The 72,089-nt window shown below is 36.4% G+C and overlaps 1 long non-coding RNA gene across 1 annotated transcript; it reads right to left on the bottom strand.

Annotated features, from left to right (window-relative positions):
• Window positions 1-44,430: 44,430 nt before the first annotated feature.
• On the bottom strand, window positions 44,431-58,095 carry LOC147374731 (uncharacterized). Its single transcript, XR_015163273.1, has 2 exons — window positions 57,682-58,095; window positions 44,431-46,463 (listed from the first exon to the last, which is right to left on the bottom strand). It is a non-coding gene; the product is annotated as an uncharacterized LOC147374731 (long non-coding RNA).
• Window positions 58,096-72,089: the final 13,994 nt, after the last annotated feature.

Here is a 72,089-nt window from a genome sequence, read left to right as displayed (position 1 = left end):
CTAATCTTGAAGTCCTCCAATATTGCTAGGAAGGTTTCTCCATCTGCTGTTGGCTTTGTGGCGTCAGCTCAGACTCAAATCTGGCCTTACTCCAGCTTGTACCTTCTTCCTAAACCCACCTAGTGAAATTGCTCAGTTGTGTCCGACTCTTTGCAACCCCATGGACTGTAGCCTACCAGGCTTCTCCATCCATGGGGTTTTCCAGGCAAGGGTACTGGAGTGGGTTGCCATTTGCCCTCAAAGTCCACAGTCCTAAGCTAATTGTGGGGATTTAATGGCAACCTACACAGAGTTGGACACGACTGAAGCAACTTAGCGGCAGCAGCAGCAATCTGTTTCACCTGCACTTGCAGAAGTGCATTCCCTTCCTCTTTCGTTTGGCCCAATCTTTGTTTGTAGGCTGCCCTCCAGCATCTGTTCCCCACACCAACAAGAGGGGAAGAAGGCCACAGATTATTAGGGCTTACTTGCTTGGTTGGGCTGAGGAGCAGGAGGGCTATGAGAGCCACAGTTGGGATATGCAGGAGTGCCTGTGGTTGTAGACCCCTATGGGAAGTTGCTAAAGTCTGAGGCAGGTTGTGTACTATCCCAGGGGAACTGTTCCAGGGTCATGGGTCCCTCAGCAGAGCCAAGCTGCATAGGCTCCCAGGAAGTTATATGCAGTGATCTGTGCCTGCTCATAACTTGGTGGCTTCTATGATGGCCATCATGCTCACCTCTGGGGTCTTAAACCAGAGCCTTGTCTCACCCCCTGCCTCTGGCACTTGCTGCAGTCACTGCTCATCCCACATATGGCACTCACAAAAGTAGGGTCATACAGTCTGCAAGTGCATGGAGTTAGAGGGTTCCCATGACAAAAGTCTCTTGTCTCTCTGGCAGACCAAGGCTTTTCCCTAGACTTCCTCAGCTGTGTTGTATGTACCCCCTGAGAATATCTTCAGAGCAGTCAACCCCTAGTCCACTTTCTGGGTTCCAATCCCCGAAGCCTGAACCTCAGCACCCAGCCCCTGCTCACTTCAGCAGGTATGCAAACAGCTTCTCTGGCTGGTAAGTGGTGGTTAGCACAGATCTCTGTGCTGAATTCTCTCCAGTTTGCTTTCTATGTATATTCTGCACTCTTTTCTGAGATTCTGAAGCTCCTCACTGCTGTCCTTGCCTGTGAAGGTGATTCCAAATGTGCAGAAATTTCCCCTCCTTCACAGCTCCCTCCCTTAGGTACAGGACCCATCCTGTTTCCTTTGTCTCTGTTTATTTATTTTTTCTTATTTTCCTACTGCTTTATGTGGAGATTAGCTTGCCTTTTTGGAAATTTGAGGTCTTCTGCCAGTGTTCAGGATGTTTTCTGTAGGAGTTGTTCAAGATATATCTTTATTTGTGAGAAGGAAGATGATCTGCACATTTTACTTCTTTTTCATCTTGAGAACCCCCCTCCTAAATTATTCACGATAGCAGTCAGTTATGAATTTTAAGACATAAATATTAGATACTTAATAATGAACAAAAAAGTATGGTTTATTAATAGCTTCTTAAATGTCCAATCACTCTACTCTTTTTTGAATTATATAGAGTCTTCTGAAACTATTTATAATATTTAGATAGCATTGATAGTTTTCAATAACAAGAAGGTAAAAAAGTAAAAGCAATATATATATATACATATATATGTATGTATGTATGTATGCATATATAGGCTCCCCTGGTGGCTCAGTGGTAAAGAATCCACCTGTCAGTGCAGGCATTGTGGGTTCAATCCCTGGGTCAGGAAGATTCCCTAAAAGCGAAATGGCAACCCACTCCAGTATTCTTGCCTGGAAAATTGCATGGACAGAGAAGCCTGGTGGGCTACAATCCATGGGGTTGCAAAGATATGGACATGACTTAATGACTAAACAACAACAAATTTTAGAAATAGAAAAAAAATTAAAAATATAAGTATTAAGAAAGAAAAAAAAAGTAGTAAAACTTAAGGCTCCATAATAAAGAAACAACCACAGAATAAAACAAGGAAGAAAAAGGCAATAAAATATATTGAGAGAGTTTCTGTAGGAAGACTATTTTCCTATGACATCAGTTGTCCTCACCAGCCAATCTGCCTACTCTGGAAGTCCTCCGTTATTTCTAGGAAGATCTCTGAACCTGCTGTGGGCACTGTGTGGTCAGCTTAGAGTCAGGTTTTGCCTTACTCCACCTTATATGTGCTTCCTAAATACACAGTTGACCCCAAGGCCCACAGTCTCAAGCTAATTGCAGGGATTTAATCAGCTGTACCTATGTTTGCAGGCATGAATTCCCTTCTCTTCTTTGGTCACACAGTCACTGGTGCTCAGCTTTGGCTTGGCCCCATCTCTATTTGCAGGCTGCCCTCTGGTATCTATTCTCTGCTCTGACAAAAGGGGAAGAACCCCTTAGTGACTGAGCAGCAGTAGCTGCTACATACAGACACACACACACACACACACACACACACACACATATATATATATATATATATATATATATATATATACATGTGGATTAGTGTGAAGTTAAAAATTAATGCAACTAGCTGAAGAGACCTAAGTGGATAGCTTTCTATTTAAAATATCCTCTATACTGTTCAAAACATATTGTACAGAAAATTTAAAGCTTATTTTATTTACTCATTCATTTTATCTATACTTCTATAGTTTTCATATTCTAACATATCTGTGTTGAAGGGTAATTGTGTGAACACAGACTCATGTGTTTGATCATCACTGTCAAAACCACTAAACCACAATAATATACTTTATAAGCAAAAAAAAAAAAAAAAAGACATTATGATGCCTTTTATTGAAAATCCAAAAATGTAAATAATCTGTTTACGAGATTCTAAAATAACTGAAAACCTACGTCTGCCTTTGACCAGCCAAAAATACAGTTTAAAACTTGTGGCATACCAAAACAATACAGTATTTTAACATAATTGCCACATAATTTAACATTTAAATTAAATAGATTAACAGTGACAACCAAATACTTACCAGCATTAATCTCTCAATTTGTTTGTCATTCAAACAAGCCAGAAATATTAGGATAGAACAAATAATGTGAAACCCTGAGGCTAAAATTATTTAACACTATCTCTTCCTAAAATGCCCCTATAACAGTGACAATCTAATTTATCCATGTTTTGAACTCTTCTCTGACATAATTATGATATTTAGACATAGGAAATTCTTTCAAACTCACTTTTAATAGGAACATAATGTGAATAGGCAACTAGCTTTATTAACTTTGAAATAATAAAAAAAAAAATGTAAAATAAATTGAAGATGCTGAGAGACTTGGGTAAAGCAGGACAAGCCCAAGGACTCCATCGTATTACAAAGAATTCCCTTGCAGAGACTTACTTCCAACTGATCACATAAACTTCCACAAGCACCATGAACCTGCAGGAAGAATTCGTGCAGCAGGGTTGTATTTCTGTATCTCCCATACCTGTGCTCTGGAGCTGTGAGTGAAATGAGTTGCCAATCACGAGGAAAAGTTACACAGTAAGTGTAAAATCACTTGTCCACTTTGTCACTGCTTTTATTTTGAACTGTCTAATGTTTTGAACAGATTCAAGGAAGCTTATAAAAGTAAATTATATTGCACCATCTTTCCATTAGCCCTGCATCCAAAATTTAATTTCTGGAAATATCAATCTTGGTTAAATATTTTATTTATATGACTTGTATTTACAGTATCCCTATGTTTGTCTGATAAATGAAAACATATTTGGCTTTTAAATTTATGACACACAGACACTCACTTCAAGATGATGAATTATTTATAGGCAAATAATTGAATGCTACAATTAAGTAGAAACTTTCACTTTGATGACTATTTTCTCAGAAAAGTAAGAAACAGACCAAAATATTTTAGAATACTGTTAGCATAGTATAACTTTTTAAAAAATCTTCTTTGAAGTTGATACAGAGGAAAAGGAATCTTCCCCAGGGTCAGTAGAGGTGGTGCTACAAGAGAGTAGATATCAATCCCATCTCCCATGGTAGTAAAGTGAAAGTGAAAGTTGCTTAGTCATGTCCAACTCCTATACAATCCATGGAATTCTCCAGGCCAGAATTCCGGAGTGGATAGCCTTTCCTTTCTCCAGAGGATCTTCCCAACCGAGGGACTGAACCCAGGTTTCCTGCATTGCAGGCAGATTCTTTACCAGCTGAGCCACCAGAGAAGACCAAGAATACTGGAGTGTGCAGCCTATCCCTTCTCCAGTGAATCTTCCCAACCCAGGAAACAAGCCTTGGTCTCCTGCATCGAAGGTGGATTCTTTACCAACTGAGCTATCAGGGAAGCTCAGTTGGTAGTAAGGTCATGCTTAAAATCTTGCTAGGCTTTAGCTTTACATGAACCAAGAACTTCTAGATGTGCAACCTGGGTTTAGAAAAGGCAGAGAAACCAGAGATCAAATTGATAGTATTTGCTGGATCATAGAGAAAGCAAGGAAATTCCAGTAAAACATCTACTTCTGTTTCACTGATTCGCTAAAGCTTTTGACTGTGTGGATCATAGCAAATTGTGGACAGCTCTTAAAAATATGGGAATAGGTGATCATCTTACCTGTCTCCTGAGAAATCTGTATGTAGATTAAGAAGCAGCAGTTAGAAGTCTGCACAGAACAAATGATTGGTTCAGCATTGAGAAAGGAGTAGGATAGGGCTGTCAGTTGTCACCCTGTTTATTTAACTTATACCATGAGCTGCTGCTGCTAAGTCACTTCAGTCGTGTCCAACTCTCTGGGACCCCATAGATGCAGCCCACCAGGTTCCTCTGTCCCTGGAATTCTCCAGGCAAGAATACTGGAGTGGGTTGCCGTTTCCTTCTCCATTTCCTTCTGCCATGAGCACATCATGAGTTATGTTATGCTGGATAAGTTAGAAACTAGAACAAAGATAGATGGGAGAAACACCAAAACCTCAGATAAGCAGATGATTCCACTCTAAGGACAGCTAGTGAAGAGCAATTAAAGAACCTCTTAATGCAGGTGAAGGAGAAGAGTGAAAAAGCTGGCATAAAAGTAAATATTTAAAAAACTAAGATCATGGCATCTGGCCCCATTACTTCATGGCAAATAGAAGGGGAAAATGTGGAAGCTGTGATGACAGATTTCCTCTTCTTGAGCTCTAAAATCACGGAGGATGGTGACTGCATTCATGAAACAAGAAGAGGATTGCTTCTTAGCAGGAAAGCTATGGCAAACTTAGACAATGTGTTGAAAAGCAGCGACATTACTCTGCCAACAAAAGTCCATATAGTCAAGGCTATGGTCTTCCCAGTGGTCACATATAGTTGTGAAAGCCGGCCTGTAATGAAGGCAGAGCACCAAAGAATTGATGCCTTCAAACTGTGGTTCTGGAGAACACTCTTGAGAGTCTCTTGGACAGCAAGGACATCGAATCAGTCAATCTTGTAGAAAATCAGCCCTGAATACTCATTGGAAAATGTGATGTGGAAGCTGAAGCTCTATTACTTTGGCTGCCTGATGCAAACAGCTGACTCATTGGAAAAGTTCCTGATGCTGGGAAACTCTGAGGGCAGGAGGTAAAGAGGGAATCAGAGGATGAGATGGCTAGATGGTATCACCAATGCCATTTTTTATTTTTATTCAGAGCTTAAAAATTCTAATTTTTTCTAACAAACACCACTTGATGCTTGTGTCACAAGCTTTATTTACATTTGTCTATGGCATCATTTATGTATGAAATATATGAGTACAGCTTAAATCAAATAAAATCACAATCATTTGTCTGTAAACTACTATTAGCTAAATTTATAAAAAAACAATAACATGTTGAATCTAGAAGATCATCTGGGAAATTTATAAGGTGAACTTTCAAGAAGTCTGAGGCACAATTACAAGAGAGAAAAGTTATTGTGCAACCTACAGTAAATGTAGCAAAAAATGCAACTGACGTTTTTGATGTTGTTCAGTTGCTCAGTCGTGTCTGACTCTGTGACCCCATGGGCTGCAGCGTGCCAGGCTTCCCTGTCCTTCATCATCTTCCAGAGCTTGTTCAGACTCATGTCCATTGAGTTGGTGATGCCATCCAACCATCTCATCCTTTATTGTCCCCTTTCCCTCCTGCCTTCAATCTTTCCCAGCATCAGGGCCTTTTCGAATGAGTCAGCTCTTTGCATCAGGTGTCCAAAGTACTGGAGTTTCAGTTTCAGCATCAGTCCTGGGGCAGACTCCAGGAAATGGTGAGGAGAGGCAGACCTGGCATGCTGCAGTCCATGGGGTTGCAAAGAGTCAGACATGACTGGGTGACTAAACAACATATCCTTAACTGACATAGACAGATAGATAGACATAGAGATACAAATAGATAATAGATAGATATATGATAGATGGATGTGCTTGTGCTTAGTTGCTCAGTCATGTCCAACTCTTTGCAACCCTATGAACTATATCCTGCCAGATTCCTCTGTCCATGGGGATTCTCCAGGCAAGAATACTGAAGTGGGTTGCCATGCTGTCCTCCTGGATCTTCCCAACCCAGGGATTGAACTCAGATGTCCTGCATTTAGGGCAGATTCTTTACCAGCTGAGCCACCAGATACATATAATAGGTAGATAGATAGAAAGATGATAGAGCTAGAAATGTATAGATGTATATTCCAATTGCTTTCCCCATTGCACTGCATCTCCCCTACCCTGGTCTAACTCATCCTTGCCTGGCCTCTTATAGCAGCTTTTCTCTACCTGCTGCTCCTGTTTCTCTTTCTCAACCCTTGATTTTGTTCTTGACCTACAATCAGTGAGTCTTTATCATGGACGTCAGATCATATCAACCATCTAGCAACCCTCTCCAATGGGTTTCATTTTGCTCAATTTACGTCTCAAAACTCCTAGACTGCTGTGCAACTAGGATGAATGTAAATCCCAGTTAGCTTGGAGCAACCAGATTCATGCTTGGTTTCTGGTCAAAATCATCAGTCCTTTCGTTCTTAAAAGTGATCCTTCCTATGGCTATGTTTTGTGACCAGTGTCCATGGGCCCTTTGCAATCTGCCTCTGATCCAGCTTTCTCTCCACCTCTCCCTCCAGGGATGCTCCCATCTGCTATTCTTTAATTATATGTGGGAAGGTCTGTCCTGGTTGCCCTTCCATTCACTCTTCCATGAGTCTGGGACATGAGTCAACTCTTTGCATCAGGTGTCCAAAGTATTGGAGTTTCAGTTTCAGCATCAGTCCTTGGGCTGACTCATCATTCAGCTCTCTAGGTGTTCTCTCACAGCACTGTCAATACTTTACTTCCAAATGTCATTCTCAAGGAGACTTACTAGCCATCCTAACCCCACTTTGCCATTCTTAATTTTTCTCTAGTGAACTTCTTAGCACTCATCAATATGTGTATCTATCTTTATTGGAATGTAGAGTTCTTGCAAAAAGAAATTAATTTATATGTTTATCCTATTTTTCTAATGTCTTGCTCATGGTAAATTCTAAATAATCATTTCATGAATGAATGAATGAATGGATATGCAGACTAATCTTTTTTATTTCTAAAAAAATAGTTTTTATTAAAGTATAGTTGATTAACAGTGTTGTGTTACTTTCAGGAATACAGCAAAGTGATTCAGTTATACATATAATACATATATCTATTCTTTTTCAGATTATTTTCCCAGTTGGTGATCTAATTTAAATATAGTAGTCTGTACATGTCAATCCCAAATCTTCCCCCACCCTTCCCCCTGGTAACCAATAGTTTGTTCTCTAAGTCTGTGACTCTGTTTCTGAGGTGGGAGAGGGGGGTTCAGGATGGGGAACACATGTACACCCGTGGTGGATTCATGTTGATGTATGGCAAAACCAATACAATATTGTAATGTAATTAGCCTCCAATTAAAATAAATAAATTTATATTAAAAAAATTAAAAAATATATATCTTATACTTAATCTGTCTTGATGCTTGCTCTTTGCTTTGTGATCCGACTAGCACTTTTCACACTTACCTTTATTTATCTTATATGTAGATTATAAGGAATCAATAACTAAATGAGATATTCACAGTAAAGCACTATGTTACAAAGGGAATGCTTTTTAAACTCACTTTATTTTAAACCGTTATTCCACTTCTCTGTATTGTGCTTCATTATAATCTTATTGCTAATAGATAAACACTATTTTAATTTACTTACCATCAATTAAAGTCCATGTGGGCTTAATTCCCCAAACATTTATTGACTGCCTACCATATGCTGGCTACTGGAGATATATTAGTGAACAAAGCTGATGAGCAATACTCTATTTGACAGTTTTCAGTATGGCAAAACAGCACATCAGGTAATTTGTATAGATACTTAAAAAAGAGTTATGTGTTATCATAAACAAAAGATTTGATAATGGGACTTCCCTGATAGCTCAGTTGGTAAAGAATCCGCCTGCAGTGCAGGAGACCTGGGTTTGATTCCTGGGTCAGGAAGATCCGCTAGAAAAGGGATAGGCTACCCACTTAAGTATTCTGGCCTGGAGAATTCCATGGACTGTATAGTCCATGGGGTCACAATGAGTCAGACGCCACTGAGCAACTTTAACTTCAATGTAGGGTTTGAATGAAAAAGAAGAAGAAGAAAAAAAAATGCAAAAATTCTGGCTGGAAACCCTACAAAGATAAAGCTGTAATAAATCTCATGGGAAGACTATGATGAGCAGAATGGATGGCATTCAGGTTTGAATATGTGCCTTCACAGTATTTCTTTTAAAAAATATTTATTTATTGTTTGACCAACTCCCACAGCTTGTGGATATCTCAGTTCCCCACCTGGGGATCCAGATTGGGTCCCTCGCAGAAGTGTGGAGTTTTAACTGCTGGACAGCCAATGAAGTTCCTTTTTTTTTAAATGTATAATTCTATTCCATTTTGTTTTTGAATCTTAAATGCATATCTGAAATCAATTCTAGAATTCACAGCCACTGCTTCTACGATATTTGCCTTTCCCATAATTTATCTAGTATTTTGACAGTTCAGTTTCCAATATTCTGTAATTTTTATTTCTAATTTTCATGCCTATTATTGTTGCTTTCATTTTTTTTTACTTCCTAGTTTCCTATGTAGCTTTCTGTCTAACTTTTACTAAATTGTCTTCTATTTAACTAATTGTCTCAAACTATGCGGAGAAGGCAATGGCACCCAACTCCAGTACTCTTGCCGGAAAATCCCATGGCAGAGGAGCCTGGTGGGCTGCAGTCCATGGGGTTGCTAAGAGTCGGACACTACTGAGCGACTTCACTTTCACTTTTCACTTTCATGCACTAGAGAAGGAAATGGCATCCCACCCCAGTGTTCTTGCCTGGAGGATCCCAGGGACAGGGGAGCCTGGTGGGCTGACCCTATGGGGTCACACTGAGTCGGACACGACTGAAGCTCCTTAGCAGCAGCAGCAGCATGCTTAATCTGTTAGTAATGATTACACTGAGTTCACAAGTGTATGATATAAATCATATTCCAGGTATGCACTGCACACACAAACAAACACACGCATCCATTTCTAGAAATTTTGTTGTTCCTTTTTTCCAAATCTGCCCATTTTTGTTATGATTTTTTTTCCAAGATTCAATTTAATTCACTTAAAATATTTAAATCTTTATATTACTTTATGCACTTGACACTTGAACAATACATGTTTGAACTGCATGGGTCCACTAACATACAGATTTTTGTTTTTTCAGTAAATACAAAGAGTACTACACTATCTGTGGTTTGTGGAATCTGCCAATATGGAACTATGGGCTCACAGTGCTGACAATGGGACTTTACCATCCAGGGCAAATCCTGGAACCGGTTCCCCACTTATTCTGAGAGACAACTATCTTTATATTTTATCTAATAATTTGTCTATATGATTTCTGATAATATTAGTGTGTATTTTTTGAAGGATGAGTATAAATTATTGAATTATTGTTGATTTTTGATAAACTACTTTTTAAAATTGAATTTTGGAGATAATTGAGATTTATATAGTTTTGAGAAATAATCCAAAGAGGTTCCATGTAGATGCTAATGGTAGCATCTTTCAAAACTACCAGTACCATATCACAGCCTAGATATCGACATTGGTATGGTCCCAGTCCAAGCTCTTTTCCTCACCACAGGGATTCCTCCTGTGCTCTCTATAGCCACATCCATCTCCCTTTCCTCTTTATTTCTCTCTCTCAAGTTTTGAACATGCTAATCACTAGCCTGCTCTCAATTTCTGCAATTTTGTAATTTTTAACAGCATATATTATGTAAATGGAACCATATAGTATGTAACCTTTGACCTTTTCACTAAACATGATTGTGTGGAGATTCCAAGTTGTTACATGTGTCAATAGTCCAGTCTCCTTTATTATTGAATAGTGTTCTATCATATGGATTACCAGAGTATAAATGTTCATTCATTGAATGATATCTGTATTGTTTTCAATTTTTGACTATTACAAATAAAGCTTTTCTGAGCATTAACACACAAGTTTTTGAATGAGCATAATTTTTTTAATCCTCTGAGATAAATATCCAACAGAGGAACTACTAGATTTATGGCTGTTCTATGGTTTTTCTTAAAGAAGCAGTCTACATGTTTTTCACAGTGTGATCAGTAATGTATAATTTATTCATTTCCTCTGTGTTCTCATAAGAATTTTGTGTGGTCACTATTTATTATTATTACTACTTCAGTCATTCCAGGAGAAGGCAATGACACTCCACTCCAGTACTCTTGCCTGGAAAATCCCATGGACGGAGTAGCCTGGTAGGCTGCAATCCATGGGGTCGCGAAGAGTTGGACACAACTGAAGCAATTTAGCAGCAGCAGCAGTCATTCCAATAAGTCTTAATGTGGTTTTAATTTGTATATCCCTTATGGGTAATATAACTGGATATATTTTCATATGTTTATTGATATCTGTGTACATTCTTCAGTGAATTCTCTGCTTTTATTTTTGTTTTTCTGTTGAGTTTCTAGTTATATATCTAAAAATATAATTTCCAGATTAAGAAATTAATCTGGGGGACTTGCCTGGTGGTCCAATTGTTAAGATTTTGCCTTACAGTGCAGGGTTGTGGGTTTGATCCCTTGTTAAGATCTCACAAGCCTCATAGCTAAAAAAATAAATAAGTAAAGCAGAAACAGTGTTGTAGCAAATTCAATAAATACTGAAAAAAGATGATCCACATCAAAATAATCTTAAAAAAAATAAATTAATCTGGAAGTTATTCTGGAAGCTGAGCTTTATCTTTGGCAATTTTGGGATGATAATACTAAGAGAATGAGACAAACTATAGATAAGGAGAAAATATTAGTATATAATGCCAGTTCATATTACATATACTAGGATATATTTTATTAGATAGAATATTAGTGTATATTGTATATTATAAAGTGTATGTATTAGTTATATATCTTACTCCTTTGTTAAAATGTGGTCAAAAATATTTTATCAGTCTATAGATTATTCTCATTCTCTTAATATGGTGATTCACAGAACAAAACTGTTTAATAATTATAAGGTCTGATTTATTAATTTTACTTTAAATAGGTGATACTTTTGGTATCAATTCTAACATTTCTCTGGCTAGTCTTACATTTCAACTTTTTCTTCTGATTTTTAAGTTTTACAGTTTTTATTTTACATTTAGTCCCATGATTTAATCTGAGTTAATTTTTATACGACATGAGTTTTAATCAAGGATTTTTTTTGTTTGTTTTTCTCATGGTTATTATTATCTTCTGCTATTGTTGTTGTTCAGTCCCTAAATTGTGTCTGATTCTTTGCATCCCCATGCATTGCAGAATGCTGTGCTTTTCTGTCCTCCAGAATCTCTCAGAGTTTGCTCAAATTCATGTCCATCGAGTCAGTGATGCTATCTAGCAATCTTATCTTTGGCTGCCCAATTCTTTTTTTGCCTTCAATCTTTCTCAGCATCAGAGTCTCTTCCAGTGAGTTGGCTCTTCCCATCAGGTGGCCAAACTATTGGAGCTTCAACATCAGCGTCAGTCCTTCCAAACAATATTCAGTGTTGATTTCCTTTAGGATTTACTGGTTTCATCTCCTTGCTGTCCAAGGGACTCTTGAGAATCTTCTCCAGCACCATAATTTGAAAGCATCAGTTCTTCAGTACTCTGCCATCTTTATGGTCTAACTCTCATATCTGTACATGACTACTGGTAAAGCATAACTCTGACTATATGGAACTTGGCAAAGTGATGTCTCTGCTTTTTAGTATGCTGTCTAGTTTTGTCATAGTACTCCTTCTAAGGAGCAAGCGTCTTTTAATTTCATGGCTGCAGTCACCACCCATTGTGATTTTGGAGCCCAAGAAGATCTGTCTCTGATTCCACTTTTTCTCCTTCTATTTGTCGTGAAATGATGGGACCAGATGCCACAATCTTAGTTTCTCTATTTTTTTTTTTTCAGTGTTGAGTTTTAGGCCAGATGTTTCATCCTCCTCTTTCACCCTTATCAAGAGGTTTAGTTCCTCTTCACTTTCTGCCATTACAGTGGTATCATCTGCATATCTGTGTTATTGATATTTCTTCTGCCAATCTTGATTTCAGCCTGGCATTTCACATGATGTACTCTTATATATAAGTTAAATAAGCAGGGTGACAATATATAGCCTTGTCATGCTCTTTTCCCAAATTTGAACCAGTTAGTTGTTCCATGTCCAGTTCTAACTGGAGCTTCTTGACCCACATACAGGTTTTTCAGAAGACAGGTAAGGTGGTCTGGTAATCTCATCTCTTGAAGAATTTTCCACAGTTTGCTGTGATCCATATAATCAAAGGCTTCAGCGTATTTTTGCCTATAAACATACAGTTACTCTCACTTCACTTGAAATTCTACCCTTTTCCCATTGAATTGCTTTTGCATCTTTGTCAAAATTTGAATATATATATATTAATATAAATACTTAACTGAAAACATTTATTTATATGAATAAATTTATATGAGTTTTATATGAATATATAACAGAAGAGCCTGATGTACTGTGCATTGGTATTTGTGCTCTCAATCAATTTCCTTTTTTAAATTATAGAATTTCTTTGTCCTCATATTAGTTACTCTTATCTGAAGGGACATTTGGGGACTTGAGTTGCATTAGCTTTTTATCTTTTGTTGACAATCTATACATGGGCTTGTATTTTGCTAATTAAAATCGTTACTTTTTTCACATAATTATTAAAGCATATTTTCTGAAACTTGCATTTATTTATTATTTGATTGGAGAATAATCTGGTTTTTGTTTAATTTCTTTTATTTGGTTTTATATCTTTTTCTCTGATGACCTTTATTGTTCTTCTAGTATTGAATCTATATGCTACAGATTATCATGTTGATTATAATATCCTGCATGTTAGTACCTCACAATACATATTTGGACAATGAACTTCCTATTGAGTTGTTTAGTTGCTAAATTGTGTCTGACACTTTTGTGACCTCATGGACTGTAGCCTACAAGTCTCCTCTGTTCATGGGATTTCCTCGACAAAAATACTGGAGTGGGTTACCATTTCCTTCTCCAGGGGATCTTTCTGACCTAGGGATTGAACCCATGTCTCCTGTGTTGCCAGGCAGGGTTTTTTCCACTGAGCCTTCCCCAGTTCCATATTAGAAAAATCTCTAGTATGAGTGGAAATTTGGGTTGGTTAGTGCATGAATTCTAAATAAATCAAAAACTTTATTTCAGGTGCTTAATATAGTATTTTATTGCCCAAAGCCCACTGTATCTGTGGTACTTTAATTAATTTGCATCAAAATGGTCTCTTGTTATTTAACAGATTCTAAACCTCATTTCCAGAGATACTGAATCATTATGCTGAGATTTAGATCTCATATTTCTATACTTAAAATGCCCTACCGTTGATTATGATGCAAATATTCTCAGGTTCATTTTTCATGGAATTTGCCAATATTAAGCCTTTAGGGAGTTATGTATGGCTTGCTATAAAACACAGATTCACAATAGAAACTTTTTGTATATAATTTCTTGAACATAGAGACTCTGAGGGGTTTATAAACAGAGTCATGGTTCTTCAGTGGCTGGTATCTACCACCTGCACCAAACTAATCAGAACAGAGTTTATGACCCAGGATCATCAAAAGACAAAACTCAACTTTCAGAAAAACAGTTCAATTGTAACAGGAGAGACATAATCCTATCGAAATGGCAACAGTGAAGAAAATGAATCTTTAGGTCAAAATTCTTGGGCTTAAAGGTGAGTTATTTTGTTACTATGAGAATCAGTTTAGGAAATTCCCTCAATCTTTCCAAGATTCTTATTGATATACATATAAAATAAAACAGATACCACAATAAATTGAACAACTCTGGACAAGCTTGATTGCCATATGTAGTAGAATGGCAGCACTCAGTCATATAATAGAAATGGGGTTTTAAATCCATTCCTGTACTGTTAGAGTAACCCTTGACCTTTCAGTGAGACAATTATTAATGTGTTAGTTAATACATCAACTGTCTCAGATGTAGATAGCAACCAAATGGTGCACTTTATCTCAGAACTAAAAGCTTCCTGAGCAGTCCCTGAGAAGGTTTCATTTTACCAGAGACATTTCCTTCACAGGAACTCAAAGACCATAGACCATTGGAAAGCATCTAAACCTAGTAAAAAAAAAAAAAAAAAAAAAAATGACCTTATAGGCAATTTGTATCTCTGGTCTCCAGAACCAACATTAGGGGCTGAATGACTTCATTAGACTGCAAATTTGGGTAATATTTAATAGAAAATGGAAGGTAATGAAAATATTTATTTCAGCATTTAAAACAAGCAGAAGCCTGTTCTAGGCTCTTCATACCCTTCTAGGTTGCTCCGGCTGGTCTAAGAATTTAATTGACATGAGACAGATTAACAGGAGAAAATCAAACAGAACTTTAATAACATATATACATAGGACTTACCTGGTGTGTCAGATGGTAAAGCGTCTGCCTAAAATACAGGAGACCCGGGTTCGATCACTGGGTCAGGAAGATCCCCTGGAGAAGGAAATGGCAACCCACTCCAGTACTGTTGCCTGGAAAATCCCATGGACGGAGGAGCCTGGTAGGCTAAAGTCCATGGGGTTGCAAAATGTCTGGACACGACTGAATGATTTCAGTCACTGTACATAGGAGGGACCAGGAAAACAGTAACTCCTCAAATGGCTGAAGCCCTCATCTTAAATACCATCTTCAGGGGAAGACAAGGAAGGATGTTGGGGACAGTAAAATCTACATGTGGGGAAAGAGTAGAAAGATCAGGGCTCACTTCCTCCCATGGGATAAACAAAATTGCAACTACATGTAGCAAAACTATTTCTGATAATGACCTGAGGACTAAAAGAGAAAAATTTTAACAACTAAATATAAAAAGGAATACCACACTGAGATAAGTAGGAGGAAGGAGACACAGTCTGGCTTGCACATCCATCCCCTGCACTTGATCCATATAAGGAGGGATCCCCGAGGACAAAGGGCTCTAAACCTCACATCACACTTCCCAGTCTGGGGATCCCACATGGGAAAGATGAACAACCAGAACATCTGGCTCTGAAAACCAGTGTGGCTTATGTCCAAGACAGCCAGAGGACTACAAGCTTCCACTTGTTAAACAGTAGAATGGAAACTTGCTTGATCCAAGTCCCAGCAGATAGTCAGTGGCTTGAACAGGCCCCCTGTCATACGTGAAGGAGATTCATTGACTAATTTTATAGTGTGTACCTAAGGGTCAGGGATCTATTAAAAATTTCTCTGCACATGGATGAGCTAGTGGGTATAAGTGGCTCACATTCTATCCAGAAGGCCCAGCCCTGGCAGCAACATCTGTGACTCTTCCTATCTAACCTATTAGCACTGCTTTCCTTACCTTGGGTTCACTTGTGGAGCTGACACAAAGATGCTGAACCCAGCCTTTTTACCCTGAGGCTGAATTAAAGCTCAGAGATAGAGTTTTGGGTAAAGTAGAAAAGAATAGCTTTACTGCTTTGACATGCAAAGGGGCCACCAGGCTAATGCCCTCAAAACTTCTTGTTCCCACCTGGAGTGTGTAGTGAGGAGTTTTATAGTAATCGGTCAAAGAGGGTGTGATCGTCTTATGGACTTTCTTCTGAAAGGTTAATAGTGAGATAAGTGGGAGTCAGCATAATCAACCTTCTTGTTACAACTGATCTAGGGTTTACATGCTTGTGGACAGCATACAATTAACCTCTCACACTTGGTAGGGGTTTCAGCTTTTGCAAAAAGGATCAAGGATACTGTTATAGCATCTCTTCAGGTTGAACTAGGACCCTGCCCCAAGGCTGCACTATTATGTATTGATGGCTCCTGTCTTGTTTCCTCATCCTCTGCCTTCCCTGCTAGATAAATGCCTTCCCTGATAGATAAATGACTTCCCTGATAGATAAACTCGGAAAAGGTTATGGAGGCTGATGAAGCCTGTCTCCTGCATCAAGAAATGGCAGACACAGAAATTTTTTTTTTTTTTTCTGCAAGGGGTTCCACAGGATTCTGGTCACTTTCAACAGTCAGATTTCTGACCCCCTCAGCCACACCAGGGAGCCACACTCAGCCAGCAGCAGAGATCCTCTAAAGCAGTACCCCCCAACCCACTAGACCTGGTGGACACCATCAGCCAGCATCAGTATGCCCCAAAAAAGTTCTCAAACTGGAGCCAGCCCTGCACACCAGAGTACTCACTAAAGTTGTAACTGTAACTGTAATCTTGCAAGGTTGATTCAGTAAGATAGAAAGTCTGACAGATGAATTACTAATAGTGATGCTGAATAATAATTAAAAGACTTCCAATAAATAGATGAATTCTTCTTCTTGTTGTCAGTCACAAGGTCACGTCTGATTCTTTGAGATCCTATAGACTGTAGCAGGCCAGTCTCCTCTCTCCTTCACTATCTCCTGGAGTTTGCTCAAACTTGTGTCCATTGAGTCAGTGATGCTACCTAGCCATCTCGTCTTGTGTTTCTCCCTTTTTCTTTTGCCTTCAATCTTTCCCAGCACCAGGGTCTTTTCCATGGAATTTGTTCTTCTCATCAGGTAGTCAAAGTACTGGAGCTTCAGCTTCATCATCAATCCTTCCAGTGAATATTCAGGGTCGATTTCCTTTAGGATACAGTGGTTCAATCTCTGCAATCCAAAAGACTCTCAAGAGACTTCTCCAGCACGACAATTTGAAAGCATCACTTCTTCATCATTCACCCTTCTTTTTGGTACAACATTCACATCCATACATGACTACTGAAAAAACTATAATTTTGACTATATGGACATTTGTTTGCAAAGATATGTCTCTGCTTTTTCATATGCTGTCTAGATGTATCATAGTTTTCCTTCCAAGGAGCAAGCCTTTTTTTATTTTTTTCAAATTTCACAGCTACAGTCACTGTACATAGTGATTTTTGGAGCCCAGGAAAATAAAATATGTCGCTGTTTTCCCATCTATTTGCTGTGAAGTGATGTGACTGGATGCCATGATCCTATTTTTTTTTTTAATGTTTAGTTTCAAGCTAGCTTTTCACTCTCCTCTTTCACCGTCATCAACAGGCTCTTTAGTTCCTCTTCACTTTCTGCCATTAGAGTGGTATCATCTTCATATCTGAGGTTGTTGCTATTTCTCCCAGCAATTAGATTCCAGCTGTGACTTATCCAATCCGGCGTTTTGAACGATGTACTCTACTTAGAATTTAACAAGCAGGGTGACAATATACAGCCCTGTCATACTCTTTTCCCAGTTTTGAGTCAGTCAGTTGTTCCATGTCTGGTTCTAACTGTTGCTTCTTGACACATATACAGGTTTCTCAGGAGACAGATTAGGTGATATAGTACTCCCATCTCTTTAAGATTTTTCTACAATTTGTTGAGATCCATGCAGTCAAAGGCTTTAGCATTGTCAGTAAAGCAGAAGTAGATGTTTTTTGGAACTCCCTTGCTTTCTTCATGATCCAACGGATGTTGGCATTTTGATCTCTGGTTCCTCTGCCTCTTTCAATCCCAAGTTGTACACCTTGAATTTCTCAGTTCACATACTGCTGAATCATAGCTTGAAGGATTTTGAGCATAAATTTGTTATGATGTGAAGTATAATTCTCTCAAACATTTGTAAAAAAAAAAAAAAAAGACAATATATATATTTCCAAAATAATTTTAAAAACTTTAAGAGGAAGGAACACTTGCAGAATCATTCTACTATAAGGCTAATGTTACCCTGATACCAAAAGCAGACTCTAACAAAAAGAAAAATTAGAGGCCTACATACCTAGTAAACATAGATGCAAAATTCCTCAATACAACATTGGTCAAACTCAACAATATATTACATACACTATGATCAAGTGGGATTTATCTTAGAGATGCTAGGATAATTCAGTATTTGCAAATCAATCAGTGGGGTATATCAAATTAACCAGAAAAAATATAAAAATCATATAATCATCTCAATAGATATACAAAAAGTATTTGTCAAAGCTTGAGATCCATTATCAAAAAATATTTCAACAAAATGGGTACAGTGGAATTATAATAAAAGCCATACATGACCTAATAAAAGCCATGTATGAAAAATCCACAACTAAAACCATATTCAATGGTGAAGAGCTTAAAAATTTTCTCTTTAATGAAGAGCAAAACAAAGATGTCACTCTCACCACTTTTACTCAACATAAGTTTGGGAATCCTAACCACAACAGTAAGGCCAGAAAGATAAATAAAAGTTATCCAAATTAGAACAGAATAATTAAAACTGTCACTGTTTGGAAATGATATGGCAACATACAGAGAAAACACATAGTCTCAACCAAAAAAAATAAAGAAAAAAATTACTATTACAGCTAAGAACTAATTTAGTAAAATTGCAGGATACAAAATTAATATAAAAATATCTGTAGCATTCTATACTGTAATAGTAATCTTTCAGAAGAAGTTTAAGAAAGCAATCTTATTTTTAATTCATCAAAAAAAAAATAAAAGCTAGACATATATCTAACCAAGGAGGTAAAACACATGAACTCTGAAAACTATAAGGCATTAATGAGGGAATTTGAAAGTGATACAAATAAATGAAAAGACTGTGCTCATAGTTTGGAAAAAATAATATCATTAAGATGCCCATACTACCCAAAGCTGTCTACAGATTCAGTGAAAGCACTACTAAAATATAAATGGTATTTTCCATCAAAGGAAAACAAATAGCTCTAAAATTGGTGTATCAACACAAAGAATTCCAGAAAGTCAAAACAATTTTGAGAAGGGAGAACAAAAATGTAGGAATCACACTAATTTTCAAACTATAGTACAAAGATACATTAAGAAACTTAGTATGGTACTGACATAAAAACAAATGTCTTGGAATATGAAGTCATGTGGGTCTTAGGAAGCATCACTACAAACAAAGCTAGTGGAGGTGATGGAAGTCCAGTTGAGCTATTCCAAATCCTAAAAGACAATGCTGTGAAAGTGCTGCACTCAATATACCAGCAAATCTGGAGAACTCAGCAGTGGTCACAGGACTGGAAAAGGTCAGTTTTCATTTCAGTCCCTAAGAAAGGCAATGCCAAAGAATGCTCAAGCTACTGCACAATTGCACTCATCTCACACGCTAGTAAAGTAATGCTCAAAGTTCTTCAAGCCAGGCTTCAGCAATACGTGAACAGTGAACTTCCAGATGTTCAAGCTGGTTTTAAAAAAGGCAGAGGAACCAGAGATCAAATTGCCAACATCTGCTGGATCATTGAAAAAGCAAGAGAGTTCCAGAAAAACATCTACTTCTGCTTTATTGACTATGCCAAAGGCTTTGACTGTGTGGATCACAATAAACTGTGGAACATTCTGAAAGAGATGGGAATACCAGATCACCTGACCTGCTTCTTGAGAAATCTGTATGCAGGTCAGGAAGCAACAGTTAGAACTGGACATGGAATAATAGACTGATTCCAAATAGGAAAAGGAGCACATCAGGCTGCATATCGTCACCCTGCTAGCACATCATGAGAAACTCTGGGCTGGAAGAAGCACAGGCTGGAATCAAGATTGCCAGGAGAAATATCAATAACCTCAGATATACAAATGACACCACCCTTATGGCAGAAAGTGAAAAAGAACTAAAGAGACTCTTGATGAAAATGAAAGTGGAGAGTGAAAAAGTTGGCTTAAAGCTCAACATTCAGAAAACTAAGATCATGGCATCTGGTCCCATCACTTCATGGCAAACAGATGAGGAAACAGTGGAAACAGTGGCTCAATTTATTTTTCTGGGCTCCAAAAATAACTGCAGATGGTGATTGCAGCCATGAAATTAAAAGACACTTACTTCTTGGAAGGAAAGTTATGACCAGCCTAGACAGCATATTGAAAAGCAGAGACATTACTTTGCCAACAAAGGTCCATCTTGTCGAGGCTATTTTTTTTCCTGTAGTCAGGTATGGATGTGAGAGTTGGACTATAAAGAAAGCTGGGTGTCTAACTGATGTTTTTGAACTGTGTTGTTGGAGAAGACTCTTTAGAGTCCCTTGGACAGCAAATAGATCCAACCAGTCCATCCTAAAGGAGATTAGTCCTAGGTGTTCATTGGAAGGACTGATGTTGAAGCTGAAACTCCAATACTTTGGCCACCTGATATGAAGAGCTGACTCATTTGAAAAGATTCTGATTCTGGGAAAGATTGAAGGCATCACCAACTCAATGAAGATGAGTTTGAGTAAACTCCGGGAGTTGGTGATGAACAGGAAGGCCTGGAGTGCTGTGGTCCCTGTGCTCGAAAAGAGTCAGGCACGCCTGAGTTGACTGAACTGAACTGACATAAAAACAGAGACAAAGATCAGTGAAACAGAATAGAACATTCAGAAATAAATTCACTTTTATATGGCAACTAATATATCACAAAGGAGACAAACAATGGGGAAAGACAGGCTTTTTAATAGTGTAGGGAAAACTGGACAACAGCATGCAAAAATAAATAAAACTAGTGCCTGTTCCTACACCATATACAAATATAAACTCAAAATGGATTAAAGACTTAAATATGAGACCCCAAACCATAAAATTCTTGGAAGAAACTTTGAGGGTGTGTTCTTTGACACTGCACTAGCAAAATTTTTTGGAACTGTCTTCTTAGTCAAGGGCAACAAAATAAAAAATAATCAAATGGGACTGTACCAAACTAAGAAGCTTTTACACAGTAAAGAAGTTATCAATGCAACAAAAAGGCAGCCTACACAATGGGAAAAAATATTTGAAATGATATACCTGATAAAGGGTTAATATCAAAATTATATGAATAAATCAAACAACTCCATTTCCAAAACATCTGACTAAAAAATGGGGAGAGAGTCTGAATAGACATTTCTCCCATTTTCAGTCCATGTAATAATCTTTATCATTTACTGTATTAACTACATAGCACTGTTATGATCAAACCTGTAGCTGTATCTGTTTTCTGGAAATAACAACATGAGTGCATTGAATATGTTTGTATTTTTTCCTAGGCATATTTCTGATAATGTTTCTGTAAGATTTATTTCCAGAAATACATTACTATTCAGTGGATTTAGATGCTATTTCCATTCCTATAAGGAAAAAAAAAATTCTATCCTTGGTAAGTGCATCAAAATGTAGAAGAATTTAAATTTGTCGGTGTATCATTTTGTGACACTGTTTGGCTTCCCTGGTGATTCAGTGGTAAAGAATCTGCTTACCAATGCAGGATATGCATGAGATGTGGGTTCTATCCCTAGGTTAGGAAGATCCCCTAGAGTAGGAAATGACAACCTGCTCTAGTAAACTTGCCTGGAAAATGCCATGTATAGTGGAGCCTAGGGGACTATAGTCCACGGGATCACAGTCAGACACAACTGAGCACAAAGGTATGTTGAAAAAATATTATCAAATATCACAACACAGTTTATTTTTTCCATGTAATAAAGCTGGGGCAAACAAAATTGATGAAAACAGACCACTTTGCACTATAATTTGATATTCTATGCTTGAATTACATTTTGCCTTAGTTACCTCAAGAGCTAAAGAGAAGAGCAGTTGTATGCAAATAATAGAACTTCCTACTCTTAGATTCATGAATAAGTGTATCCTCTAGAAAGAGCAGAGAAGAGAGGTAGGGTTTGCTGCATCTCGCAATATAAAAATGCACAAAACCACATGCTTTGATGTTTTAGCAACCTATTTATACTGCTGAGAACAGGGCATTATTGTGTATTTTTATTGTAATTGTCATTCATGCTGTTAAAAGATGATTTTCATCACCATATAAGGATTTTATTTTTCTTTTCATGATTAAGATTTTCTTATTTCGGACTTGTGATCATATGAGAGAAAACTTACCTAAATACATAAATGTAAAAATATAAAGTGCTATAAATCCTTACAGTAAAAGAAAGTAGAACCAAGCACAATTATTTTTCAATTATTTTAATCATAAATGTATAAAAGCAACATTTTATGTAATAAAGTGGCTTTGATATAACCAGGTTCTCACATGTTTGGTAAATTGGTGTATATATAAATTTTCTGAGCAAATATATGTATATTATTGCATGTAAAAGTAAATTTCAGGCTTTAAAAGTCCAATTCAACAGAACTTTGACTAAAATAAAACCTACAATAAAATTTATTTTCTAAAATTTAGCATAATTTCATTATAAGAAAAAGCTGGCTATAAAATCAATTTTGAAAATGTATCCACCCTGACATTTATGATATTCTCACACTTACAATGGAAAGCTATTGATTGTTCTTAGAATTTAGATTAAAATGTTTCAGAAAGTTTGAAGAGAATAATTTCAGCCAATTTTGAGTTGTTCAAGCATGAGAAAATGGCATTTCATTGACATTTATAAAAAACTCCCTATGAATTCATGTGTTTCAAAAATATTTTACTCTAAAACAATAAAGTAGGAATAGACTATAAAGGGCTGGTTTTCAGTAATATGATAGACTTTTCTGGAAGCATAGGCTTATAATAATAGCAGCTCTCATAGAATGCTGCTGCTACTGCTGCTGCTAAGTCCCTTCAGTCGTGTCCGACTCTGTGCGACCCCATAGACAGCAGCCCACCGGGCTCCCCTGTCCCTGGGATTCTCCAGGCAAGAACACTGGAGTGGGTTGCCATTTCCTTCTCCAATGCATGGAAGTGAAAAATGAAAGTGAAGTCGCTCAGTTCTCTCCGACTCTTAGCGACGCCATGGACTGCAGCCCACCAGGCTCCTCCGTCCATGGGATTTTAGTTGATGCTAAGTCGCTTCAGTCATGTCTGACTCTGTGGAACCCCATAGACGGCAGACCACCAGGCTCCCCAGTCCCTGGGATTCTCCAGGCAAGAACACTGGAGTGGGTTGCCATTTCCTTCTCCAATGCATGAAAGTGAAAAGTGAAAGTGCCATTGCTCAGGTGTCTCCGACTCTTAGCAACCCCATGGACTGCAGCCCACCAGGCTCCTCCATCCATGGGATTTTCCAGGCAAGAGTACTGGAGTGGGGTGCCATTGCCTTCTCCGCATAGAATAGCTAGCAAGGTTCTATTCCATTGCAGTGCCTTGATTTAGTGGGTGTTTAATAATTGTTGTTGAATTAAATTTTAACCATTTTTAAACATAGGGGATTATTGAAGAATTGTATAGAAATTTTGCAAGTATTTAGAATTTATAGTGATAACATTTATGCTGATTTCCTACATTTTATATTAAAATAAATATTTTTTCTATAAAGTTTGATAAATAGTTAAGGCTACTAACTCATTGTTAAGGTTTGGAAAATAAATGGTTGGAAATACCTAATGTTTTTTGAAAAGTTAGTGTGTGTGTGTGTGCACCTTTGTTACTTGTTTTAGAAAACATCATCATGTTTTCTAAAAAAAAAAAAAATCTTAGAAAACTAAAGGAATCATGAAAACATTGTTTTACTAACTGTATAGAGGAAAAAAATGTAATTGATACAGGGTCCAGAAAGATATGGACTTGAATTTAGCTCTTCATTTTCTAACTTTGTTATTATAATTTTTAAACTACCCAAATGGAAAAAAATATTATAAGTATATAACAAATATACATATATATTTTTAACTTCCTTGTCTTTGTTGATCACTCAGTCATGCCCGACTCTTTGCAACCCCATGAACTACAGCCCTCTAGACTCTTCTGTGCATGGGATTCTCCAAGTAAGGATACTGGAGTGGTTTGCATTTCCCTCTCTATCTTTCTAACTTATTCCACCACTGATTAGATTTTAGGATGTATTCTATAATGACCACTGTAAACAATGCTGTAATGAACACAAGAATGCCAATATCTCTTTGAGACAGTGATTTCCTTTGGATGCATATACCCAGAAGTGGGATTATTGGGATCATATAATAGTGTTTTTTAATTTGGTAGTGGAACTGTCATACTGTTTTCCACTACTGTGCCATACTTGATAGTTTCCATTCCTACTAGTAGTGTCCAAGGGCTCCTTTTTCTCCAGATCCTCACCAGCATTTGTTATTTTATTTTATTTTTTTAAAATAAACATCCTAAAGACAGTGAGTGATATGACCCTGTAGTTTTGATTCCTTGATAAATAGTGATATTGAGCACCTTTTCATATACCTAAAACATTTGAATCTTTAAATGAAATTGTCAAGAAAATGAATAAGACACACAAAATGAAGTAAAATACGGTAAAACATATATTTAATAAAAGATTCATGTCTAGAATATATGAAGAGCTCTTATATGTCAAAAAACTTAAAACTATAAACAACACAAGCATAAATAGGAACACTTTTGAATAAACTCCTTACAAAGATGTACTAATAATCAATATTTCCAAGAAAAAAATTCTTAACATAATTAGTCATCAGGGGAAAAAATAAAAGCATACAACAAAGTATTACTGCATAGACTAGAAGATCTAAAACTAAAAAGATTTATAATATTAAATATTGATGATATACAAAATAAATGAAGTGGAATACTTTAAGATCTGTGAGAAGAAAAGCATGAATCAAAGACTTCACATTCACCTACATTATACACAGAGATGCACCATCCAATTCTCCTTGAAGGAAACACTCTGCACACGTGGTCAGTAGGTGACTTCTGTTGTAGCTTTCTTTAGCTAATGCAGAGTCATCAAATGTAAGGCAGGTTAAAAAAATCTGGCATCAGGACAAATCTGATAAGCCACATTCACACAACAACATCATACTCTGTTTTCTGAGATTTGTGGGTTCATATCTCATTTCATCCTCATTCTCTTCTTAATCCTGCCTCCTTATTTCTTTTCACAGGTATTGATCTCTGATAAAATGTTGCATTCTGAATTACCTTTGAACACAACCTGCCAGTCAAGCTGATCCTGAAGCACTGGAACTAAAATGTAGTTTTAAAGTATTTTATTTTATTTTATTTTCTCTATTTCTTGCATCTACTATGTCTCATTTTATACTGTTTGTATTTATTTTTCCTTTCTTCTTATTTTTTAAATTATTTGATTTTCTTCCTACATTTTTCATGGATGCAGTAGAACAATATAGAATGTGTGACTAACTTGTCAAGTTTCAAGGTCATATATAGGTTATCTTCTCAATGCAGGAATCTTTAAACATTTAGTTTTGTTAATTCTCCTCCCAACTTACATCATATGATGTTATCTATTTTAAATATGTTTTAGCTTTAACACCAAACTAATTTTTATTAATATGTATCCATGTTTTCTAACATATTTTGATTTTTATCCATTCTTTTATTTCATAACCTCTCCCTCTTTGATGTATATGTTTTAGATTTTCTTTAGTGGGCTTCTGCTGGTGTCATTTGATTTGTCTAAAAATGTTTTTACTTAGTCTTAGGCTGATGCACATTTTGCTTAGTTGGGAATTCTAGACTGGCATATGTGTGCTTTACCTTCAAATTTTTAAGTTATAAAGTCAAGTTTCAATATATTAAGGGTGATTTGATTTTTTTTTTTCTAGCCCTAATAAAAAGACTTCTTGCCTCTGGTCACTTTAAATTCCCCTATGAAACATTTAGACGTAGGTTTATCTTCATATGTCTTGTGTTGACAAAAATCAGCACTTGCCATAGACCCCAACAAGGATTACATCATGCACTGCTGCTGACCTTCAACACCCCTGAAAGGATTCATGGAGGAGATCAAGAATGAGGCACTCTGTGCTCTGGGAAAAACTGGCAAGACAGATCTTTTATGAGCCCAAATTTTTTAAACTTGCTAGATCATTTTTTAATATCCCAAAGATATTTTGATGTTTTATTTTTTAAAAGAAATTTATAATCTAACAATTCTAATTTTAGTAACTGAAGTCTTGTGGATCTTTTTATGCTTTTTAGTTTGCTTCTTTCCTTTATGGTGAAACTTTATTTTCTTGTGTATTTAGATATTTTTGAATGGAAAATGTTCATTTTCTTTAGAAAATCATTTGTGTGCATTTTATGGATTAGTATGAAGGTAACTACCAAAAAGATTAAAATTTGCTTCTGAAATTCTCCTAAAGGAACTAGCAATCAGACACATTTTTTTCTTTGCCTATGTGTGTTTTGGACTTACTAGTAGTATAGGTTTCTGTTATGAGTTTAAACAACCCAAAAATTGCTGTTCTTAATTCTTAACCATTGGTTTTTCTTTTAATCTGCTCAATCTCAAATCAAATCAATTTATTCACAATTTCTGGTGGTATGGGATGGAATTAATTTACTCTGATTTATTTTTACCATTAGAGTGTCAGCTTATGGTGAAAGAAATTTTCTGTGACCCCTATCTTGTGAAAGCCCTGGTACTAGTTTACTATCTCATGTGCTGCATGAGGCTAGGCAAATCCAAGCCTATGTATTTCAGTATATTTAGTTCTCACAGCCAAACTAGTTACAGTGTAACACATTTTTCTCTGGGTCTCTGCAGTTGCATAGTTTTGGTCAAATTTTTGTGAGAATATCAGTTTTGTTTTTTTTTTAATGTGTTCTTTTTTTTTTCAGCGTTAGGGTCAATTATGTTATCAGAATTAGAAACATAAGAGTTACAAAATTCTGTATTTCCTTACTGCAATTGGCTTTTCATATAACTAAAATTTCTTTGTGCTTTTTGGCTACTTCTGCCCCTCTGGTTTCTGTTTGCTTATTCTTCTCCAATAGACACATGTAAGGAATTTCGTACACTCTCACATTTCAAACTTTGAAGTTAATACAATTTTGTGAACTTCTATATATAGAACTCACATGTCCCCAATTTAAAACTTTGTCACCTCACTTTTGCTGTATTCCTAGTCTCAGCCAACCTTATCATTGTCTGTGCAGAAGCACAAGCAATGACTAATGATTTACATGCTTGTCACCCATCAGGGTGCAGATTCAGTTTTCTACATCTTCTTAGTACTATTATTTTTCCCTTCTTTTATCTTCCAAGCTAACTCAGTTTCAAAATTTTCTATAATGTTAATATATTGCAGAAGTTTCCAATTTTTCTTGTCTCAGTTTAATTTCCTTGTAGTCTCTTTCTTACCCTGCTAAGAATAAATATTAGATATGATGTGTAAATAAGATACAGTTATGCACTAATATATCACATGATTATTGTCTTTGGTTGACAAAGCTGGTATTTTGTTCATTTTCTATATTCTAATTTCCCTTTAGCACATACAGTATCTATTGTAAAAATAACAAGCTTTTATAGACTAAATAAAAAATTACCTAAGAATAAGATACACAAATGAAATAAAAATTAGGTTTACAACATACCGATCTGATTATTTTAGATAGTTACTTTTAATACATTTCTTAATGAAAAATTAAGAATATTATTTCTTCTTACTGATTTTTTTATATAAATTTTTTACATTCAAAAGTCTCCATGTCATGATAAACTATCATGGCAGGAGCTGAACTCTGGAGAATTATTCCTGCTCCAAACTGTGTCAATCAGAATATTTTACCATACCATAATTATTTTGATCCTTTTCAAAGGAATAATAAATTTCAAAATTGTTTACAGTACTCATTTCTAGCCTGAACATATTTTGACAGGTGTAAAAAATATAGGGAGATTTTTTTTAAATTTCAACTGGTTCAAAAATATATAGATTAAAAATATCTGCATATATTATGTCAATTTTTACACGTGTCCCTTGCAAAAAAAATTACTTTTTATCCTTTAAATTAAACAGTCAGCTTACTCTTCAACCTTTGTGTTCTGTTATAAATAAAACAATGTTACATAAGGAGATCCTTACAAAATGAGTACATGATAAGTTTTTAAATGCAGTGATATATGTGTAAGAATCTTTAAATATACAGTATTTTCTAAGGTTAACTGAATTAATAATTTATTCAGTATGTCACAATTTTTCCTAGAGGAAAAGCCTTATTGATATAATCATGGATATTCAAAAGCTCATGTTGAACTAAAAGAAGTCAAACATTGGTTTTATTTTTTAAAATTTCTTAAATATTAATATATATTTTAACTTATTTAATTTGACATCATGAATTTACCTTCTCACTGTATTATAACATCCAAGATATTTATAATTGTGGTAAAAAATTATAATTTCATGTGTGGCATTTTACTGAGGGTGTCTTCCCTAATGGTTCAGCGGTAATGAATCTGCCTGCAATGCAGGAGCCCCAGGAGACGTGGTTTCGATCTCTGGGTCAGGAAGATCCTCTGGAGCAGGGCAACCCACTCCAGTATTCTTGCCTGGAGAATCCCGTGGACAGAAGAGCCTAGCAGGGTACAGTCCATGGGTTCACAAAGAGTTGGACACAAGTGAAGAAACTTAGCACACATTGTACTGGGGTTTCAAAAAAAATATGAACGTGTTTGGAATGAGATCTCAAAAGCAGAGAGGGCATAGTAAAAGCAGCACAAGAAAGAGAGAAAAAACACAACATTCTAAAAGGGAATGTACAAGAGCCAATAACACATATGTTAGCAAGTTCTTGTGGTAGAGACCTGGACTCAGCTCAGTTGAAACTGTACCAAAAAAGCACAGAGCTGGGATGAGGATAACCTCTTTAGTTACGAGGTGCCCTTAAGGTGTCAGCTGACCCATTCCTCCCTTCCTACACTCAATAGCAAGTCTGCTTCTATGGATAGAAATGGAGGTGCACATACTGGAGTTGCCACTGCCAGGCTGTAAGAAATACTTTTCTCCAGAGCAATTGCAGGTGAACGGATACAGGGTAGGCCATTAGAACACCTGCTACAAACTCATTTATATCTTTAACCTCTTTGTTGTGATTCACATTGTATTTTAGAATTTAGAAGACCTGGAGATGCTGAATAAAATGGCAAGCAAACCTCTTGGTTTATTTTTTTTATTTATTTCATCAACTTGAAAGAAACTGTTTTGGAAATTGTTGGCATAGAGAATGTAGCAAAGACGTGTTTTAAGCAGTGCTGATTTCACCAGGATGAGCAGAAGCTGGAAAAAGCAAAAATGACTGCTGGAAAGGATATCAGTGTTTCTACCATCTTTTCCTGTATGTGACTCGCCATTGTGCTAGAGATTTGTTTTTTTTTTTTTTTGCAGGTTTTTTTTTTTAAATTTTATTTTATTTTTAAACTTTACATAATTGTATTAGTTTTGCCAAATATCAAAATGAATCCATCACAGGTATACATGTGTTCCCCATCCTGAACCCTCTTCCCTCCTCCCTCCCCATACCCTCCCTCTGGGTCATCCCAGTGCACTAGCCCCAAGCATCCAGTATCGTGCATCGAACCTGGACTGGCATCTCGTTTCATACATGATATTTTACATGAATTTGGGTTTAGAAGAGAGGAGTAAATTATGCCATTCTCAGGCGTCACCTCAGTTTAGAAAAGCACTCTTTCAATTTATTTTTAATTAATTAATTAATTAATTTTGGGGGGGGGCTTAGAAAATTTTATTCAGGGGAATTCAAACTTATGCCTCTCTTATCCAAATATACTCATCCAAATAGTATCAAGTATCTAATAGTGCTTTTCAACATGAGAGAAAAAAGAAACATCCTGACCTGACTGCTGTGGTTGTGGGGAAGGGATCCTGCACGTGGATACGCTGCCTTCACAAAATCCAAAGGAGGAATAGCAATCTCCTCTCAGCACTAATGAACATTCCCCCACCACAGCACATTTATAACTTCCGTGAACTCAGTGAAAGGCGGTTGGGGGATGCATTAGGTGTTTTATCATATTATCCCTTGCTCACACTACTTTGTTTTTTTTTGTTTGTTTTTTGTTTTTTTTTTTTACAATTTTTTTTTTTGTATTTTTTAAATTTTATTTTATTTTTAAAACTTTACATAATTGTATTAGTTTTGCCAAATATCGAAATGAATCTGCCACAGGTATACATGTGTTTCCCATCCTGAACCCTCCTCCCTCCTCCCTCCCCATACCATCCCTCTGGGTCGTCCCAGTGCACCAGCCCCAAGCATCCAATATCATGCATCGAACCTGGACTGGGAACTCGTTTCTTACGTGATATTTTACATGTTTCAATGCCATTCTCCCAAATCTTCCCACTCTCTCCCTCTTCCACAGAGTCCATAAGACTGTTCCATACATCAGTGTCTCTTTTGCTGTCTCATACACTGGGTTATTGTTACGATCTTTCTAAATTCCATATATATGCGTTAGTATACTGTATTGGTGTTTTTCCTTCTGGCTTACTTCACTCTGTATAATAGGCTCCAGTTTCATCCACCTCATTAGAACTGATTCAAATGTATTCTTTTTAATGGCTGAGTAATACTCCATTGTGTATATGTACCATAGCTTTCGTATCCATTCATCTGCCGATGGACATCTAGGCTGCTTCCATGTCCTGGCTATTATAAACAGTGTTGCGATGAACATTGGGGTACACATGTCTCACTTTAGAAAATCGTGATGGTTTTCACCATACACCAACATGAATCAGCCATAGGTATACATGTGTTTCCCCTCATCCTGAACCCACTCCCCACTTTCCTCCCCACTGTATGCCTTTAGCTTGTCCCAGAGTACCAGCTTTGGGTGTCCTTCATGCATCAAACTCACACTGGTCATCTGTTTTACATATGGTAATGTATATGTTTCGATGCTATTTTCTCAAGTCATCCCACCCTTGCCTTCTCCCACTAAGTCTAAAAGCCTTTTTTGCATCTGTGCATTTTTTGTTGCCCTGCATGTAGGAATGTTGGTACCATCTTTCTAAATTCCATATATATAAATCATTATACAACATTGGTGTTTCTATTTCTGACTTTCTTCTCTCTGTATAATAGGCTCCAGATTCATCAACCTCATTAGAACTGACTCAAATGTATTTCTTTTTATAGCTGAGTAACATCACCTTGTGCATATGTACCACAGTTTTCTTATCCATTCATCCATTGATGGACATCTAGATGGTTTCCATGTCCTAGCTGTTGTAAATATTGTAAATAGAGCATTGGTGTACTTGTGTCTGTTACAATTCTGATTTGCTTGGGGTATATGCCTGGCAGTGAGATTTCTGTGTCATGTGGCAGTTTTATTCCCAGTTTTTAAAGGAATCTCCTACACTACCAGAGTTTGCATTGCCACCAGTAGTGTAAGAGGGTTCCATTTTCCCCACACCCTCTCCAGCATTTATTGTTTGTAGACTTTTTGATGATGGTCATTCTGACTGATGTGTGATGATAACTCACTGTGGTTTTGTTATGCATTTGTCTAATAATGAATGATGCAGAGTATTTTTTTTCATGTATTTGTTAGTATCTGTATGTCTTCTTTGGTGCATTGTCTGTTTAAATCTTTTGCCCACTTTTTTATTGTGTTGTTCCTTTTTTTCTGGTATTGAGCTTCATGAGCTGGTAGTAGATTTTGGAGATTAATCCATTTTCATTTGTTTCATTTGCTATTAGTTTCTCCCATTCACATTTTTGCCTTGCCTATAGTTTCCTTTGTTGTACAAAAACTTTTAAGTTTTAATTATGTCCCATTTGTTTATTTTTGTTTTTATTTCCATTACTCTGGGAGGTGGGTGATAGAGGATCTTGCGGTGATTTATGTCAGAGTGTTCTGCCTGTTTTCCTCTAGGAGTTTTATAGTCTCTGTTTTACACTGAAGTCTTTAATCCATTTTGAGTTTATTTTTGAGTATGATGTTAGAAAGTGCTCTAGTTTCATTCTTTTACATGTAGTTGACCAGTTTTCCCAGCACCACTTGTTGAAGTTACTGTCTTTTCTCCATTGTATATTTTTGACTCCTTTGTCAAAGATAAGGTTTCCATAGGTGTGAATTTCTCTCCAAACTTTCTATTTTGTTCCATTTATCTATATTTCTGTATTTGTGCCAATACCATACTATCTTTGTGACTGTAGATTTGTAACATAGTCTGAAGTCAGATCCTAGATCATCTGCAGAGAAGAAAGGTGATGCCTAATGTTTGTTCTTGTCAGCAGCAGTAAGGCTGTTAGGTAGGGAACACCAATTATTCTCCCAAAGCCTAGGTTTTGGAGTTAACTAAGTCTAATAGATTTTAAAGTTTATCCTTGGCTTAGGACATTGAAATTTTACAGACAATGTTGGATTAAAATAGATTCTACATTTCTTGTGCCATCTTTTACTATTATTATTATATTTTTATGTAAAATAGCAAAAGTTCAGAACCAAGACTATCTGGGCTCTAGAAATAGAATTTCATATTAGATGCTCTACTCCCTTTTTTTAATACTCCTTAAAACAAGGGGCATAGCTTTCCTCATTAAAGTACTTGGAATTCACAACTTAATTAAGCTAAATTTTTCTGAAATTGGTGTTGTCTGCTCGAGTAAAATAACAAAGTTAATGAGTAATCAAAGTTATTGAGTTGAGACACTTGAGATGTTACCTATATTAACAAATATATAACAATTCTATAAACAGTAATGATTATATACTAGTATTATATAAATATTTTACAGAACTTTGAAATAAATTTGAGTACCTCGGGAGCTCAAATAGTTCACGTATTTAATTAAAGATTATACAACTAGATATATTTTAATTTCCTTTTGAACATAATCTAAAAGCAATCTTCCGTTAAGTGTGCCCTTGTTTTATAAAACGTTACAAATTAGTGAGTATTTAATGATATTTTATGTGCCTGTAATATCTTCAAACTATTTGCATTTTATTAGCAATCAACATATGTTTTGTCAACAAAAAATAACCACATGCATCATTTATATTGAAAATAAATAATGTACTCATTAATTTTATCTAAGGGCTTTCCTTGTGTCTCAGCTGGTAAAGAATCTGCCTGCAATGTGGGAGTCCTGGGTTAAGTCCCTGGGTTAGGAAGATCCCCTGGAGAAGGGAAAGGCTACCCACTCCAGTATTTTCACCTGGAGAATTCCATGGATTGTATAGTCCATGGGGTCACAAATAGTTGGACATGACTGAGCAACTCTCAGTTTCATTTAATTGTATCTAAAATTATATCCAAAAATTCAGATAGTTTATGATATTTTGAATGTAAAATATCTATGGATACTTACATATATTAACATATATAGTGATAGAATATAATTAAGCATTCTAAAATCTATTACAAACATTATAAATTAGCTAACTTTTTATAGTCATTTATTAGGGTTTCCCTGGTGGCTCAGATGGTAAAGACTCTGCCTGCAGTGCTGGAGACCCAGGTTCTATCCCTAGGTTGGGAAGATCCCTGGAGAAAGGAATGGCTATCCACCTCAGTATTCTTGCCTGCAGAATTCCATGGATGGAGGAGCCTGGCTACAGTCCATGGGTCACAGAAAGTTGGACATGACTGAATGACTAACACACACATAAAGTCATTTATTAAGATACTCTATATTTTAATTTAGATGATTATTAAGAATAAATATTAAAGAGCAGAACAAGAAAACTATTTAGAAAGTATTTATTTTTATTTCTGTTTTATTATCTTATGCCTTCTATTTCACTTGGATTGTCTGACTTGATAAATTATTAATGTGTTCATCTTCATAAAGTAGGGTTATAAACTGAGCCAGCATGTAAAGACTTAACCCTATTATCAAGATAGATGATCTTACTTGTATAAATGTATAGTCTCTTCCCATCTCTATTTTACTACGGTCTTTCACTCATTTTTCTTATTGTCCCTGCTGCTGCTGCTAGGTCACTTCAGTCGTGTCCGACTCTGTGCGACCCCACAGACGGCAGCCCACCAGGCTCCCCTGTCCCCGGGATTCTCCAGGCAAGAACACTGGAGTGGGTTGCTATTTCCTTCTCCGGTGCATGAAAGCGAAAAGTGAAAGTGAAGTCGCTCAGTCGTGTCCGACTCTTTGCGACCCCATGGACTGCAGCCTACCAGGCTCCTCTGTCCATGGGATTTTCCAGGCAAAAGTACTGGAGTGGGGGGCCACTGCCTTCTTCGCTGTCAGCATAAGCCTATTCTATGGAGTAATCACTAGTACATTTTATGCAGGGGGTGAGGTGTGAGGCACAGTGATCTGCTAGATCTTTCTCACACAATGTGACCTTGCAGTGATTAAAGTATTAATGGTGAGGAGTTTGATTAAATCAGAATCCAAAGCACTCTTGTAATTAAGAATGTATCTGGTATTCGATTTTTTTAAAAGTCAGTAATTGTTGGATAACATTAATAAGAGTCAATATTTTCAGAAATGTTCTAGTCAAAATTCTCACATGTAAGGGTTTCAGAACCCTGATTAAAGATCAGGAATTGAGAAAATGCTTCTTACTTAGAAGATTACTTTGTATGTAGGCACTATTGTAGATTTTTGAAGAAATATTCAAAGTTAGAGAAAAAATATGCATATAAAATGAATTTAATAACACCTTGATATTTTCTACTATCATGTATTAATTAGATAAATACTTTATATATAAATCATCTAAATATATTAAATGAAATCCTGCAATTTTGTAGGCAAAAGCAAAGGTTAATATGCACATAATCCTATTTTACCTATATATACTTGTGCACAAACACAGGTATATACACGAATTTGTATATGTATAGATATACATTTACTAATTGATTTTAACTGACATTACACTATGAGTCATCAAGTTGATATGTTAGTGAATACATAAAATATATTTTGGGGCTTCCCCAGTGGCTCAGGTGGTAAGAAAACTGCTTGCAATGGAGGAGACCCAGGTTCAATCCCTGGGTTTCGAAGATTCCTTAGAGAAGGGAATGGCAATTTGCTCCAGTATTCTTGCCTAGAGAATCCCATGGACAGAGGAGCCTGGTGGGTTACACACCATAGGGTCACAAAGAGTCAGATAGGAATGAGTTATTAGCACTTTAATTTTCAAAATATATATTATGCTCATATTTAAAATATAAACAGAAATACATCGTTATTGTGCTAAGCTTTAAAAATACTACTAATGTATTCTTTAACATTTATTGTTTTTTTTTAATTCTAACACTAATACTCATTTTTATTTGTATGATTAATATACAGGGATCAAGACCATTCCTATGGAAAAGAAATGCAAAACAGCAAAATGGCTGTCTGAGGAGACCTTACAAATAGATGTGAAAAGAAGAGAAGTGAAAAGCAAAGGAGAAAAGGAAAGATATAAACATCTGAATGCAGAATTCCAAAGAATAGCAAGGAGAGATAAGAAAGTCTTCCTCAGTGATCAATGCAAAGAAATAGAGGAAAACAACAGCATGGGAAAGACTAGAGATCTCTTCAAGAAAACTACAGATACCAAGGGAACATTTCATGCAAAGATGGGCACGATAAAGGACAGAAATGGTATGGACTTAACAGAAGCAGTAGATATTAAGAAGAGGTGGCATGAATACACAGAAGAACTGTACAAAAAAGATCTTCATGCCCAAGATAATCATGATGGTGTGATCACTCACCTAGAGCCAGACATCCTGGAATGTGAAGTCAAGTGGGCCTTAAGAAGCATCACTACAAACAAAGCTAGTGGAGGTGATGGAATTCCAGTTGAGCTATTTCAAATCCTGAAAGATGATGCTGAGAAAGTGCTGCACTCAATATGCCAGCAAATCTGGAGAACTCAGCAGTCGCCACAGGACTGGAAAAAGTCAGATTTCATTCCAATCCCAAAGAAAGGCAATGCCAAAGAATGCTCAAACTAATGCACAATTGCACTCATCTCACATGCTAGTAAATTAATGCTCAAAAGTCTCCAAGCCAGGCTTCAGCAATATGTGAACAGTGAACTTCCAGATGTTCAAGCTGGTTTTAGAAAAGGCAGAGGAACCAGAGATCAAATTGCCAACATCCGCTGGATCATGGAAAAAGCAAGAGAGTTCCAGAAAAACATCTATTTCTGCTTTATTGACTATGCCAAAGCCTTTGACTGTGTGGATCACAATAAACTGTGGAAAATTCTGAAATAGATGGAAATACCAAACCACCTGGCCTGCCTCTTGAGAAACTTATAAGCAGGTCAGGAAGCAACAGTTAGAACTGGACATGGAACAACAGACTGGTTCCAAATAGGAAAAGGAGTATGTCAAGGTTGTATATTGTCACCCTGCTTATTTAACATATATGCAGAGTACATCATGAGAAATGCTTGGCTGGAACAAGCACAAGCTGGAATCAAGATTGCCAGGAGAAATCTCAATAACCTCAGATATGCAGATGACACCACCCTTATGGCACAAAGTGAAGAGGAACTAAAAAGCCTCTTGATGAAAGTGAAAGTGGAGAGTGAAAACGTTGGCTTAAAGCTCGACATTCAGAAAACGAAGATCATGGCATCTGGTCCCATCACTTCATGGGAAATAGATGGGGAAACAGTGGAAACTGTGGCTGACTTTATTTTTTGGGGCTCCAAAATCACTGCAGATGGTGACTACAGCCATGAAGTTAAAAGACGCTTACTTCTTGGAAGGAAAATTGTGACTGACCTAGATAGCATATTGAAAAGCAGAGACATTACTTAGCCAAAACAGGTCCATCTAGTCAAGGCTATGGTTTTTCCTGTGGTCATGTATGGATGTGAGAGTTCGACTGTGAAGAAAGCTGAGTACAGAAGAATTGATGCTTTTGAACTGTGGTGTTGGAGAAGACTCTTGAGAGTCCCTTGGACTGCAAGGAGATCCAACCAGTCCATTCTAAAGGAAATCAGCCCTGGGATTTCTTTGGAAGGAATGATGCCAAAGCTGAAACTCCAGTACTTTGGTCACCTCATGTGAAGAGTTGACTCATTGGAAAAGACTCTGATGCTGGGAGGGATTGGGGGCAAGAGGAAAAGGGTATGACAGAGGATGAGATGGTTGAATGGCATCACCAACTTGATGGATGTGAGTTTGAGTGAACTCCGAGAGTTGGTGATGGACAGGGAGGCCTGGTGTGCTGCAGTTCATGGGGTCGCAAAGAGTCAGACATGACTGAGCAACTGAACTGAACTGATACCATTAAAGAGGCTGAGAACTGGATTGTTTCCTTCCAACTGTGGTGCTGGAGAAGACTCTTGAGAGTCTCTTGGACAGCAAGGAGATCAAACCAGTCAATCCTAAAGGAAATCAATCCTGAATTTTCATGGAAGAACTGATGTTGAAATTGAAGCTTCAATACTTTGGCCACCTGATGTAAAGAGGGACTCATTGGAAAAGACCCTGATGCTGGGAAAGATTGAAGGCAGAAAGAGAAGGGGACAACAGAGGATGAGATGGTTGGATGGCATCACGGACTCAATGGACATGAGTCTGAGCAAACTCTGGGAGATGATGAATGACAGGGAAGCCTGGCCTGCTGCAGTCCATCAGGTTACAAGGAGTTAGACACAACTGAGCCACTAAACAACAACAACAAAATGAGTATGGAAGCCAAGGACTATGTTATTCACTGTTATGTTTCTAGCACTCAGCACAGTGACTGACTTATACACTAACAAGAATAACCACTTCTTCGAGTAATAGTGTCAGCCACAGTAGTGCTATGCTTATGTGTCTCTGTTGACAAGTAATGCTCAACATTATATGAGGACAAGATGGTTGGATGGCATCATTGACTCAATGGACATGAGTTTTTGCAAACTCCCCAAAATACTGAAGGCTAAGGAAGCCAGCTTTCTGCATCCATGGGATTGCAAAGAGTTGGAAATGACTGAGTGACAGAACAGCAATACCAACAATATGTCTGTGCTTGTGTGTTTTTAGTGTTTACTCTTTTATTTTTGTTATATACTAAAATGATCTAAGTATCAAAACTTTTCATCAAATTGTCTTGCTGTGAAATAAAAATGCATTTGTATGGCCTGTTCATATTTGCAAGCCCAGAAATTCATTGGAAGGAGGATGTGCTGGCTTCTGATTTTATCACTATCCACACACACACACACACACACACACACACCAAAAAAACCTGTTAACTTCTCAAATATACACCAATAGCACAGTGTTAAAATGAGGATCTGTTTGCTAGGAATGTACCAAATGGAAGTATGGAAAGTTTTTCAAAAAATATTTTTGTTGCTTTTAGTTAAAAATATATAGCCAATTGTATAGCAAGCTTGGTAAGAATTATACACGATGGCAGTGGTTGAAGCTGCTAAGATTCAGTGGAGGCAAGGTAAGTGCAGTGCCCAGTAAGTGCCTACACAGGCCACTTGTCTCATATTCCTACTTTATAATTAGCTGGATAATTTCCCCAATCTTGGTCCTTTGGAGAAAGAACATGATAGTTGGGGTGGAGGTCTTAAAAGATTTAATGAAACTAGGTTTATCAGGGTTAGCCAAACTGTGAAGTTAAGAGCATAGTCTCTATACTAGTCAAATCTGCCCAAGAATTATGAAGAGTTAGGATTCAATGACAAAGTTCAAAAAGCAGGTTCATTTAAGGCCAATCTATCTTCTGAAATAAAATGTAAGTTCAAGCATGGCCCAAGCCAACTTCTGTTTTGATAATTCACTATGAAGATTCACAGAACTCCTTGACAGAGTTTATTACAGGGACAGGATACAAAATATGTCCAGCTAAAGGAAGAAACACATAGGACCAAGTCTAGGAGAGTTCCAGCTTCCTTTGTCTTCAAGGAGATTACTCTCAACAATGATGTGTGGAAAGATATGGGGATTATTACCAACCTTGGAAGCTCACTAAAGCTTTACAGATTTTGTGGGGGGTTGATTATATAGGCATGATTGATTGATGCATTGCCTTATAGTTGAATTCAATCTCTACCTCCAACCCTTAAAGGTCAGACTCACCATGTTAGAGTAATACATTAGGTGATACCATAAATTCCATGTTAGAATAATACATCAGATATGGTTCAAGGAATCCACTATGAATAACAGACATACTGTTTTAGCTTGAAAAGTGCTAAGGATTTAGAAATTAAATCCCAGAAGCTGGAGATGAAGATTAGACCTCTTTTTAGGCAAAGCCAAATTATTTATTGCATGAGCTATTTCTACAAGTCAAAGAACTATTTAAAATAATGGGGCAAGTATTCCTCATGGTTTCAGCAGAGAAGAGCACAGAGCTGGTCCTTCACTCCACTCACTTCCCCAAGGAATCAAATTACCGTGCTCCAATCTTCCTGCCAGTGTCATTCAACTAGAATGGAAGATGCTTTTCCTTCTGAGCTTTGTTAGGGAGGAAATCTCTTAGAATATAGTATCCAAATGTCCATTATCCAGTAAAATATCACTTACTATTCCAAGAACCAGGAAAATAAAAAGATGAATAAATAAAGAAAATAAAATAGACTAATGTTAAAAGATGAATCAGATGTTAGAACTATCTGACAAGAATTTTCAAGAAGCCATCGTAAACATGCTTCAGAGAAAAATAAAGAATACAGAAAAACACCAATACAGTATACTAACGCATATATATGGAATTTAGAAAGATTGTAATGACAACCCTGTATGTGAGACAGCAAAAGAAACACAGATGTATAGAACAGTCTTTTGGACTCTGTGGAAGAGGGAGTGGGGGATGATTTGGGAGAATTGCATTAAAACATGTATAATATCATATAAGAAATGAATCACCAGTCCAGGTTCGATGCAGGATACAGGAAGCTTGGGGCTGGTGCACTGGAATGACCCAGAGAGATGGTATGGGGAGTGACGTGGGAGGGAGGTTCAGGATGGGGAACACGTGTACACCCGTGGCAGATGCATGTTGATGTATGGCAAAACCAATACAATATTGTAAAGTAAAAAATAAAATAAATAAAAAATCAATAAATCAATAAATAAAAATTAAAAAAAAAAGCAAGACACAGCAAGAAAAAAACAGACATGGACTAGAAATGAAGAAGGAGTTATGAAAAGGAATCAAAAGGATATTGTGGAACTTACAATAACCAGAATAAAAGATTAATCGTTAAGCTAATTAGCAGTGTGAAGAATACAGATGAAGCTGTCAGTGACTTTGGGGATAAATAAATTTAATCAAATGGAACAGCAGAGAAAATAGAGCAAAAGCAACAAATGAATTGAGTTCAAGGAGTACGGGGCAATAACAAATCATCCAACATTTGTAGACTGGAGTCCCAGAGCCAGCAGAGAGGCAGTGGAACTAAAGAGAGTATTCAAAGAAATAATAGTGAAAACATGCCAAGTGTGATGGACTTACAGAATTCAGAAGGTGAGCAGACACCAAGAACAATAAACCCCAATAAATATATACCAGATTACATCTTAACTAGATTTCTAAAAGCAAAACAAAAACCCTTGAAATGCAAATCAAGACCACTATGAGGTACCATTTCACACCAGTCAGAATGGCTGCGATCCAAAAGTCTACAAATAATAAATGTTGGAGAGGGTGTGGAGGAAAGGGAACCCTCTTACACTGTTGGTGGGAATGCAAACTAGTACAGACACTATGGAGAACAGTGTGGAGATTCCTTAAAAAACTGGAACTAGAACTGCCTTATGATCCAGCAATCCCACTGCTGGACATACACACTGAGGAAACCAGAAGGGAAAGAGACACGTGTACCCCAGTGTTCATTGCAGCACTGTTTATAATAGCCAGGACATGGAAGCAACCTAGATGTCCATCAGCAGATGAATGGATAAGAAAGCTGTGGTACATATACACAATGGAGTATTACTCAGCCATTAAAAAGAATGCATTTGAATCAGTTCTAATGAGGTGGATGAAACTGGAGCCTATTATACAGAGTGAAGTAAGCCAGAAGGAAAAACACCAATACAGTATACTAACGCATATATATGGAATTTAGAAAGATGGTAACAATAACCCTGTGTACGAGACAGCAAAAGTGACGCTGATGTATGGAACAGTCTTATGGACTCTGTGGGAGAGGGAGAGGGTGGGAAGATTTGGGAGAATGGCATTGAAACATGTAAAATATCATGTATGAAACGAGATGCCAGTCCAGGTTCAATGCACGATACTGGATGCTTGGGGCTAGTGCACTGGGACGACCCAGAGAGATGGTATGGGGAAGGAGGAGGGAGGAGGGTTCAGGATGGGGAGCACATGTATACCTGTGATGGATTCATTTTGATAGTTGCAAAACTAATACAATTATGTAAAGTTTAAAAATAAAATAAAATTAAAAAAATAAAAAGAATTTCAAAAGAAAAAAAAAAAATCTTGAAAGAAGATCGTGAGAAATGGCAGATAACTATATGAAGCGATACCAATTCAAATGACACTAGATTTCTCACCTCAAAGCGTGAAAGACAGAGGAAGCACATTATTGCTTTAAGTACTAGGAAAACAAACAACCCAAAATCACTGTCAATTAAACATTCTATATCATTCAGGAATAAGGGAGACAAATACTTTCACAGACAAATGGACATTCAGAGCATTTGTCAGCAACATACTTACTCTTAATAACTAATGGGAATTTTTTTTTCTTTCTTTTTTCTAAATTTATTTTTGGCCACTCTGCAAGGCATGTGTGGTCTGAGACCCTGACCAGGGATCGAATCTCTGTTCCCCTGCAATGGGACTTTGAAGTCTTAACCATTGGATAACCAGGGAAGTCCCTGGAAATTTTTTAACAAAATGGAAATGAAAATAGAAAGCTTAAAACTCCAGGGAAATAAAAAGAATACCTGAAAGGGCAAGAATATGGATAAAAATATTAAACTCTCTTTATTCTCATGAGTTTCTTAAATTGTGATGTATGGTTGAAACAAAAATTATAAAATCTAATGTAATGCTCAATACATGTATAAAAGTAAATATATTTAAAAAGTGGGCACATTAAAAGGAAATGAATAGAAATAAGTTTCTACACATTACTTGAAAGTGTAAAACAATGATATAATTATACTGTGAATGGATATAGATGTATCACTCTGTCTCTTTTTCTGTCATATATGTATATCTATCTATCTATCTATCTCTCTATCTATAAGAGAGAGAGAAAGTGACCCCAAAGAAAATATTCAAACTGATATGCTGAATAACACTAAGAAACAAAAATAAATCAAGATGAAATATTTTCAAAATATTTAGGTAACACTTACGGGGGCCAGAAAAATTGTTAAATCAAGATACCAAGGGAACAAACAGAAATAAATTAATTAATTAATTAAATAATTAAGAAAGACCTAACATATTCACAGCTACTTCAAATTACACATGTAATTCAAATATCCCAATTAAAAGGCAAATATTGATAGCATGGAAAAATGTAGCATGACTCATCAATGTACTATCTTAAGGAAACACTTCATATTATAATATGTTGCTGTTGTTTTTCAGTCATCCAGTTGTGTCCATCCCTCTGTGACTGGACTGCAGCACACCAGGCCTCCATGTCCCTAACCATCTCCCAGAGTTTGCCCAACTTCTTGTCCATTACCAATGCAATGGACATGAAGTCATCAAGCCATCACATCCTCTGATGCCCTCTTCTCCTTCTGCCCACGATCTTTCCCAGCATCAAGGACTTTTCCAATGCGTTGGCTGTTCGCATCAAGTGACAGGAGCTTCAGCTTCAGCATCAGTCCTTCTAATGAGTATTCAGTGTGGATTTCCCTAAAGAATGACTGGTTTGATATCCTTGCTGTCCTACTACAACAATACAGGTAGTTTAAAAATAAGAGAAATACAGAACAGAACATTGTAAATCAGCTACACTTCAGTTAAAAAAGTATGGCAAGGATAAAATTGGGAATCTCCTTACTGTATACCTGCAATTTCTATAACATATAATAATGTACAATAGCAAAACTTCAAAAAATAAAGAAAATATACATACTGCACAACATTTTTTAAAGATCTAGAAGTGATCAAATTGCAAAGAGCTAAACATACATAAAAATGATTGCATTTATAATGATTAATTTAAAAAGTGATGGTTTGTATCAATATCTATTTCCAACTTATGATATGTCACATTTGCACAAGTGTTAGTATTGTGGTAAAATTGACATAGAATATATGGCATCTATCTATATTTTTTAATATCTTCAAGTGAATCTACAAGTATTTTATAATTTAAAAGTTAAGAAACTAAGGTATTTGAATAACAAAATAGAAGATACTCCATAGCTGTCCATTGAGATTTCAGGTATCATTCAGGGAGCTTCAGCAACATAATGATGTAGGAAGTTTTCTAAAATACGAATGATGGAAACAAGTAAAAATCAATAAGAAAATAAATCATTTGTGAAATTTACAAATTAAACAACACACTCCTCAAAACAATAGACCAAAGAAGAGATAAAAATGGAAATTATAAAGAAAATAATTTGAGATTACTGAAAAAGAAGACACAATATGACAAAACAAGGTTGCAAGTAAGGAAGCCCCTGGAGGGAAACATATTGTTCTAAGTGTCTATATTAGAATAACGCATACATTTTTGTTCTGTGAAAAGCACTGTGAAGGGGAAAAGAGAAAGCCAACGACTAGGAGAAAATGACCATTAGCATTAAGATTGTGGAAAAACAAAAACAAACTAAACCTAAAACAAGCAGAAGGAAGAAATAAATGTTACAGCAGAAATTAATGAAATGTAAATTATGTGTCTAATACAGAATATCAGAGTCAATAAAAGATAGTTTTCTTGAAAAGATCATCAGAACTGACAAAACTTTAAACTGATCAAAGAGATGAGAACTCAAGTTAGCAGAATCAGAATTTAAATGAGAAAAAGTACTCGATCATACAAAAAATTTTAAAAAATCTATTAGCAATTACATGCCAATAATTAGATAATTGAAATGATAGGGATGAATTCTAGAAAGGCAAGAACTACCAAAGCAGATTCAACAATATGGACAATATGAAAAACCATGTTTCAGATAAAAATATAAAGTTATCAATCAAATAAATTTTTCACAATGGAAATTCCAGGTCCAGGTCTTCATGACATCAGATTTGTCAATATGAACAAAAGAATGAAGAGTGAATATTTCCTATTTTTCAACAATTAAAGACATCTGTGCTTCAAAGGAAACCATCCAGCAAATGAAAAGATATCTCAAAGAATGGGAGAACAAAATGTTCACATTGTTTATTGTTTATTTGTATATAAACATCCTAAACATAAAAAGGAATTGTAACTCATTAACAAAAAGACAAATCCCAGTTAAAATTAGGCAAAGGATCTGAACAGATATTTAGCTCAAGAAGATATAAAAATATTCAATAAGCCCATGAAGAGATAATCAGCATAATTAGTTATCAGGGAACTGAAAATCAAAACCAAAATATCCACTACAATGCCTAAAATCAGGAACTGTGGAGAATTGCCATGTGATCCAGTAATCCACTCATAAGTATACACATGAAAGTGTTGAAAACATGCAATAATATTCACAATAACCAACAGACGGACACAACTCAAATATCAATCAAGAGGTGAGTGGATTAACAAATGTGTTATATCCACACAATTGAATATTATACGGCCATTAAAAGAATGTTTCAGGTACAACTTTGAAACATCATCTTTGATGCATTCATTATGGATGAATAAGCCTTGAAAACATTCGGTTAATTGAAAGAAACCACACAAGAGATACCTCATATTACATAATTTCATGTCCATACAAATGTCTAAAATAAGGAAATCTATAGAGATAGAAAATGGGTCTGTCATTGTTTAGGAATGCTTTGGGAATGTGTACATAAAATCTTGATAACCCAAGTGTATGGGTTTTTTTTTTTTCTATTGTTGAGGTAATGGAAATATTCCAAAATTGACTAAAAATTATTACCAAATTCCAACTGATTGTTGTACTCATGTGTGACTACACTAAAAGCCATAGACATACACTTCAAATGTATGAGTTATATGGTATGTGAATGCATCTCAGTGAAGCTGTTAAAGTAGAAAGGAAATGCAGAGCAGGGTCAGAGGCAGTGGAGTGCTTCAATAGAGTAGGCAGTTTGAAATGCTGAATAATAAGTACAGAATAGGTCTCACTGGGAACGTGAGATTTAAGAAGAGACTTGAGGAGGGTTAGGTCAATAGGTGTCATTCCAAGATGAGAAATTAGCTAGAACTAAGATCCAAGGGATTGTGCCCATGTGCAAGGAGCTGCAAGGAGACCAGAACCGGCAGAAAGATCTAGGGTGGAGCCAGGAAGGAAGAACTTGGGGAGTTAAGATTATAGAGGGTTTATGGTCTACAGTAGGAATTTTGGCTTCTACTCTAAATGAAAGGGAGAGGCAAATCATTATCTCATTAGCAGTATCTTAATAAAGAAAGCATAAGTTAAATTTAGTGAAACTGAATCCTTTGTAATAACATAAAACTTCTCAAATTACAAAAATCACTGCAAATTTCAGGAGAGAACTGTGACTCTGTCAGTAATGATAAAAAGTCTGGGTGTTAACTGGAATTAGTTAAGATTAAATGCAACATGTCATGAATTATGATATGACAGACAAAAGGAAAATAAAATGTGATTTCAGGCTACATGTGCTAATATTTTTAACAGTTAAGAATGTAAATCAGCCTTGTTCTTTTCAAAGCCAGTTTATAAAACAGCAACATGTTATGCAAGTTTACTGTTTTCTGGCACACTGACTTTGGTCGGCGTGGGTGAGTTGTTTTCATGAATTACTTGATCCAAAAATGGTTCACAATGGATCATAATGAACCCTTTAGAAATATCCTTTAGAAGCACTATGAATGACTTCCAAATCAGCATGAATGTATTGTCAAGGGAAATATATAAACCAGAAATTTCACTTAACTTGGATCTACATTAAACAAAATGAACTGCTTATTGAAAGAAAGAAAGTGAAGTCTTTCAGTTGTGTCTGAGTTTTTGTGACCCCATGGACTGTAGCCTATGAGACTTCTCCATCCATCGGATTTTCCAGGCAAGAGTACTGGAGTGGGTTGGCACTTCCTTCTTCAGAGGATCTTCCCGACCCAGGGATCAAACCTGGGTCTCCTGCATTGCAGGCAGTCGCTTTACCCTCTGAGCCACCAGGGAAGCCCAAGAATACTGGAGTGGGTAGCCTATCCCTTCTCCCCAGTGTTTTCCATGGCTTTGGGTACACTGCAACTGTGGGACAAGTACAAAGAGAGATAACGAGTTTAAGTCTTCACATATGATGAACTGAAAAGGAAGGAATCTTCACCTTTGAAGGTTGACTTAGCTTTTATCATTAGGTGTCTTATTTTCCACTATTCCACATGTACTTATGGACAGTTTTCACTCCAGTTCACAGAGCATGTAATGAGTAGCTATCAGTTAAACCTTTATAGAGGGGACTTCAAGCCTAGCAGGATTTAGGTAACACCTTGAAAGAGGCATTATCTAGTTGCTCAGTTGCTAAGTCCTATTCAACTCTTTGCAGCCTCATGGACGGCAGCACACCAGGCCTCACTGTCCTTCACTATCTTTGCTTTTTTTGTGTATGTTGTTGTTGTTGTTATAGAGGGCCCTTCTTAAATACATGAGACATACATGTCTATTTGTGAGATATGAATCAAGTTAGTCTATTAAAGAAAATGTTTAGTCAAAAGTTCAAAAGTAATACAAAAGTAAAATTATGTTCAATTTCTGTTCTTCTAGCTTTCTGAATCACACACAATCAAGTTGATTCCTTTGTTTCCATTTAACATGAAAAGTGCTATTTTCACTATTTGAAGTTTCCAAAACAATAAAAGAATTTCATTTTCCATGAACTGTGTCATAACTAAAAGGTAGGAAAAATAGCTCATATTATCATTCAACAAAATACTGTTTCTTGGTTTAAATTCAATTTAAGTTCCTAAACAATCACAAATCCACAGACTATATTGAACATATAGCACATACATAAAAGGCAGAAAAGATAAACAGAAAGAGGACAGGATTTTGAGTTATATAGATTTTAATGTTAAGTTCTCTTTCTTGGTAAGTTATTTCTACTTACAGAGGCTCAATTTCCTCAAATTTAAGATAGGAATACTAATAAAGGTATCATATAGGTCTATTATAAGTAAAAATTTATATATTTAACTCTACAAAGTTTTATAAAAGCCAGGAAATGCAGAGATGCAATATTAATAAATAGCCTATTACATGGGAGAAGGCAATGGCACCCGACTCCAGTACTCTTGGCTGGAAAATCCCACGGACGGAGGAGCCTGGTGCGCTGCAGTCCATGGGGTCGCAAAGAGTTGGACACGACTGAGCGACTTCACTTTCACTTTTCACTTTCATGGATTGCAGAAGGAAATGGCAACCCACTCCAGTGTTCTTGCCTGGAGAATCCCAGGGAAGGGGGAGCCTGGTGGGCTGCCCTCTATGGGGTCGCACAGAGTCGGACACGACTGAAGTGACTTAGCAGCAGCAGCAGCAGCCTATTACATCTGTGCAAAACATACTGAGTAGAGAAAGCAAGACATACAGTTACTGTCTGATCAACATTATACTCTAATTTTGAATATAGATATAAAAATAGAAAAACTACAAGGCTATGCATAATTCTTTAAAATGAGTTTTCTATGTGTAGTTTTGTGCTTCTTTTATATATTTTTTCCCCTCTTAGGGATTTTGATTTTTAAGAAGTGTCATTTGTAACATCTTGTTTTTAAAGTGTGTTCTTCAGACAGAAGGAAACAATCCTGGATGGAATATTAGAGATGCAGGAAGGAAAGAGAATTGAAATAAATACTGATTGTATAAGACCATGAGAAAGATTTCTATCTCTATTTATCATCTATCATCCTATCCATTTATCTATGCATCATCCATAATTGAAATTTGTTACATTTAGAGCACAGAAAGCAGAATGGGAGTGAATGAATCTATTTAATATTCTCCAATAGAATACTGTCATTATATAAAAGGAAGTTTGTAGGCCAATATCTCTTAAAGCATAGATAAAATAATTCTAAAGAAATGGTTCCATTGTATACATATGGTATAATGAATAGTATATCCCAATGAAATTTATATTAAATTTTAAATCTATCCCAATGTATAGATTATACATGCATAATCTTATACAAATACATAAAAGCTCTACATAATTTAAAAATGAAATTGTTGAAGACAAATATTTATAATGAAATAAAATTTAAAATAATATCATTAGATGACACTTTTCTATTAATTCTGGTGTTGGGTAAAAAGTCAAAATTAAAACCTTCAGATAAATTAATAAAGTATCTAAGAAATTTTAAAATGTTATTTAGTTCTGTATAGTTAAGTTCACTCATGTTTCCATTTTATTGTTTCCACTCTATTTTTTCAGGATTTCTGTCCTGAAAACATACAAGTCTTAGGTTTGATCCCTGTTCTTCTTGCTCAATGTTTGTATGCTGCTGCTGCTGCCAAGTCGATTCAGTCGTGTCCGACTCTGTGCGACCCCATAGACTGCAGCCCACCAGGCTCCCCCGTCCCCGGGATTCTCCAGGCAAGAACACTGGAGTGGGTTGCCATTTCCTTCTCCAATGCATGAAAATGAAAAGTGAAAGTGAAGTCGCTCAGTCGTGTCCGACTGTTTGCCATCCCATGGACTGCAGCCCACCAGGCTCCTCCGTCCGTGGGATTTTCCAGCCAAGAGTACTGGAGTCGGGTGCCATTGCCTTCTCCAATGTTTGTATACTTTACCTCATATTTTTAATTTAGTTATATCCCTTTCTATACTATTGGAATTTTCAAATTGTTACTCAACCACTTTTGAATTCCCACATTATTAATTCATTTTTTTCTCCTTATTATTAGATTATTTTCCTTAATCATCATTTTTGCCCACCTGTTTTTTTTGTTTGTTTGTTTGTTTTAATTTTTATCTTGGATAAGTGTCTGTATTTCATCTAATTTCCTTTCAGGTACCACATTTCTGTTCATCTTTAGCTATTTTCCTGTTACATTTTTATGTTGCTTCTTGGATTTTACAGAAGCATTCAAAAAATTTGCTGAAATAACGATGCATTGGCTTAAGTTGTTTCCATAGATGAATTCAATTTAAGTACTCAGGTAACTATCTTTTCTATACTGTGCAGCATTACTGATTAAACAACTTAAGTCAGCTTTTGAAAGTGAAAGTGAAAGTCGCTCAGTTGTGTCAGACTCTGCGACCATAGGATTCTCCAGGACAGAATACTGGAGTAGGTAGCCTTTCCCTTCTCCAGGGGATCCTCCCTACCCAGGGATCGAACCCAGGTCTCCCACATTGCAGGCAGATTCTTTACCAGCTGAGCTATTAGGGAAGACCTTTTATCCCTCTCTTTATATGTTATCAATGAGAAGACATTTGTCCAGATCTTTGCTTTGTCTGAATCACTTTGGTGATTTCCCATGGCCATGTTCAGATAATATCTTAGGGTGTTCAAATGTCCCAAATCATAGAAGTGGCAGTTAAGATGCTGGCTTAGCTCTAGTGCAGTTCTTGTTACCCGACCCCAATCCCACCCATGACTCCTTTATTTGACAGTTTGAACCAATGAAGTGCCAGAGAAAAAATGATCTTGAGCTCACACGAGGTCAGGATACATTCTCTTTGCTCATCAACCAGACCATGAATATAGTCCCTGGGATATCCCACTCAGCCAAAATGTATCCTGTGAAGAAGTACATCTCCCTAGTTTATGTTTTGCTATTTTCTGCAATTCATATCCTTAAAATGACTGTAAAAGAGTTTGACAATTGGTGGTGCTATGTGATTCTTAAAATTCAGCACTCATACCATGGAGAGATTTACAGATTATGGGACTTAATTTAGATGCCATAATAAGTAAAGGGGAAAGAGATGGTTGGAAGCCACTTAGTTCTCTGTTGAGTATATTTTCTCTTTCCAACACTGAAATATTTTTATAAATGTAAGCTTCTTATTTCCAGTGTGGTATAAGATGGTAAGCACTGATTTTCTTTCTTTCTTTTTTTTTTCTGTTTGTACTATTCTTTTTTTTTTTTTTTAAACTTTACAATATTGTATTGGTTTCGCCATATACCAGCATGAATCTGCCACGGGTGTATATGTGCTCCCCATCTTGAACTCCCCTCCCACCTCCCTCCCTGTACCATCCCTCTGGGTCATCCCAGTGCACCAGCCCCAAGCATTCTGTATCCTGCATCGAACCTGGACTGGCAATTAATTTCTTATATGATATTATACATGTTTCAATGCCATTCTCCCAAATCATCCCACCCTGTCCGTCTCCCACAGAGGCCAAAAGACTGTTCTATACATCTGTGTCTCTTTTGCTGTCTTGCATACAGGATTATCATTACCATCTTTTTAAATTCCATATATATGCATTAGTATACTGTATTGGTGTTTTTCTTTCTGACTTCACTCTGTATAATAGGCTCCAGTTTCATCTACCTCATTAGAACTGATTCAAATGTATTCTTTTTGATGGCTGAGTAATACTTCATTGTGTATATGTACCACAGCTTTCTTATCCATTCATCTGCTGATGGATATCTAGGTTGCTTCCATGTCCTAGCTATTATAAACAGTGCTAAGATGAACATTGGGGTACATGTGTCTCTTTCAATTCTGGTTTCCTCAGTGTGTATGCCCAGCAGTGGGATTGTTGGATCATAAGGCAGTTCTATTTCCAGTTTTTTAAGGAATCTCCACACTGTTCTCCATAGTGGCTGCACTAGTTTGCATTCCCACCAACAGTGTAAGAGTGTTCCCTTTTCTCCACACCCTCTCCAGCATTTATTGCTTGTAGACTTTTTTTTCCACTGCTTTACATGAGTTTATTACAGAAGAAAAACAATTCCCAGAGACACAATATACAACATTCTAACTCCTAAATCCTTTTGCTTTTTCCTTTTTTTAATACTCTTCTGAGACCATTCTTCAGAACCCAAGCCTCCTCAGTCCACAGGACAACCCAACTCCTTGGCTCCCAGATGCACAAGTCAGAGGTCCCAGCAGCCACAGCCACAGCCAAGGCAGTGAAACCACTCTGCAACGTGGATGAGCCCTCTGAGAAAAATTTCAATAGCTGCTAACCCACTCTAAATAAACGGTGAAAGCACTGTTTCTGCCCCTAAGACTAAACCCCACACATCTGATGCTCAAGCTCAGGTCTTCCTGTTTCCATTTGACACCTGAAAAGTATGGAAGACTATTCACCGATGGGTTAATCCTAAGGGTGCTACTTGAGATCCAGATGAGTCAAAATAAATGGTCAGGGTATCTTCCAAAAAGGCCATGATGGCCCTTTTGGCTGGATCGTCAGCCAGTGCCTGGACACTGTTTATGTGCCCGAGGGCCCTTCTGACCATCTGGTCTCTTTCCTGTGGGTGGTGGGGTGCTCTGGTGTCATCTCTCTCTGTTCCTGATTTTAAAAACTGTAGGATATAGGACTGGACCATGTCCCCGTGCAGTTCGAGGGTTTTGCTGATGCAGGACGGGTCTGAGGGGCTGGCCAAGCTCAGGAGGTGAATCAGCACCTGGCAGATTTGGGTCCGCAGGCTGGCACAGTACTTGAACTCCAGAAAGTCTGTGGTGTCTTCGCTGTTCTGCAAGGCGGTGTTGGATCGCAGCCATTCTTACTGGCATGAAATGGTACCTCATTGTGGTTTTGATTTGCATTTCTCTGATAATGAGTGATGTTGAGCATCTTTTCATGTGTTTGTTAGCCATCTGTATGTCTTCTTTGGAGAAATGTCTGTTTAGTTCTTTGACCCATTTTTTGATTGGGTTGTTTATTTTTCTGGAACTGAGCTGCAGGAGTTGCTTGTATATTTTTGAGATTAGTTGTTTGTCAGTTGCTTCATTTGCTATTATTTTCTCCCATTCTGAAGGCTGTCTTTTCACCTTGCTTAGAGTTTCCTTTTCATCTAATATTTGTACAACATATATTCTGACATGCTATGGCCAGCAACTCACTTTACAGCAATTTGCAGAATTTCTAGAGTAAGTTGAGTTATTTTAATTAGATTGTCTTTACTTTAATAAAGATGTGAAAAAGCAATAGATGTTTTCTAATTAGGTTCGAAAGTTGACATTCTCTCTCTTAGAAGGCAAAATAATATGCAACTTTCAACAGGCTTGCGTGCTTTTGTGAACACACACACACTCACACACACCCTGTAATATCCAAAGCTCATTGTAATGTCTGACTTTATTTGTCTTGCACAAAATAAAATGATCACAATATATATTCAGTTCCCAACTTTCTGCATGGATAATTACAGATACTTTATTTCTAAGAGATTGGAGTGCATTAAGAACTCTATCTATATTGCTCTGGAAATTAACTGAACATTGGGAAATAAGTAGGATTTTACTCATAATAATGTTATTACCATCAAAATACAATGCTGATGGCATATATAAAAATTAGGAGCTTGGAATTTGTAGCCCAAGTTCTAGTTCTATCATGTTGCATTTTGTGATCTCAGAAAGTAATTTTAAATATTATTTTTTCTATATGCAGTGCTGACATGTTTCAAATAAAAGTTTGTTATATGCCGGTGAAGTACTAGTAATTATATTACTGTTTTTAGCTCCATATAAATCAAGAACATAGATGTCATTTGTAAAACTTTGAAGATCTAATTAGAGATTAGGGGCATAAAAGTAATGCTCAAGGAATATGCAAAGCAGTGAATAAGAAATACAGAATGTTCATTGTTTTAGCTTAATATCGTGTATGAAACGAGTTGCCAGTCCAGGTTCGATGCACGATACTGGATGCTTGGGGCTGGTGCACTGAGACAACCCAGAGGGATGGTATGGGGAGGGAGGAGGGAGGAGGGTTCAGGATGGGGAACAAATGTATACCTGTGGCGGATTCATTTTGATATTTGGCAAAACTAATATAATATTGTAAAGTTTAAAAATAAAATAAAATTTTAAAAAATTCAGAATATTTAATAAACAATTTGAATGATACCTGGCAGAGCATTGCATATGGTATTTACATCTTTTAGATAATAATTGAAAGAAAAAAAATAACAAGGAAACTAGTCAATGCACCATAGAAGCAACAGCCAGAAACATGTGCCCCAACTAATGGAACCAAATTTTTCTACAGAAAAAGCTTCTCACAATGTACTGATCCCTCCATTCTGCCTCCAACATTGTTTTAATGACAATCACAAGATAAGTGAGCTCACAACCACCTTCATCCACCAGCAGGGAAGAGATCCTCTCCTTCTCTGCTCCCAACACTATTGCAAAGACAAGGTGAATGCTTTTAATTGCAACATTTAGTTCCATATTTATGAAATAGATGCAAAAGTAGCATGAGAGTGACTACCAGCATCTCAGCAGACTCAGGTAGGGGGTATTCCTTCTAAATAGGAAGGAATTTTGATGATAAATATCTAAAGCACCAAAAATGTTCCCTATAGTCTGCACCTTGTCCACATGAAGAAAAACAGTACAAATTGCCCAGCAAATAAGCATAGAAATTTATCCAGGAGTGTGTGATAAAATCTTGGCTGGAACTCAGAGTTTGCCTAGACTCAGTTATTAGAGGATATGCATCTCAAAGGCTCTTTTTCCACATTAGCATCTTCACGCCAAGCTTGTCCCTGAGGTTTCCAAATGCTGGGGTTTCCCAGATAATGATATCCTAAATGAGACATGGTTTTGAAACCCACTCCCTGTTGCAACAAGGTTACTCTCTGCTCACCATGTAAAACAGGAATGCAGAAATAAGAATATTTAGCTCCACATTGGATTAAACTTATTTTTCCACAGGATGCCAAGAGTTGGGCAGCAGTGTACCTGCTACTTCCTGTTCCAGGTTTCTAGTCTGAAGAAGAGAATGTCAATGTCATTTGCTCAGAGCCCCTTTCTCTCCACTGCCACCTACACACACCGTTCTTTACATATTTATGCTTGAAAATTAAAGTATTCCTTTCAAAACCAACCCCAAGAAAAAGAAACATAACAAGGAAAAGTGGTTGTCTGAGAAGGTCTTATGAATAGCTGAGAAAAGAAGCAAAAGACAAAGGAGAAAGGAAAAGATACACTCAAATGAATGAAGAGTTTTAGAGAATAGCAAGGAGAGATAAGAAAGCCTTCGTATGTGGACAAAGTAACAGAATAGAGGAAATACAATAAGATGAGAAAGACTAGAGATTTAAACAAGGAAATTGGAAATACAAAAGGATATTTCATGCAAGATGGGCACAATAAAGGACAGAAGTGACAAGGAACTAACAGACGCAGAAAAGATTAAGAAGAGGTAGAAAAAATATAAATAAATAATATATAAAAAGTATTAGTGACTTAGATAACCATGATGGTATGAACACTCACCTAGAGCCAGAAATCCTGGAGTGTGAAGTCAAGTAGGCCTTAGGAAGAATTACTATGAACAAAGCTAATGGAGGTGATGGAATTCCAGTTAAGCTATTTAAAATACTAAGAGATGATGATGCTAAAATGCTACACTCAAGATACCATCAAATTTGGAAAAGTCAGTGGCCACAGGACTGGAAAAGATCAGTTTTCATTCCAGTCCCAAAGAAAGGCAATACCGAAGAATGTCGAACTACTGTACAATCACAACAAACTGTGGAAAATTCTTAAAGAGATGGAAATACTAGACCACCTTACCTGCCTCCTGAGAAATCTGTATTCAGGTCAAGAAGCAACAGTTAGAGCTGAACATAGAACAATGGATGGGTTCAAAATTGGGAGAGGATAATGTCAAGGCTGTACATTGTCACCTTGCTTTATTTAACTTGTGCAGAGTACACTATGTGAAAGACCAAGCTGGAATCAAGAGTGCTGGGAGAAATATCAATAAGCTTGAATATGCAGATGACAGCACCCTTATGGCAGAAAATGAAGAGGAACTAAACAGCCTCTTGCTGAAGGTAAAAGCTGACTAAAAGCTCAACATCCACAAAAACGAAGATGATGACTTCCAGTCCCATCACTTAATGGCAAATAGATGGAGAAACAATGGAAACAGTGCTAGACTTTGTTTTCTTGGGCTCCAAAATCACTGTTGATGGTGACTGTAGCCATGAAATTAAAAGACACTTGCTCCTTGGAAGAAAAGCAATGACAAACCTAAACAGCACACTAGAAAGCAGAGACAGTACTTTGCTGACAAAGGTCTGTATGGTGAAAGCTATGGTGCTTCCAGTAGTCATGTATGGATGTGAGAGTTGGATCGTAAAGAAAACTAAGTGCTGAAGAATTGATGCTTTTGAACTGTGGTGTTGGAGAAGACTCTTGAGAGTCCCTTAGATTGCAAAGAGATCAAATTACTCAATCCTAAAGGAAACCAATCCTGAATATTCATTTCAAAGACTTATGCTGTGGCTGAAGTTCCAATACTTTGGCCACCTAATATGAAGAGCTGACTCATTGAAAAAGGCCCGGATGCTGGGAAAAATTGAAGGCAGGAGTAGAAGGGGAAGACAGAGAATGATATGGTTGGACGGCATCACCAACTCAGTGGGCATGAGTTTGAGCAAGCTCTTGGAGATGATTAAGTCCAGGGAAGCCTGACATGCTGCAGTCCATGGGGTTGCAAAGAGTTTCACATGACAGAGCAACTAAACAATAATAACTGTACAGTTGAGCTCATTTCACATGGTAGCAATGTAATGCTCAAAATCCTTCAAGCTATGCTTCAACAGTACATGAATTGGGAACTTCCAGATGGACAAAATGATTTAGAATAACCAGAGGAACCAGAGATCAAATTGCCACCATCTGTTATATCATAGAAAAAGTAAAGGCATTCCATAAAAAGATATCTGTTTATGCTTCATAGACTATGCTAAAGTCTTTCACTGTGTGGATCACAACAAACTATGGAAAATTCTTAAAAGATGGAAATACAAGATCACCTTACATGTCTCATGAAAAAAACTGCATGCAGTTCAAGAAGTAACTGTTAGTTAGAACTGGACATGGAACAACTGACTGGTTCAAAATTGGGAAAGGAGTGTATCAAGGCTTTATATAGTACCCCTTCTTATTTAACTTATATGCAGAGTACATCATGCAAAAGTCCAGTCTAGATGAAGCACAAGCTGGAATCAAGATTGCCAGGAGAAATATCAGCAACCTCAAATATGTAAATGATACCATTCTAATGGCAGAAAGTGAAGAGGAACTAAAGAACCTTCTGATTAGGGAGACAGGGGAGAGTAAAAAAGCTGGCTTAAAGCTCTACATTCAAAAAATAAAGATCATATCATCTGGTCCCATCATTTTATGGCAAATAAATGGGGGAAAAGTGGCAACAGTGACAGATTTTATTTTCTTGGGCTAAAATCACTGCAGACAAAATTAAAAGACACTTGCTACTTGGAAGAAAAGCTCTGCCACATTTAGACAGAGTATGAAAAGCAGAGACATCATTTGCTGACAAAGGTCCATATAGTCAAAGCTACTGTTTTTCCAGTAGTCATATATGGATGTGAGAGTTGGACCAGAAAGAAGGCTGAGTGATAAAGAGTTAATGCTTTCAAATCGTGGTACTGGAGAAGACTTTTGAGAGTTCCTTGGACTGCAAGGAGATCAAAGAGTCAATTCTGATGCTAATCAACCCTGAATATTCATCAGAAAGACTGCTACTGAAGCTGAAACTCTAATACTTTGGCTACTTGATGCAAAGAGCCGACTCATTGGAAAAGACCCTGATGCCTGATGTTGGGAAAGATTGAGGGCGTGAGGAAAAAAGGTTGACAGAGGATGAGATGGTTGGATGACATCACTGCCTCACTATATAAGAATCTGAGCAAGCTCTGGGAGATGATGAAGGACAGGAAAGCCTGGCGTGCTGCAGTCATGGAATCACAAACTATAGTACATGACCTATCCATTAAAAAAGACTTGCTTTAATATTCATAAACAGGTGTTTGGGGGCATATATACTTATGTATTTATTTTTGTTTAAATTTAGCTTCTCTGGTTGCTCAGATGGTGAACAATCTGCCTGTAATGCAGGAGACCTGGTTAAGTCCCTGAGTGCGGAAGATTCCCTGGAGAAGTAAATAGCTACCCACTGCAGTATTTTTGCCTGGAGAATTCCCTGGACAGAGGAGCCTGGTGGGCTACCATCCATGGGGCTGCAGAGTCAGACACAACTGGGTGACAAACACGTTCATATTTATTCATTTATGGCTGTGTTCAGTTTTAGTTGTGAGATGCGAGATCTTTGTTGCAGCTCATGAGCTTGTTTTGCTGAAAGTTAGGATTCATTAACAAAGGAAACCACTTGCTACATACAAATTAACAATTTCAATTTTTTTATAGAAGATGGCTTGACTTAAATTCAATACACAGTCTTTAAAAGAAAATTAAAAGAAACAATAGAAAAGAGTTACAGCACAGACCTACCTATATCCTGACTTGAACATGGCTGGGAAGTCTCTCATTAACAGCAATCTGGAGTCCCAATTGGGAAACGGTTCCAGGCAGTATGTTCATTCCTTGGGTGAAACCTCAGACTGCAGTCAGGGACTCCTGTTTACAATCCCAGGCCTGATATCATCATCAGTTTGCATGCAGAAATGCAGCTCTGGTTTTACCTTAGTCTTTTTACAATGCTGTTTATCTTGTGAGTCAAAGGATTTCATTAGCTGGTTGGTTGGCCAAACCTCCAGGGTCTCAAGAATTCCAAAATCCACTCCCTTTCTTATCTAAAACAGTGCCTGACTCGCTATTGTTGCAGGCAGGCACAGAATTCGGACAGTTTCCAAGTAGGTCAGAAGCTAAGTCAGGCCTGCTCTCCTCCTTCTGAAGCCTGAAGACTTCCTCCATTTAAATTTCCCTAAGAGAAATTCTCTCCAGTTGTGGTGTGTGGGTTACAGAATGGGCAGGCTCAATTAAGGGTCAGGCTTAGTTGATCTTTGGCATGTGGAATCTTAATTCCTTGATCAAGGATCTAACCCCTTCTCCCTGCATTGAAAGGCAGATTCTTAAACACACGACTACCAGATAAGTTCCTTGGGGTGCATTTAGAACAATGTTTTCTATAGTCTATTGTGTGGAAAAAAAATTCAAAGAGCTGTTGTTATCTAGATTTTTCATGAATTAATCTTTAAAATTAGCAATTTAAAGTTAATAGGAGAAGAACTGTAATCTCTTGTGATATGGTTATTCATGGATTAAATAGCTCAAACAAAAGTATATAAAACTAATGGAAATATTTTCAATCATTTAATAAGGATATATGTATTTGAACTATCAAATTTAAGGTTACTTTCCTTACAACTAGACATCCACTCAGGCAAATCAAATTTATAACATTAAGAATATTTCTTAATTAGCTAACAGAAAGGGAATTTTGAGTTGTTTATTTATATTGGATTGTTTCAAGTTTGAGTCCACTGTGCTCATATACCATATTCTGAACCAAGTAACTATGTAAATACCTATTTATCCACATTGATAGATTTGCCAATTTCAATAATCTAGTTGTTCTGTTATGCTATTCAATCATTAATATTCCACATTCCTATTGATTTTGTTTCTGTTTGTTCAATTAGTCACTCAAAAAGTTATATTCAGATTTCTCTGTAGAATTATCTATTTCTCCTTGTAGCTTATCTGTTATTGCTTTGTATTATTTAAGATATTTTATTTATAAATATCAAACATACAGAAAAGTACACTGATCAAATATGCACAACTTGATTATTGAGCCCATCAATTTGCCCACAAATCACAGATGGAAATGGTAAATGGACTAAAAGAATAATATTACTTCTCTAGATGTTCCCAGTCACTAATCTTCTTTCCCAATAGTAACTTACCTCTGTTATCATAAAGTAAATATTTTGTCTTCAAATTTTTATTAAATGTATATTCTCTTTCAGGCTGTGTCTCCTTCTGGTCATTTATTTTCATTGCTGTTATTTTTGCATGTATTATTTTTCTGTTCTGATAATGGTCATGATAAAGATAACTCCATATATATTGTTTATAATTAATAAACTTATTGGAAAGTTTTAGATATAGGAAAAATTAGAGCAGAAAGCACAGAGAATTCCCATATACCTGTTAATTTGTCCTCAGTTTTTCCTATTATTAGCAAGTTATATGACTGTGGTATGCATGTTTATTACAATTAATAAACTAATATTAATTATAATTATTAATTCAATTGCATGGTTTCCATTAATTTCACTCTTTGTGTTGGACAGTTTATAGTCTTGACAAAGGCATACCAAGTGTCATATACCTGCTATTACAGACTCATATTGAACAGATGCACTGCCCTAAAATAGACCAACAGTCCCTTCATTCAACCCTCCCTCCCCCTTCCCAAATTCTAATCATTATACTGTTTATATAACTTTGCTTCTAAATAATGTCAAATAGTTGGTGAATAAGTATGTATTTGCTTTTAAATTGAGTTCTTACACTTAATAACATACATTTAAATTTCTCTGTGTCTTCTGGCTGTTTGATACTATAGTTCATTTTATTATTGAATTGTATTCCATTTTCCTGTGTATTGGTTTGTTTATCCACTCATCAATTGAAGAATATCTTGGTTTTGTCCATTTTTGTCCATTTTTATCAGTTTTGTCAATTTTTGAGTGAATATTTGCAAGTTTTTTATGGATGTAAGTTTTTAACTCATGCTGAATGATCTGGTAACTCTATGTCTATCTTTGTAAAAAATTGACAAACTGTTTTCAAAAGTGACTGTGCCATTTCACATTATACCAGCAATGAATATGTGGTCCTGTGCTTCACATCTTTACCTACCATTTTCAAAGACACACAGTGGTATTCTATCCTTGTTTTAAGTTGAAATTTCCTTTTGGCATAGGATGCTAAACATCTTTTCAGATGCATATTTTCCATTAGTATATCTTCTCTGGTGAAATTTTACCAATTCTTTAGCTGAGTTGTTTGTTCTCTTCTGTTGAATTTTAAGAGTTCTGAGTGTATTTGGGATACCAGTTCTCTATCAGATATATGTGCTTTGCAAATAGTTCCTCCCAATCTGTCCTTTCATTCTCTTTATAGTGTCTTTTGTAGAACAGAAGTATGTATACTTTCGACACTACAAATATGGAAACGTGGGGTCAGTTTTTTTCCTCTTTGAATCTTGTGGATTCTGTGACTTTTTGACTAATAGAATATGACAGTGTAAACCTGGGCCAATTTTTGGTCTCAGATGTTAAGAGACATTCACTTTCTGCCCCCAAGACACTCTCCATGAGTGCCCTGAGTTACAATTGAAGATATCTGACCACATTGTGATGTGACCTCTATGAGTAGAGGTCAAGGCAGCCACAGAGGTCAACAGCCCCAGCTGACCCAAGTCTTTCAGACATGCCCACTAACTACCAAGGGGATGAAGGCACCTCCAGAATGGCCCCTCCTGTGCCTGAATATTTCACAGGTTTCTCAGCTGACAGCACATAGAGCAGAAAAATTGACCATTTGATCCTATATTAACTCTCCATCCACACAACTTTGAGATTAAAATAAAGTAGTTGTTTAAAGTTTAATTTTGCATTTTTTAAAGACTGCAATAAAAACAATTGCTATCTGGGTCATTTCCAAAGAGAAGGAACTAGTATTTAGGGTGATTTAGGGTGTGATTTTATCCCACACTGTCAGTCTATTCAGGTACTTTGAAATATTTATAGAGAGTGGTTTTAACCATTTTTTTCTGCAAAATGCAGTCAATCTACAAATTTGCCAACACTTAGTTTTAATATCAGGCTTTAAAAATATTAGCTTTTATAATGAATAAGAAGTAATATCTCATGGTGATGCTAATGCTAATTTCATTTTCCCTTATGCCTGATTAGGTTGAATGTTTTTTCACTGGACATTCGGATACATAATTTTGTGAAGTACTTGTAAGCACTTTTCATTTAAAAAAGTATTGCTGAAGTGTTTCATCTGCAATGACATGTTAGACAATTTGAAATAATCATCTTGCTTAAAAAAATACAGATACTTAAAAAATATATATATATATATGTATTTGAAGATATCACAGAGGAGAATGGCAGAAAAATATTCCACATCCAAGATCAGAAGAAGGATGCCTTAAGGGAGGAGATCAGAATTGAGGGCTAATTTCTTTCCTGAATTACTGGACGAACTTGGTCTAATATGGCAAGCAACCTAAGCAGAGTTTTAAACATATTTATAAATAGTGAAGAGGGTGGACAGGGGAGGGCTGGATTAAAAGGCCTGCAGTGGAGGAGGTGGCACCAGTAATTGCTTCAAGCTTTACACTGTACCAAATTAGCTACTCTATAAATAAGAGTAATCAGTAAATAGGCCAGATTTTGCAGGAGCATAAAAATTAGCTTTTGGCTCAAAATATCTCAGTCCTTGATTAATATGAAATGAAGAATGATGGTCAGTGTTAGCCTCCTGACAGAGCAAATATAAATTTGATTTGGAATAAGATAGCATCATTGGTCTCAAATTATACTTAAAATTATTCACAATAAATATATGGCACACCATGCAAATATACAAGCATGGGAGAAGAAAATATGATATGATTAGAAACAAAAAAAAAAAAAAAAAAGGAAAATCACCCAGAAACAAAAGTAGGATCAAGACACCAAATTTGGTAAAATTGATTATCTGGATTTAGAAAAGGCAGAGGAACCAGAGATCAAATTGTCAACATCCATTGGATCATCAAAAAAGCAAGAGACTTCTAGAAAAACATCTACTTCTGCTTTACTAACTATGCCAAAGCCTTTGCCTATGTGGATCACAACAAACTGGAAAATTCTGAAAGAGATGGTATTACCAAACCCCTGACCTTCCTCCTGAGAAATCTGCATCCAGGTCAAGAAGCAATAGTTAGAACTGTACATGGAATAACAGACTGGTTCCAAACAGGGAAAGGAGTACATCAAGGCTGTATTTTCTCACCCTGCTTTTTAAACTTATATGCAGAAGTTATTTAACTTATATAAATCATGAGAAATGCTGGACTGGATGAAGCACAAGCTGGAATCAAGATTGCCAGGAGAAATAGCAATAACCTCAGATATGTAGATGACACCAGCATTATGGCAGTAAGCAAAGAAGAACTAAGCCTCTTGACGAAAGTGAAAGAGGAGAGTGAAAAAGTTGGCTTCAAACTCGGCATTCAGGAAATTAAGATCTTGGCATCTGGTGCCATCACTTCATGGCAATAGATGGGGAAACAGTGACAGACTTTACTTTTTGAGCTCCAAAATTACTGCAGATGAGCCATGAAATTAAAAGATGCTTGCTCCTTGGAAGAAAAGTTACGACTAACCTAGACAGCATATTAAAAAGCAGAGACATTACTTTGCCAACAAAGGTCTGTCTAGTCAAAGCTATAAGTTTTCCAGTAGTCATGTATGGATGTGAGAGTTGGACCATAAAGAAAACTGAGCACCGAATAACTGATGCTTTTGAACTGTGGTGTTGGAGAGAATCTTGAGTCCCTTGGACAGCAAGGAGATCCAACCAGTCCATTCTAAAGGAAATCAGTCCTGAATGTTCATAGAAAGGACTGATGGTGAAGCTGAAATTCCAATAGTTTGGCCACCGGATGCAAAGAGCTGACTGATTTGAAAAGACCCTGATGCTGGGAGGGATTGGGGGCAGGAGGAGAAGGGGACGACAGAGGATGAGATGGTTGGATGGCATCACCGACTCTGTGGATGTGAGTTTGAGTAAACTCTGGGAGTTGGTGATGGACAGGGAGGCCTGGCATGCTTCAGTCGATGGGTTCACAAAGAATCAGAGGCAACTGAACTGAATTGAACTGATAATAAATAAATGACAGGATTGAGAATTTTAGCCGATGTTTGGCAGCATATTAGAAAGACAAGTGTAAATATCAGCAGGAATAAATCATCCAGATTAATGCAGAGAATGATGAAAGAAAGGAAAATTAAGAAACTAACATGATAGAAAAAAATAAATGTGGAGGAAAGAGCATGAAAAATGGTAACATCGTATGCAGATTCTTACCATTTGAATCACCAGGGAAGCCCAGTTAACAGCTAGAATCCCATGAAAGGAAATCACACTGAGCAGAGTAAGTTCTAATTGGGAGTTGCAGAGATTTTATCAAAATTGACCAACAAAATCAAGCCACAAAATCAGGAAGCTCTGTAAATCAAAGAAAAATAAACTCAGAGGGTGAAACATCAGAGTAAAACTTCTGAAACACTTGGAAACATCAGAGTAAAACTTCTGAAAACTATAAGAAAATATGTAAAGAATAGGTGGAAAAAAACCTTGGATCAACAATAAAGGAGAAAAAGGCTGAGAACTAAATGTTTCTCAAATGAAAAAATGAAAGCCAGCATTTGATATATTGATATCTTTAAAGTTCTGAAATGAAATGGAGGACAATCTAGATTTCTACACTAGGTGAAAATATCCATCAAAAGCAAAGACAAAAAACAAGAACAATTTTCTCCAATAGTTGCATAGCAAATAAAACACTAAAGATTATTCTCCAGTCCAGAAAATAATGATTGCTGATGAAAGGTTGCAGGAACAATTTTATGGGGGAAATTTAATTGAATAATGATGGTATAACAAAATGTCACTTCAAGAAGTTTAAAATAGATCTAATATGTAAAAGCAACACATAGAGTATGAGAAATGGATAAATTGATTTAAAAATATTTAAAAGTTGGAAATTATAAATAAAATTAATAATTAAAATATTGTGAAGTGTTTGTGTTTTTTTGTTGTTTGTTTTTTGTTTTAGCAAACAGACTAAATAATCAACTTTTAACAATTCACAGTATAACTAGTAACCAATTAAAGCATTCTGAGGCTATGTCTTGGAAGGGACACATTAAAGATTCTATAATTTAAATTTTACATGTATATACACATATATCTGTATGTATACTAAATCATGAAAAAAACATGACACATGACATATTGGCAGGATAAAGAAACCAGGAAAGAAACTGTTAAAGGATGAGATGAAGCAACTAAGAGTGGGTTTACTCTTTCACAGTAAAAAGAAAAGAAATCTAGACAAAATACATGAAACAATTAATTTGAGATATGAAACATTAAGCAGCATAGGACTGTCATCCCTGAGAGAAGGAAAGACGAGGCCTACTTTCCCCCTAGGTTTCTGTATGGGAACAATATCGGAACCAGTACTTATGGAGAGGAATCCCAGAGAAGGCAGGGCAGGGTCACTACCTGAGAAAACAAATCAAAGTTCGAAGCTTAATCAACTGCAGTTTCTAGGAAATTTCATCAGATAAAATGAACCAGAGATTATCATAAGAAATCATTGAAGACACTTGCTAAATCCTAAGCCCAAACACTCATAGGATGAGATTCCATGAGGCTCAGTATAGAACAGCCACCAGAAGGCTATAACCTGAACAATTCTCAGATATTGCATGTTTTTAGACATGACTTAGCAACTAAACAACAACAACATGATGTTCTGAAAAGGCAAAACTTGGTAAACAGTGAAAGGATTACTGGTTTCCACCAAGTTGGAGTGGACAGACAAAGGGGGCACAGGGGATTTTTAGGACAGTGAAGCTATTTTGTATGACTCTGTAATGATGGATCCAGGACTTGATGCATTTGTCAAAATCCATGGAAATTTACAACCCAGGGAATGATCTTTAATGTAAAGTATGGGCTTTAGGTAATAGAGATGTATCAGTAGCTCATCATCTATAACAAATGCACCACATTGATGCAAGATGTTAATAATCGGGAGGATGGAGATAGAGGAAGCATGTGGGGAACTGTCTTTTTCAGCAATTTTCCTATAAACCTAAAACTATTCTAAAAGGATATTAATTTAACAATTAAGCCAAAATAAAGACTTTTTCAACCAATCAATAGGAACTAAAAGCTTAGAGATTCTCCCAATGTGTACAAGAGAAAATGTTAAAACAATTCTTCAGTGAGAAGGGAAATGGTATCACATAGAGTGAAGAGTCAAGAAATGATAAGTATGAAGGGATCAGGAAAATATTTTTATTTCTTTTCTTGTCAATTAAGATAATTGATAGATTAAAGAAAAATAATATTATATAGAAGAAAAATGTATGGTAACAATAGCCCAAAAAAGAAGAGGAATTGAAATTTCCTTATGTTAGAGTTTTAGATTTAGTGAAAGGCAGTATAATATTTGAAGGTAGACTGAGAAATGTAACATTAATATTGGGAACTTTAAAACAGCTACTAAAAATAAAGCAAAGATGAATAACCAAGCCAAAATTCAAAGTTAAAGGGCATACTAAATATGAATTCAACTAATTCAAAAAGAGTCTGGAGAAATATATGGCAGAAAAATATAGGAAAAATATCAAAATGACAGTTGTGATTCTGATCTTGTCAATAATTACAATAAATGTAAGTTATCCAAGCACTCTTACCAAAAGCCAGAGATTATCCATATGGATAGGGCAGAAAGAACTATAGGCTGTCTATGAAAACCCACATAAACATAGAAATATATAGGTTAGATAATAGGATAGAAATTGACTGATTCTCTTATCACACATATACACACAACTTGTTGTGACATTAATATTTGAAAAGTAGGTTTCATATCAAGGAATAATACAAAGGAAAAAATACAAATAAAATAAAACAAAAATACCAATCATACTGAGGATGAAGAGGGAGATATATTAATAGTAAAGGATATGATTTCAAGTAGAACTGGCCATTCTGAGTTTCCAAGTGGAAAAATAATAATAATAAATAAAACTTTTAAGAAAAGCAGAAAAATTAACAATTATATTTGGATATATCACCAGTCTTCTCCAAACAGTAGAGAATTAGACATACAACCAGTAAGGGTATGGACAATTTGAGCACTATCAGCCAACCTGGCATTTATTGAACACTTCTCTGAAAAATACACACAATTTAAAAGAACTCTTGGAATTCCTACTGAGATAGACTATTACTTGGACCTAAGAAGAAAAGCTATGGCCAACCTAGACAGCATATTCAAAAGCAGAGACATTACTTTGCCAAAAAAGGTCCATCTAGTCAAGGCTATGGTTTTTCCAGTAGTCATGTATGGATGTGAGAGTTGGACTATAAAGAAAGCTGAATGCCAAAGAACTGATGCTTTTGAACTGTGGTGTTGGAGAAAACTCTTGAGAGTCCCTTGGACTGCAAGGAGATCCAATCAGTTCATTCTAAAAGAGATCAGCCCTGGGTGTCCTTTGGAAGGATTGATGCTAAAGCTGAAACTCCAATACTTTGGCCACCTCAAGCAAAGAGTTAATTCATTGGAAAAGACTCTGATGCTGGGAGGGATTAGGGGCAGGAAGAGAAGGCGATGACAGAGGATGAGATGGGTGGGTGGCATCATCGACTCTATGGACGTGAGTTTGAGTGAACTCCGGGAGTTGGTGATTTACAGGGAGGTCTGATGTGCTGCAATTCATGGGGTCACAAAGAGTCGGACACGACTGAGTGACTAAACTGAACTGAACTGAAGAAAAGAAGAGAATCGAAAGGGAAAAATGTACCCAACTGAATAAAGAGTTTCAGAGAATAGCAAGGAGAGATAAGAAGGTTTTCTTACATGAACAAAGCGAAGAAGTAGAGGAAAATAATAGCATGGGAAAGACTAGAGATCTCTTCAAGAAAATTGGAAATATCGAGGTAACATTTCATGCAAAGATGGGCATGATAAAGGACAGAAATGGTAAGGATCTAACAGAAGCAGGAGGGATTAAGAAGCAGTGGCAAGAATACACAGAACACCTGTATAAAAAAAAAAATCTGCACAAATTGCAATATTTTTACACAAAATTTAGAAATTTCCTACCACCAACAGAGCTATAGTCTGCTTTAAAATATGTTGTCTTCCTCCAAAAGAGGCTCATGACTTTTGTTTACCAACAAGGATTTAATTTTCTTGAAATCTCCTTATATGGGAATTGGCAATTAAATTTAATAACAATGTATAAATATGCATGCACCTATAATATATAGCATTGTATATATAATATTTTATCTCTTAGATACGTGTATGCTTACTGGTATGCCAGGTATTTAGGTTTAATATAACTTTTACATGGTTTAAAGTTTTCAACTCAATTCTTATAAATTCAGCATTCCAAAATTAGTCATTCAGTATGGTAAGTAATGTAAGATGTGTATTGCCTCCCTCTTAGGATTATCTTAGTGACACTCACTGAAGCTCCTAACTCATCATAAAAGAGTAGAACCTCTAGACAGGATACAGTGAACATACAAAAAAAAAAAAAATCTGTACTTTCTCCAGCTTTGATTTTTGAGTCCTGATTAGATTTTTGTCAAAGATTTTCTCATTAGCAATTATCTTTGAAAACAGCATAAAGTGAGCTCCCTGCTTGCTCAGTCCCTGAGCAGGGCAAGCTGATTCCTTATAAGGGTGGTGTGTGATAGTTACTCAGTCATGTCCAACTCTGCATGGACTGCAGCTTTCCAGGCTCCTCTGTCCATGGAATTCTTCAGGCAAGAATACTGAAGTGGATTGCCATTCCTTTCTCCAGGGGATCTTCCCAAACCAGGAATCAAACCCGGGTCTCCCTTCAGGCAGATTCTTTACCATCTGGGCCACCAAAGAAGGCCTTATAAGGGTGGAGGGAGCAGTATGTCCAGGGGTCTGGCCAGAGGAGTGGCTTAGGTGTTTTGCTCACCTGTTGGTGGTGCTGTTTGCAGGGTGAATGCACAGTAGTCTACTTCTGCTCCTGACACCCTGCTTTTGCTAGGTTTTGTTTTTTGTGTGCCCTGTTGTTCAATATTTGCCCCAACTGCAAGTGTGCTATTTTTAGTCCTTTATAGTTTTTCATTACACCCTCCCCCCAACCAAGCGTACATTTGTCTAGGTGTAACCACTTCAGTAAATGGTCCCAGCCTCTTGTCTCACCTCTGTCTATTCCTTTGTGGGAAATAATATTTTTAAATATATAGTGAGTCATGGCAACTGGTTAAAGGGGAAAATAGGATTGATTTGTATAGTAACTACTGCAGTGAACCTAAAATAATGAGTTTCTGTATATTCAGTTCAGTCCAATAGCTCAGCCATATCTGACTCATTGTGACCCCATGGACTGTGGCATGCCAGGCTTTGCTGATCATCACCAACTCCAGGAGCCTGCTCAAACCCATGCCCATCGAGTTAGTGATGCTATTCAACCATCTCATCCTGTGTCATCCCCTTCCCCTCTGGCCTTCAATCTTTATGAGCATCAGTGTCTTTTCCAATGAGTCAGTTCTTCACTTCAGATGGCCAAAGTACTGGAGTTTCAGCTTCAACATCAGTCCTTCCAATGAGTATTCAGGACTGATTTCCTTTAGGATGGACTGATTGGATCTCCTTGCAGTCCAAGGGATTCACAAGAGTCTTCTCCAACACTGCAGTTCAAAACTGTCAGTTCTTTGGTGCTCAGCTTTCTTTATAGTCCAACTCTCACATCCATACATGACTACTGGGAAAATCATAGCTCTGACTAGACGGGCCTTTGTCTTCTGTATATTAATCACTGAATATAATGTGATTAATGCCTCACTTTCTTCGAGTTTAGAATATTGTGGGAAAGAAAAATAAGTTAGTAAGAAATACATATGCTTGAAAATCAAACATATTTAAAGAAACATCTAAAATGTAATGAGAGAAGTAAAAGGGAATTAAAACAGAGAATAATATGAGGTGATCAATTTAAACAGTAGACAGAGGATTATCTGCTAATGTGAAGTTTTGTGGGCTTCCCCAGTGGCTCAGCAGTAAAGAATTGTCACTCAGCCTTCTTTATGGTCCAACTCTCACATCCATACATGACTACTGGAAAAACCATAGCTTTAACTATCTGGACTTTTGTGGGCAAAGTGATGTATCTGCTTTTTAACACACCACCTAATTTTATCATGGGGCTTCCCAGGTAGCCCTAGTGGTAAAAAATCTGCCTGCCAATGCAAGAGAGTTGCAAGTAGATCCCTGAGTCAGGAAGATCTCCTGGAGGAGGGCATGGCAACCCAGTCCAGTATTGTTGCCTGGATAATCCCATGGTCAGAAAACCCTGGCCGACTACAGTCTATAGGGTTGCAAAGAATTGGAGATAACTAAAGTGACCGAGCACTCACGCACACACATGAACTTGTTCTGGGGCCAATTGAATATGAATATTGCATTATTTTTATTTTGGGCATTTAAAGTTTTCAGTTAGCGACTATTGATTGTGTCTATATTATGTATCATTTCTGTTCTAGGAGCTAGAAATACAGAGGTATTTCTGTATTTCAGAGTCTCTGCTCTCAAATGGCTTATATTTGAGTAAGGAGACAAAGTATGAGCATAAAAATACAATGACATCCATTTAAAAATTAATATATTTTCTCAAATGCCAGTGTTCTTAATCCTAGAGAACTAATCCTTATTCTGAAGAACTATATGGCTCCCTAATGAAATGCATATCTCTGATAGCTTCAAGGATTGTAATTAAAAAAAAAAATAAAACTGAAAGAATCACTTTCCCATAGATAAAATCAAATATTACAACTGACTTTTAATAAGTATACTCATAGTTAAACCAAAACCTTTGCCTCTGGGATGCACATTTGGTTGGGGGGTACTTAATAACAGTCAAAATGAAGGGGAATAACAGAAGAGGAGGGCAGCAGAAACATCAACAAACCATAGTTTTTCACCTAAACTTTGTAGGAGAACTATGAACTGCTACAACTACCACAATCTGGTTGACTTTTTTTCCCCTTAAAACATAAAAATGATCCAGATTATGTAAGATCTGCAAAGACAGAGTCAGAAACATAGCATTCTATGGGCAGAAACTAGTGAAGCTCTCAAGTGAGTCTCTGCACTGTTTCTTTTGTTTCCCAAAGAAACGCTTTTCTACACATGCAGTCACATGAGGCACATAAAATAGTCTAACACTTAACTCTCTCATTTGGAATTCCAGGAAAGGAAAAAAAAAAAAAAAAGACCAATCAACAAACTAATCCATTGAGTGTCAAACAGTTGCCACTAACACAACCTAAACAGATATTCATTTATTTCACAACACACATGAAGTTGGAAGATTTTGTCACTCCTGCTCTCATATCTAAACATAAAGTGTATAGAAAGGTCTTTTAGACTCTGTGGGAGAGGGTGAGGGTGGGATGATTTGGGAGAAGTGCATTGAAACATGTATAATATCGTATGTAAAATGAGTCGTCAGTCCAGGTTCGATGCATGATATAGGATGCTCGGGGCTGGTGCACTGGGATGACATAGAGGGATGGTATGGGGAGGGAGGTGGGAGGGGGATTCAGGATGGGGAACATGTGTACACCTGTGGCAGATTCATGTTGATGTATGGCAAAACCAATACAATATTATAAAGTAATTAGTCTCCAATTAAAATAAATAAATTTATATTAAAAATAGGTTAAAAAAAAAGAGTTTTCTCAATCTGGTAAGACTGCTATGAAAGAGTGTTTCCTCAGAAATGAAACTATTAACCCACCTTCAAAGATCATAGAGGAAAAATATAAATAAAATAAGCTTGAGTTCTTGCTCTTGATAGAGTAACTCTAAAAAATTTACAAAGAAAAATACAAGCTTAAAATAATTAAACAGAAGAGAACTGTAGATTTTTTAAATGGTGATAAGATTTTAATTTGCTTCAAGTAGAAAATAACTATATTGCTGGTGTTTGAAGGCACATAATGAGCAATTATACGGCACATGATAGATTCAGCAGTGAAATATTACCAGTTAGCAGCTGGAACTCATAAAAGCATAGCACAGTGTGAACATGAAATTTGCTAGAATAAACCATCTGCTGAAAAATACTATTTGGCAAAATTAAAAATAAAGTTAAAATGTTATTTGTCTTATTTAATAGATTTGTGAAAAAATGAGATATTGAGAATAGGTACTACCTTAGTTAATTATGCATTCATTACATTAATGCATAGTAAGGTGCTGTATATAAATGTTGTTAAACTACCCACACATAGCATAAATAACCTGAAGATAAATTTTATAAAGTTGTTAATATTTTTTTCAAAACTTTTGAAATAAATTGCAAATATAGCTTTGTAAAGGTTTCAATGATTTGCATTCTAAACAAATACTAGTCCTCTATATCTCCTTCTTTGTATCATACCTGCAATATCTGAATATCTGCTGTCATGACCTTTAATTTTCATTTTTATAGATGAGACATAGGTGCAATTTTAATTTGTATGATTTCAAGTGCAGCTGAGCATCTTCCCATGATTATTGGACCATGTTGAACTGTTTGTGTCTCTGTGTGTGGAAACTGGCAGTAGATGGTCTGTACTTAAGACCGGATTTTCCCACTTAACAATTACTAAAATAAGAATATTAACTAGTGATATTACGAATAAACATTTTGCTATACTCATCCATATTTATTATATGCTTGCCAATTAATTATGCCACTATAATTAATGTATTTTTAAATTTAATTATATCTCTCAATCTATTTTGGTGTCTGCATTTGAAATCATGCTGATAGAGTTCTATAACTGCAAAAACTTATATACACCTTTATGTTTTTATTTAAAGGTAGTTTTCTGAATTCATTTTGTTATGATACCCAGTTTTAATTCGGGTTGGCATTATTGTTTGAATTAAGGGTCTAAATTTTTGTTCTCTTATAAGTTATCATATTAACCTACCACCATATAGTGCTTTTCATATGATATGCATTATAAGAACTTAGGATTGATTAATTTATACCATTAAAAGGTTAAAAGTAGATATTTAATCATAACATTTAATAAACTACTTAATA

This window comes from Bos grunniens, chromosome 4 (assembly GCF_055505025.1).
Source record: "Bos grunniens cultivar Pamir isolate PY7600 chromosome 4, Bosgru_T2T1.0, whole genome shotgun sequence".
Taxonomy (NCBI): domain Eukaryota; kingdom Metazoa; phylum Chordata; class Mammalia; order Artiodactyla; family Bovidae; genus Bos; species Bos grunniens.
The sequence above is the reverse complement of the archived record's forward strand: the minus strand, read 5'-3'. Positions and strand labels throughout refer to the sequence as shown.